The sequence below is a fragment of the Solenopsis invicta genome, chromosome 3 (genome assembly GCF_016802725.1).
Source record: "Solenopsis invicta isolate M01_SB chromosome 3, UNIL_Sinv_3.0, whole genome shotgun sequence".
Classification (NCBI taxonomy): Eukaryota; Metazoa; Arthropoda; class Insecta; order Hymenoptera; family Formicidae; genus Solenopsis; species Solenopsis invicta.
Genome location: NC_052666.1, coordinates 12,696,719 through 12,768,807, shown reverse-complemented (window position 1 = coordinate 12,768,807; position 72,089 = coordinate 12,696,719). Strand labels below are relative to the sequence as shown.

The following is a 72,089-nucleotide window of genomic DNA, read 5'->3' as shown; positions in this document are numbered from 1 at the left end:
ACACCATCTTTGGATGGGTACTCTCCGGACCGACGTCCTCTTCGCCGTTCCTCTCGTCGGCATCCGTTCATTGTTGCTCGCAAGTAACGTGCTCACGCGGTGATTCGCCCACCCTTGACCAGGCATTGAGACGATTCTGGGAAGTGGAGGAGATTCCGCGGAAGGTGGTACTCACTCCGGACGAGTTACAATGTGAGGAGCATTTTCTTAAAACGCATTCGAGTTGTTCTGATGGGCGGTACATCGTCCGTCTACCATTCAAAAATGGTCCGCCGATCAAAATCGGATCATCTCGCGGCACCGCTGCTCGCTGTCTCAGCAGCTTACTCCGTCGATTTCAAAAATCGCCGGATCTTCAGAAGGAGTATTCGGAATTTTTACGCGAATATGAAGAGATGGGTCACATGCGGGAGTCGCCTCCGCTCTCCGAATCGTCTCAATGCGTATTCATTCCTCATCATCCTGCCATCCGCGACGGAAGTAGCACTACGCGTCTCAGGGTAGTATTTAATGCATCGAGCATTACCTCCAACGCGACCTCACTCAATGATCATATGTTGGCTGGACCGAAGCTTCAGACCGAGTTAACCGCGGTTATTTTGCGTTGGCGTCAATTCAGATACGTTTATTCAGCGGACATCGCAAAAATGTATCGACAAATTCTTGTCGATCCGCGGGACGTGAATTATCAACGCATTCTCTGGTGCAAAAACGACTCTAGTTGCCCTCGCGAATATAAATTACTCACATACGGAACCGCGGCCGCTCCGTTCCTGGCGCTTCGAATACTGCGCCAACTTCTCTACGATGAAGGACCGGCATTTCCACTCGCCATGTCAGTCCTTCAGGATAACATATACGTCGATGACGTGCTCTTTGGCGCCGATGACATTCCGCTCCTGCGTCAGACGCGCGATCAGACGTGCGCGGTGTTGGGCCGGGGCGGGTTTCAGTTGCGAAAATGGTCTAGCAACTCCTCTCGACTGCTCGACGACATTCCTGAAGAGAATCACGGTCTCGCCTGTAGCAAAACTCTGCAGGAAGACGAGCAGCTAAAAATTCTGGGAATTAGCTGGAGTCCGTCGCAGGACGCGTTTCAATTCCGCGTGTCCGTTCCATCCTCGATTCCTCGTACGAAGAGGTCGATTCTCTCGGTCATTGCGCGTCTTTTCGATCCCCTCGGCTGGAGCGCCCCAGTAACAATCCGCGCCAAAATCTTTCTTCAGAAGCTGTGCAAATCCGCGTCGACTGGGATGAGGATATTAATGCTAGTCTAGGCGATGAATGGTTGTCGATCGAGAACTCTCTCAAGGCCATCGATGGCCTCCTCATTGATCGGTGGATACGGAAGGGTGCGGACACCGTCATGTGCGAAGTACACGGATTTTCAGACGCGTCTCAGAAAGCCTACGCGGCCGCCGTATACATTCGCTTAGCCTCGTTATCGGGCGAACGGTCGTCGATGCTGCTTCTCAGCAAATCGAAAGTTGCGCCAATAAAACCGTGGAGCGTGCCACGGCTGGAACTGGCTGCGGCCGTGTTACTCTCGCGCCTTGTGGAATTTACACTGGAGTCACTGCGGCTTCCAGACACGACTCCGTGTTACTGTTGGACGGATTCCACAGTGGTTCTCGCCTGGGTGACTCAACACCCGTCGCGGTGGAGGACGTTTGTCTCAAATCGTGTCGCCGATATTCAAACCCGCCTCCCTAATGCCGCTTGGCGGCACGTCTCCACTGATGACAATCCCGCTGATTGCGCGTCTCGCGGCATTCTCGGGAGTCAGCTCGCGTCACACGATCTCTGGTGGAGTGGTCCGTCGTGGTTGCGTCTTGCCAGCTCTGACTGGTCATCGCCGATCGCCCCCACTCCTGCCGGAGAGCTACCCGAACAAAAATCTGAGAAAAACGTGAACCTGGTCGGGCAGCTGGAGCCGTGGGATCTTGCTTCGCGATATTCGTCATGGCCGAAACTGCTCCGGGTCACGGCATACATCCTGCGGTTTGTGTCTCGGGTACGTGATCGCTCCTTGCCGCGCGGAATTCAGCGGGATGGGTCTCTCTCTCTCTCCGCTGGCGAGATCCGGTACGCTCGAGTCTTTTGGCTGAAATATATTCAGAGAGATTCATTTCCACTCGATCGGCACGCTCTTCGGTCAGGAAAACCTCTCGCCTCGAAAAGCAGTCTCAATCTGCTCACTCCGTTCCTTGACGAAGAGGAACTAATTCGCGTTGGCGGGCGGCTCGCTCATGCCCCGCTCCCGTTCACCACCAAACATCCTATTGTGCTAACATTTCACCCGTTGGTTGAGTTGATCGTGCAGAACGCTCATTTGCGATCACTCCATGGTGGCACTCAACTGACTCTCAATGTGCTGCGGCAGGAATTCTGGCTGCTTCGCGGACGCAGTGTCGTCAGAGTTCATAAGTGCGTTGTATGCGCACGCGAACGCGCCGCGATTCCGACACAACTCATGGGAAATCTCCCTCAAGTGCGAGTGTCGCCTCCTTCGAGAGCCTTCCTGAGTTGCGGCCTTGACTATGCTGGACCAATTCTCATCCGATCTATGTCCGGTCGTGGAATCGCGTCGCGAAAGGCATACATTGTCATATTCATCTGCATGGCCACTCGTGCCGCCCATCTGGAGATTGTAGACGGGTACGCCACTCCTGCGTTTCTAGCGGCATATGCCAGATTCGTTGCTCGACGAGGTCTTCCTAAGTCCATCTACTCGGACAACGGAACCACGTTCGTCGGCGCCGACCGAGAAATGACGATCGCCTTTCGCGCGGCGCTGCGCAACTCGGATTTTCTAAATCGAACCGCCACCGACAACACCAGTTGGCACTTCATACCTCCGTCCGCGCCTCACTTCGGCGGTCTCTGGGAGGCGGGGGTGCGAAGTGTCAAGCATCATCTCCGTCGCATGATAGGAGCTCATACGCTCACATACGAAGAGATGTCCACTCTCCTCTGTGGCATCGAAGCGTGCCTCAACTCAAGGCCGCTAGCGCCGCTCTCTGACGCGCTCGACGATTATGAACCGTTAACGCCGGGACATTTTTTGATCGGCGGTGCATTAACCGCTCGCCCTGAACCATCTACGCTCAATATTAAAGAAAGTCGCCTCACGCGATGGCAGCTCATTCGCCAGATGACGGAACAATTTTGGAAAATCTGGCAGAGTGATTATGTTAATACTCTCCAGCAGAGAACTAAGTGGAGACGCCAACTTCAAACCGATGTTCGCGTTGGGCAGCTAGTCTTGCTTAGAAACTCGCTTCTTCCGCCGTGCAAATGGGAATTGGGCCGTATAATAATGTGTCATCCTGGCTCCGACGGGCTCTCGCGAGTCATCACCGTAAAAACAGCTACGTCGGAATACAAGCGTCCGCTGAGTAAACTTTGTTTTCTGCCGATCGACATTGAGCAACAATCGAACACTGACGGCGAGCCTTCGAAATAGCGCGCACATATTAATCGCCTCGCTCTATCCTTACTCGGAAAGCGCCGAGTTCATCTTTCGAAACGAATATTTCGAGGCGGGCGGTATGTTCAGAACCAAATGTATTCAATCGCAAATTTTATTATATATATTGTATTTTAGCATATCGCATAAATTTTCAAAACTGATAACTGTTTGATTGAAAATTATAATTCTGTTCCTCGCAATAATTATTAAGGCAATATTGACACTGATACTTGTAAATATCTTTGAAGTTGTCTTTCATTTCTATTTGTCTCCCGTCACGGTCAAATCCGAGGATTCTGTTATTCTTTTCACGAGCATCTCTGCCCGTTAATTTGCTCATCTCCGAAGCAAACAAGTTTCGCGCCAAGGCGCGCGCAAAGGAGAGTCAACGAACATCGATATTTTCCAAACACCGAATTGAACGGTACGCGCTCGTTCGTTCAAATCGGTAACTTCCATCAGGAGGGCCGCTTGGCCAATAATCTTCATTTCGGGAACAATTCGCTCCTCCCGACTCTCCTTCGCGGAGCACCGTTTTTCCGGGGTTCGTGCTATCGTTCGAGAGCCCGACACCTCAGAAGCGAGAGAAACGCGATCGATTCAAATTCCCTTTTGCAAAAGTGACTGCGCGAACGGAATCAGACTTCTCTCGATACCGAACATTGTAGTGCTCTCGATCCGAGTTATCAGTGACAATAGGAACTTTGTGACAAGTGATAATAAACACTTTGTGAGAACCGACAAAACTGTACGTTTAGCATCCTTGATCACCTCCTGTCGTCCGTTCCTGCACTCGAGCGCCACCCCTCTCGGTTATCTCCTGTTCGCGTATGTCGTCGTCGCTCTCTCGCGCTCTCTCTTTCCTCGTCGTTCGCGGTATTGCTGTCTTTCGCGCTCTCAACGCTCGCTAGCAGTATCGCGCGAATTCAAAATTCACAGCTCCCGCGTTCTTTCTCTGAGAAAACCGGCTTCCAGTGCTCGTTCTTAAATCACCGAAACCGAGTTCACTGAACAATGTCAATTATGGATACGTAACAGCGGTAAGTTCCTTATCATATTTATTATGTAAATTACTAGACATTTGTTTAAAGTACAGAATGTCTGGTAATGATCAGATCACCTTTCGAGCTGATAGAGCAAGTCAAACTGCCCAAACAAGTCGTTTACCATTTTTCTATAATTAACGAGATAATAATTACTGATAATCGCCGATTTAGCTCAGCCAAACGTAAAGGCCGCGATACAGGCTTTTGCATAGCTGCATAACCGTATGCATAAAGAAATTGATTGGTCCATTTCCTTATGCATGTGCTAACGGACCAATCAATTTCCTTACAGATACGGTTATGAAGCTATGCAGAAGCCTATGTCGAGACCTTAAGCGTGTGGCAAGGTAAGACTACTCGGCTACGTGCAAGACGCGGGAAGATTTGTTTGCAAGCAGCAATAGACACATGAGCGGTATGGTGCTGAGAGTAAGAGCGAGTGAGAGAACGAAAGAGCGAGCGAGAGAACAAAAGAACGAGCGAGAAAGCGAAAGAGCGAGCAAAGAAGTAAAAGAATGAGCAAAAAACTGAGAAGAGATAATTAAGAAGTTAAAAATTGTCAATTGTTAATTTGTCAAAGTGAATTTATTAAATGACTAACTTTATACTTTTTTGTTACAACGTCTTTCCAATATTATTTATCTCAAATTTTTTTAGATTTTTTAAAAATAATATGTTTTGCACTTTGTGCGGTACATGTACTTTTATTAATTTAACTCTTTTTGCTTACTTTTAAATTCGGTAACATTTTCACGGCACACCGATTGTACAACATTTTACGATACTAATATCCCGTTTCATAATTTTATTTCAGGAAATACTACTTTGGCAAAATGGACTGCCAACTCACTACGTCGTGCCGGTCTGTGTGAAGATCATTTCGATCCAAGTTCCTTCAAGGAAGGACCAACAAAGAAGAAAAATTTTAAGACGTTAAAAAGAGATGCTGTTCCAGTGAAATTCAACGGCTACTCACAACAGGAATTGGAAACAAAAAATACAGGTACGAACCAAAATTTAACGTTACCGGCAGAAATAGATATAAATAATGACACAGAAATAGTGTCACAAGAAATTATTATTGACAACATCGAAATAAATTTTAATAATGACACAGAAATAGTGTCCCAAACAATTAATAATGATAACGTCAAAATTAATGTTCCAAATAATCGATACATTAAAACGTACCAACGTGCAAAAGAGATGTATTTTTATTCTTCGGATGAAGAAGAAAATGTAAGTGAATGGATTAATGAGGGACCATCGGAGATAAAAGATGTGTGTAATGTGGATATACCTGTAATTGAAGAAAAAAGGGGGAAGCATGCAAGCGAGAAATCAAAATCAGAAGTAGCACAAGTGGAACTTTTAAAGCGAGAAAATCTTCGTTTGCGTAAAATTATTAAAAAGTTAAAATTTCGTTTGCGTACTCGACAAGTTTCAAATAGAAAAACGACAAGTAAAAGGAGCCAAAAAAAAAAAATTATACAAAATCTTATTGAAAATCAAAATTTACATCCTGTTGCTCATGCAATGATAACTTTGCAACTGCACACACCAAATGCGCCGTATACGCAAGAAGAGAAAAGTCTTGCGCAACAATTATTTTATTACTCTGCTTCTGCATTGCGCCGCTTACGACAGGCAGGTTGCACGTTCCCTTGTGAACGAACTATTAGAAGATGGCACGAAGAATACAATATTGTGCCAAGATTTTGCGATTTTGTTTTTTTTTAAACTACAAGAGAAACTCGCAGACTTGCCTGCGGAAGAAAGAGTATGTGCCTTGAAATGGGACGAGATGTCAATAAAATCATATCAAGAATATTCACCTCATTTCGATCAAGTAGAAAGACTTGTAGATCTTGGGTTTTTAGGAAGAAGAAACGAAAATGCTAAATGTGTTTTTGTCTTTTGCTTAGACAGTATTAACGCGCGTAACCCGTGGCGTCAACCATTGACATATTTTCTTCCTGGAAAATGCATGAAAGCGGAAGAAATAATATATTTATTGAAAGAATGTTTAGACAGACTAAGCAATACAGATGCTGATGTACGAATTTTGACGTGTGATCAAGGATCATCTAATCAAAGTGCTTATAATCAACTTGGTGTAAGCACAGATAATCCATTTTTTATTCATAAAGGAAAAAAATATTACGCGTCATTTGATTTTCCACATTTAGTAAAACAATTAATGAGTTTACTAAGAACACACAAATTCTTATATTGCAGTACAGAAGTTGTAGCATCTTTTAACGATTATGAAGAGACATGGCGCATTGATAATGCTGCACAAGGATGATCAAATTTATTGTCACATATTACAGAAGCACATCTTTACCCCAATAATTTTCAATCAATGAACCTCAAAAAACCATTCCAAGTATTGAGTAATAGATTTACAGCCTCAATGAGAACAGCGGGCTATGGAAAAGAATTGCAAAGTGATACATGGGAAGCGACGGCAAATTTCACAGAATGCATGAACAATGTAATTGATGCTTGCAATTCATACAGTTATAATATGAAATTTGGAGGAAAACGATTGCTTTCTGATAAAAATCCGGATATTGAAAATTTGTTAAGAGAATTTATCACATGGTGTTCAGGATGGTCGATGTCACCTGATAAAATTTTGAAAATTCCATGCTTAAAAGGATTTATTGTGACCATACAAGCTCTCTTGGGAACCTATAATGATATAAAAATAGAAAATAAAACGTTTGAACTTGCGACAGGATTGTGTAACCAAGATTCTGTTGAACACTTATTTTCAAAATTCAGACAACGTGGTGGATTTAATAATAATCCAACTGCAAGAATAATCTGATGTAATGTAAGACACATTACATGCATAGGATATATCCACAAGTGACAAAGGAAATGTGCAGTGTTCAGAAGCTGAGTGCCTCATTAATTCACCCACAAATTTAATTAAATCAATTGAGACTTCTATGACTGCAAATAATATTTCTGTACAACACGAAATTGATCCCGAGGACGAATTATTTAATGACGATGTAAATATTCTCGAAGAGTATGATAATACCAGTGTTACTGGAAATAAAAGTTCATTGAGTAGTTACGATAACAATGCTATTGCATATTTTGCTGGATACGTAGCATGGAAAAGCATTGCACAAACTAAATGCGATAATTGTCATAACATTATGACGAAAACGCCAATGGATGACGCCACAGCAAACGAAAAATATATAGAGCTGCGAGAATTTTCAAATTCTGATGAAGATGCTCCTTCAGTTATAAAGTTAATACGACCGATAACTCTTTTTGCCAAAGTGATCGAAATTCAATTACATGCAATTGATTGTAACTGGGAACGCTATTGGGCATCTACAGCAGTTTTACAAAATATTAAAAAGGAATGCATAAACGTAACGAATAATACGTATTCAGAATGGTTTCATGAAGATAATTCATGTTATAAACATCGATTGGAAGCACTGCAATTTTTAATCCGTGTAAAACTATATTCACGTACACGATACAATAATCGTGCTGAAAAAACGGACAAGGAATCACGTAAAAAGATGCAGAAATTATTGAACAAATAAAATGACGTAAAACGCATGAAAATAAAAAACAAATAATTTTTATATATCTCAAAGTATTTCCTTCCATTTATTTTTATTCTCTGTTTCTTCATAGTTTCATCATTGTAGAAAAAATAATTGTTGCATGTATATTATGATATTGTATTTATATAATAGCTCAACAGAGTGAAATATATTTACAAATCATATTACTATGCAGCAAGTATTATTTTCGAGTAATGTGTAAAATTAATATGCATTTTTTAATATCGTAGAAGATCGCAATCACAATTGAAATAATTGCATAAATCTTAGATTAGCAGATGTTATCACAGGATAAATAAAAGATTAATGTGGTCATGCTACGACATTGTCCCACATAGAACTAAAACCTCCAATGGACGTCTAATGGACGTCTGCCGTAGAGGTTTGGACCTTCCAGTGGATGTCCTATGGACATCCAATGGACGGCCATTAGGCATCCACAGTTCCGCATTGCGTACGTCCATTGGACGTCCATTAGACGTTAACAATGGATGTCCATTAAACGTTACGTGGATCATTAATAAAGGTTTCATAGAGCCTTAGTGGATGACAAACCGACATCACGTGGATTATTAGTAGAGGCTTTATGGAGTCTCAGCAGACGTTACATGGATTATTAATGGACGTCTGCCGTGGAGGTTCGGACTTTCAGTGGACGGTAAAAAAAATTTTTTTTTAACAGATTTTATTATTTTTATACCTTAATCGTATTCACTGTTTCACATATAACATTTTAATTCACTAATTACAATTACGTATTATTTTATAAATTTTTGAAACGCATCCGGCGCCGGCGGGATTCGAACTTAAGATCTTCGGAACGATAACCTAGTATCTTAACACTGAGCTAAACGTACACTTGTGAGATTGTTAATAAAAAGTTATATTTGAAGTAAAGCTGATTTGAACAAGAAGAAACTGGCGTCTTGAGTATCGCGCGAACACTCTTATTAATCCTTTGTTTATTTAACCTTAGATATTTTTAATATAAATTATATAAATAATTAAAATCTGTATCTGCCCATGGCCAAATCGGTCAAAAAACAACAATTAGAAATAGTATCGGAGCATGAAAAACATTAATGACGTAAAGAGCCCGTTGCCAAAGTTAATTTTGCAATTAATTGTTATAAACAAATTGTCAAAAATGACTGTAGAGGAGAATTGATTGCGCCAATCGATTCACCGGAAAAAATTACTAAAGAAACATATATGACGCTTTTTTAATTGTCATAGTTATTATAATTGTTATAAACAAATTAGTTGCATAATTGTTTTGATAAAGAGATAATGATCAAATTCCGTAAAGAGAGCGCATGATGTACGTAATATAACATTTTATCCTTGTTTAACTTTTGGTGATCAACAAGGATTACGTCATGCGCATTATACGCTTTCAGGAATCTATCTGACTTCTATGATGAAAGTAAAATCTCATGAAGCTATAGAAATTTTATGGACTTCTAATGGACGTCCATCTGACTTCCATGATGGAAGTAAAATCCCATGGAGCTATGGAGGTTTCATGGGCTTCTAATGGACGTCCATCTGACTTCTACAATGGAAATAAAATTCCATGGAGCTATGGAGGTTGGATGGATGTCTAATGGAGATCTATTTGACTTCAATGATAAAAGTAAAATCTCATGGAGCTATGGAGGTTTCATGGGCTTCTAATGGACGTCCATCTGACTTCTATGATAGAAATAAAATTCCATGGAGCTATGGAGGTTGGATGGATGCCTAATGGGGATCTATTTGACTTCCATGATAGAAGTAAAATCTCATGGAGCTATGGAGGTTTCATGGACTTCTAATGGACGTTCATCTAACTTCCACCATGGAGATAGACGTCCCATGGAGCTATGGAAGGGCGATGGACATCCACTGGAAGTCAATTTCTATGTGGGTGTGAAATCATACATTTACTTGTTACTAATGATGTAATGCAAGACACAAAGCAAAAAAGAATGAAAGGAAATACATTAAATATGTTGGCAATAAATTATGCATACATGCAAATATATACTACTGTGTCCAAAAAGTAAGGTGACATTGCATTTATTTCGAAAATTCTTTATTTATTCTTGCAAATCAATTTCGTCCCCTTCAAAGTAATCCCCCCCTGATATAATACACTTATTCCAACGGATTTTCCAATCTTCGAAACAGTTGTAATAATCGATTTCAGGAATGGCTTTTAGCTCCTTCTTCGCAGCGGCTTGAATCTCTTCTATCGACTCGAAACGGTGATTCGTGATTTTTTAACCAAAAACTCGACTAATATCGTTCCACAACCACCGTATTCACCTGATTTGGCTCCATGCGACTTCTGGCTATTCAGCAAACTCAAGCGGCCGCTCCGGGGACACCGTTTCGCTGCGAAGAAGGAGCTAAAGGCCATTCCTGAAATCGATTATTACAACTGTTTCGAAGATTGGAAAATCCGTTGGAATAAGTGTATTATATCAGGGGGGATTACTTTGAAGGGGACGAAATTGATTTGCAAGAATAAATAAAGAATTTTCGAAATAAATGCAATGTCACCTTACTTTTTGGACTATATATATATATATATATATATATATATATATATATATATATGTTTATATATATATATGTTTATATATATAATATATATGTATATATGTATTATATATACATAAATTATGTACCGTGATTTTTAAAAATAACAGTATTTTATAATAAGATGCAAAAACATTTTAATACACGTATATGTATTAAAATATACAAAGTATTTCAGAAAAAAAAATAACTGATATATCAGATATTTCAAAAAAGTTTATTACGTAAACTTCTCTGTGATAACATCTGCTAGTCTCAGATTTATGCAATTATTTCAATCGTGATTGCGATCTTTGTGACATGCTTAATACCAAAAACACCAACAATAATTGTAATTTTATAGTTTTAAAGAATTTCGATTTTTATAAACATGCGTTCTACGTTGAAAATGTCAAATATAGATTATATATTTTACAAACTAAAAGATGCGCTCTTTTTAACTTTTTGCATATTCTTTCTCTATAATTAAAAAAAAATACAAATTTAACTTTCAGCTGATTGTTGCTTCCCATTTTTTCCCCTTTGTGAGAATCACCTTGACGTGGTGAAGGGGCTCAGCTTTTTAAGCTGCTAAGATTCTCATTTACGTGTATGATGCAAATATAAGTTAATTCGCGCGCATGTATATAAATGCTTTATTAAAAATTATACAAGTTATGAGTATTATTACAATTAAATCGTAACTATATTGATTTCAATCTGTGCATTATACACGTGCCGAGCGCGCGCGCGCGTGTCTGTGTGTGTGTGTGTGTGTGTGTATCTGTGTGTGTGTGTGTGTGTGTGTGTGTCTGTGTTATGTAACATAGAAATTTTTGTTAAAAGATGAATGTAAGAGAACATTAAATATTTTTTCTTGTAAGTTAATGTACACTTCACATCTAAAAAAGATCATACATGCTGTTGCGAGCACCGCAGAGCACCGTAAACCGTAAGAACGAGCAGTACGAGCACTGTGAACCAGGAACCAGTAAGTACACATCTATGTACTTTACTTATAACAATTATATTAGTAAAATATTGTTATTTATACTAAAAATTCTATTTTTTCAGTGGAACAAATATTGGCGACGACGACGTTGACAGCGGCGGCGACAACGACGACGACGTCGACAGCGGCGGCGACAACGACGACGATGTCGACAGCGGCGGCGACGACGTCGACAGCGGCGGCGACGACGACGACGCGTCGACAGCGGCGGCGGCGACGACGACGATGTCGACAGCAGCGGCGGCGACGACGACGACGTCGACAGCGGCGGCGGCGACGACGACGACGTCGACAGCGGCGGCGACGACGACCCCGACGGCGTCAGCCGAAATGGCGACGACAGGATTCGTAACATTAAGTGTAAGTATTAATTAAATATAAACGAGTTTCTAGATGCGGCTATAGTTTCGCTATTAAAAAACGAGCGTATTGTCGAAACATGATCTTGGTTTGCCACGGTTCACCTACACAGGCAAATGTGGTTTTTTTTAATGACAAAGTTGACATATAAGCATCGTTTTATCTTTCTTCGGTATTCAATAAATGCTTTTACACATTCTTTAAATTTTTTGTTTCAGACTTTAGATCTAGAGAAAATAATTTGTGCGGCATTCGCTCGAGGAAGAGGGAGAGGCAGAGGAAGAGGGAGAGGACGAGGAAGAGGAAGAGGAAAAGGACGAGGACGAGGAAGAGGTAGAGGTGGTCGCGGGACAATAATAAGAGGAGGGGCATTCAAGTGCACAATCATAATTATTATTATAATTAAATGAGCAAATTAAAGCATAATATAAAAGACTAAATGTATGTAAAAAATATAATAGTTTAAAAATTAAATTATCGCCCTCTTATCATAAAAAACAATGCGCACACACACACAGATACACACCCACATACATACACGTCCTCACACACACAAGCCTGCCGAAAAGCCGGCTAGCGTGCCAAAGCGCTTCTCCGTCGCCTCGATAGAGCGAGAGAGAGAGAGAGAGAGAGAGAGAGAGAGAGAGAGAGAGAGAGAGAAAATAGACTGTAAAGCCTCGAATTCAGGCACAGCTGATTACATCTATAATATCCTTTAGTTGACTTTTCACCTGTCATCGTACGGTAGGACTGATAAAATACGTCACTTGGACAACAAAATGTTTATTCAATTAATCTTTATTACATTATTATTTTTTTGTGCAATATGTCATTTCTAAATCATACATACGCGCGCATATGTATGATTATAACAATTATAATAAAATATAAAACATTTTTAAAGAGTAGGCGCTTTCTGGCCTTTCTACGTCCCTGCCCAGAAATCATCCGAAGAGGACTTTCTGAATTTTATGGCCAAAACGTAGCGCGGAAAACGAGATAGGCGAGAGGGGAGTGGAGAGGAGGGTATCCGTAGAGATAACATCGCCGCTCGCTCCGTGTTTGCTACCGCGATACTTTCTCTCTCTAACCGATGGTCTAAACAGAAGACAGATAGAGATCCATTATCCGTCTTTATCCAACTGATGCATCTCTCACTCCTGCACATAGCACAGAAGAGAACCGTAAAAATGGACATAGCACCGCTGAGAACCACCTAAACGTGGACATTATCGACGTGGAAAATGGACATTGGCTACGTAGTTCAATGTCCATTTTTCACAAAACATAGAGGTGCTTCAAAATAAGGTTTCATCTAAATTCGAAGCCTGTCCCCTCTCAAGTTCCTCTCTGGCAACTACAAGTTCTTATCAATGTTACCGTTCGAGCCGCGTTTTCTCGCGCATGCGCGGCAAACCAGTCATGTCTAGCCATCTGTGATGATGGGTTCTTTTGGTGCCCGGCTCCGCGGGCGCTTACCCGTATCGGACGATGAGTTGCGCCGCCTTTGTCTACCATGTGTACACGGCCCGTGATTTGCTAACTTTATCCTCTTATTATTCAAAAAGTAAGCGCCGGACAAAATTTTCGTACAGGAAAAATCGTCTCAGAATTTATCCAAGAACACGTCTTTACAGGGACACATGGGTCGTTCTGAATCTCCCTGTATAAGTAAATTAACAGATAAAAATCAAAGCCTTGCTCCTAATAAGATTTCTCACACCGAACAAGTTTAATGCGCGGAAATAAAGTTAGCAGCTTTTTTTGCGGAACATAATGTTGCGTTTTATACTGCAGATCATTTAACTCCTTTGTTAAAAAAATTTTTATAGATTCTGACATTGCAAAAGATTTTTCACTGGCTCGAACTAAGTATTGCAATATCGTTAAAGATGTTATCGCGGAACAAGAAACCAAAGAACTAGCGTAAAAATTTTACGGTCGCTTCGATTTTCGATTTTAATGGATGAAAGCAGTGACATCGCGGATACAAAACTTATGTGCGTTCTTGTCCAATTTTTTTCCGTAAATAAAGTAAAAACACAATTGTTAAATTTAATACCTTTGGATGTTACAGATTGTTCGGCAAATAAAATTTTTGAAAAATTTGAAGAACTTTTCAAAAGAAAAAAAAATACCGTTTAAAAATATAATCGGAAGTGATAACGCGTCTGTAATGATTGGACGTAATAATTCTTTTTTTTCGCGTTTACAAGCACGGGTTCCGGGTGGTATTATGAAATTGCATTTGTCATTCATCCGCGATTGTAGCTAGTGAAGCTTGTGAAGAGTTACCGGCATCTTGAGAAAATTTAATTAGAAGTATTGCCACTTACATTTTGGGCAGTGCAAAGAGATGTGCAATTTTGAAAGAATTTCAAGAATTCTTTTCTGTAGAACAAAATAAAGCTCTTAAATTATCGAATACAAGATGGCTGGTTTTAGACAAGTGTAATTAGAATTCTAAATAATTTGGATGTTTTAAAAAATTTCTTTATTTTAGCAGTAACTGAAGATAAATTATCATCTGCAGAACTTATTTTAACACAGTTAAATGATAACACAATAAAATCATATTTATTATTTTTGAAATATTCATTAAATTTCTTTAACAGTTTTAATGCTTTCTTTCAATGACGCAATATTTTGGTACATAAATTAATTGAAAAAAGCCAGCAAATAATTCGAAAAATTGCCATAAATTTTATGACTGCAGAGGCTTTGAAAGATATCGTTAATTTAAACATAGATGATGACAATAACATCCGTCATTTAAATAATATACGTGTGGGGCCTGAGTGCGAAAATATCTTGGCAACATTAACTTTAGAATGCGCTCCAGAAATTAGATATAATTGTTTAAAATTTTATAAAACAGCAGTTCGGGAAATGTTAAAACGTTTGCCATTTAAAGATAATTTTTTTCAACAATTAACTTTTTAAATCCGGATATTGCTCTTTTTGACGAAGATAGAATTAAAATTAAAGATTTAACTTATATTGCCGCGCGAATAGGAAATTGTATTGATTTTTCACAATTAGCATATGAATGGATAATTCTCCTATCGGTTTTTAACGATACAGAGAAAAAAAATTACCGTCTTTAACAATAAATGAGATGTGGAGAAAAATATTAGAATTTAAAGATTTTAACGGGGAACAAATGTTTTCAAATTTAAAATTATTAGTTGAAACGGATTTTTCTCTTCCCCATTCAAATGCCGAAGCCGAACGGATTTTTTCAATAGTTACAGATGTTAAAAATAAGAAACGAAATCGGCTATCTAATGAGACTCTTTCCGCAATTTGCATAGTGCGTTCAAGTTTTCAAGCTGAAGCCATAAATTGCATAAATTTCGAAGTTGATTCTGAACACTTAAAATTACACAAATTGAAATTTATATCGAGCGATGCAGTTCATCTAATAATGATTGATTTTAACTTATTTTGTATTTTATTTTTAATATTATTTAATTTGAATATTATTTTTACTTTTTATTCTATTTTAGTTTAACTTCAATTTTAATTTAATTTAAATTACATTTTTTATTTTCTTTTAATTTACATATCCATCTAGCCAATCTTTATAATATTACATATTATTAATATTTGTGTTTAATAAGTTTCAGGTTAATACGGTTTAGGATTCCTATGTTTTATGCGTTTAATGTTTCAGAAAATATTTTAATTTTAAAAAATTAAAAAAAAATATTTTAAAATAATGCTATATATAATAATATGTAAACCATGTGCAATATTTTATTCAGTATCTCATTGTGATAATCTGTATAATGTAATATAATATGTAAGCCATGCGCAATATTTTGTTCATTATTTCTTTGTGATAATTTTTTTGTTTATTAGGTTTAGTTTTATAATGTGTTTATTATTTAATTCTTTATTTGTGATTACATTAAACAGTTATTTTTTTCATATAAAACATATGTTTATTTGACATATGTTCATCATTTAAAGTAAATTTATGTAATGTTAAATATAAATTACATTTATAAAATATATTTTTTTGTAGTATGAATACTGGTAAGGTTTTTGGCAGTTTTCCTTACCCTTGCAACAAATGTTGGTATTCTTATGATTCTGCCAAATAAAATGTTTTATTTGATTTAAATATATAAAAACATGATAAAAATTTATTTCGATATCATTTCCTTCGATATCATTTCTATTTCAATTGCACTTTTTTGTTTTAATTATTAAGCATAATTATAGCCTTGTTAAATTCCTCTATAGATTTATCTTATCTGACTATGGGGGGGGGGATCTAAATGTACCTTTATTCATCTGAATTTAATACTTCTTTGAGATCACGTGTACGGCCATCCGCGAGAAAATGCGGCCCGAACGGTAACACTGCTGTCCAGAGCGATCTGTTCAAAAAATGCTCCGCGCGCGCTTCTTTTATATGCTCCGGATGCGCGAGGGTGGTTATGGGTTTGAAAATGGCGCTGCAACGTATCCTCGCGGTTGGCTCCCACGCTTGTTGACGCTCGCGCGGGGGCGAGTCGTAAAGGTAGGAGAGGGGGGAGGGGGCTGCGTTCCGCCAGCGGCCGTATTCCGCCGCGCGACCGCGCGTCGCCGAACGTTTGAGAAAGGATAGTCGCACGCGCTCATGGGCGCATTCTTTAAATTTTAATATTTTAAAATCAACACATCCACGCCGAAAGAATTTAATACATTAATAGTGAATTCTACAAAATCATAAATAAACGCGATTGTTTTCGAAAAATATTATCGAATGGCGTGAGAAAAGAAAAAATTTTGAACGCCAGACGTAACAATAACTTAAACGATTCATTTGTTTAATTTCGTTCAGTTCAAATTTTGTGCAAAGTTACTAAAACGCATGCACGTGCAGCCACCGTGCATGCTAACGTGACCACAGCGCATGCTCAAGTCGCTACATCTCGTCGAGGTGACAGGTATCCTAACCTAAATAGTCGTCAACTTTGGTGCATGATATCTCGGTTTGCAAAGGAGAACGACACATTTTTCTGCGAAATTCGTTAGTTTCATGTAAAAACGCATCGAATGAGCCTAATTTCATTAAAATCGGGAGCGGTGGAGGTGTTCTTAACATTTACCGCAAAAAGAATAGAAATATATATAATAGAATATGCAAAAAGAATAAGTAATACTTACTTATGAAACGTGACATTTTCAGTTTTTTTTCTTGTACAGCCACACACACAACAACTCACCATTTTTTAATAATAATTTTGATAATTTTTAAAATTATGAATTAACTTTGGAATATAAGCTATATAAATAAGGTTATGAACGACTATTGCAAAGGCAATCGGCAATCTAGAAACAAAAAATCCCCATATTTACTAAAGTTACTAGAAGGCTTATTCCATTTTAAGCGTAACCATGGTGGAAGTAGACATGGTGTGCGCAGTTTGCAAGCGTCTCTCTCTAATTCTTTGCCCTCTCACTTATTTTTTGACCGTAAGTCCCCATGTGTACCAACCTTGTTTAACTCCGTAAAGTTGTTATGAATGTGTTTGTCTTCGTTGCACGCACATTATCGGTCTCTTTTTATCGTATACGTGAATGCTCGTACAGTTTGTAACCTCTAAAATATAAAAGCAGTGCAACAACGAGTGCAGATATAGATTTGGAATCATCAAAAGGTATGTATAATTATTATATATTTAATTTTATATATTTATTACAATTTTGTTTTATGTTAACTAAATGTTAACATAAATAAATCATTATTGTACATTATAAAAATCATGCAAAGTTATAATAATATTATATATATACATGTATAATTAAATTTTTATGTGTAACTATAACTTAATTGTTCGCGATCAAACCAAAGTTAACAATCTTGTATATTTTTATTGCGTCCTCCTGTAGATTTAAGTTTCAAAATTCAAGCGGTTACTTTCATTATTTCTTGTATGTACAATTGATTATTTCGACCAGCTTCGGTGCTATTATTATTTGCTTGTGTATACGGAGTCGAGTGTTCGGTCGCTCCGTTCTCTATCACGCGCTAACAGCGAGGACAACTCGGCAGGAAGATCGTGACAAAATATTGATATTCTTCTCCTCAGACGCTGGCCACGGTCATCTTGTTAGACCAGTCAGCCAATTAGACGATTTCCCGCGGAAAGATCTTTCCCCCGAATTGTTCCCGTCGATCGGTCGCTCTGCCGAAGATCTCGTCGCTCACTTAGACTCTCAGAGTGATTCGACCGAGAACGATCGCATTTAAAATCACGCCGCAACGATCCGTGAGATTGAAAATCGACAGACTACTGACCGACGCTGGTCGGAACTTGTTGCGGACCTATTGAGTATTTCTTTACATCTCAATCCTCGCGCCTTTAAATCTCGCACGCTCGCGGAGCAGCTGATCGCGGTCGATCCTCGTCGCTCCTCTCGGCTCTCTCTAACGCTGTCGCGCTCAGCGGCAGGACAACGGCAAGCTGCGTATTACTGAAATAACGCGTCTCACTCGCGCTCACTCGAGCTCGCCCGGCAAACTCAAGTTCGCGCACGTTCTCTCTCGGCAACATGCAGTCGCGAACATTAATTGTTAAAATTATATATTATAATTTATGTATCTAGAGGCGTGGTCGCGACTCGCGCATATGTAGAAAATTTTTTTTTATAAAAGTCGCAGACCGACCCTCTTTTACGCGAATCAGCGAGTTCCAAGCACGCGAGATTATCAGATCTCAGTAACGGCTGAACCGATCAAGTTCTGAGTAGTCTCAAACGACAGCTTGGCCCCGACTTGTATAATAAAAGTGTTTTTATTTTTTCTCTCTGTGCCCTACGAGCGGAGCGACGCAAATCTAAATATTCATCTTTAATCTTTAAGAAACGTCGTCGTCGCCCTCAGGAATTCTCCTTTTCATATTTTCGACACGAGTGGCGCTGGCGTATATCAGTCAGCCGTATGCGACTTGTGGTGTACTTGTGGTGTATGTGGTGTAGTACTTCTTGTCATCTTGTCATCATCATCATATCCGTCGTGACAGGTTCTTTAACCTGATCTTTATTCGTCAGTCATTAACAATAATCTTGGTAAGAGTCTCTGACTAGCTTTGTTTTATTCTTTTTTATTGTGAATTTATATATTTTATTATAATTTATTGCAGACATAAGGATTGCATTAAACATTGAGCTACAAAAGAAATTATGATCAGAAATATTTAAATAGTCCGTCAGTGGAGGAGACAGACATTGCGCTGCAAATAGATAATAAAATATCATTACAAGAACACGATGCCGATATTGAAAAAAATATAATATAACAATTGTCAACTTTGACAACAATCCGTTTTTTCATGAAAGCTATGGAAGAGTACATGTCATGTGAATTATATAAAAACGATACGGTGGATGCTCGTATGCATAATACTCATAACCTTCTAAAGCAAGGTCAGATACATAATTTAAACGTATATATATATATATATATATATATATATATATATATATATATATACCGGGTGTCCCAGACCACCAGTCCCACCCGATTTTTTCGTAAACGCGACATTTTAAAGAAAAATGTTTCAGACAAAAGTTGTAGGGTTTTAAAAGATCTATTTACTGATTTTATCAGTTTGACCTTGGATGGCGTCGCCAAGGTCAGATCAAAATAACATTAACTTTTTTAAATAGGACACCTCATTTTTGGTTCCAGAATCTAATAGCTGGTGTCAAGACCTTTCCAAAACACTATAAGAAAGTTTATTTTTGTTGAGTACTTTCCGAGTTGTGAGGCTTGAAAGTTACGGTGTACTGTAACCTTCAAGCGTCATAACTCGGAAAGTCCTTAACCAAAATAAACTTATTTATAGTGTTTTGGAAAGCTCTCGAAATCGACTACAAGAAAATGCAATGAAAAATATAAGCAGAGGACACCGACTTCGCCCATGGTATCACGTCGAATAATGCTTTCTCTCTCGACCCAGCGTCGAGCGAGGAGGATGCACTATCGTAAAGCCCCCCACCACTTTCCGCCCGCACCCCGATCGTCGCCGCGCAGCCTAGACACACGTACGAGCGCGGCTCCGCGTGTGTGCGGCAGCCGAGCGCTAGCGTCGAGAGACACCATTTCTGCCGGTGCGTGTACCTATAGTCCTACGCGTAGAGTTTTGAAGATACCTAATTATCGAGATCTCTAACATTCGGTACAGCTCTATGATGCCGTTTATTCTTGATTTATTAATATTAATCTTCATTTAATGTTGATTATTGTAGCAATAAAGTAATTTTCACGAAAAAGCACCCTTACATACCACTCCTAAAAGTCATTGCTTAGAATTCATAATATTACGCAACTCGTCACCAATTCACGTTTTCTAATAAGCAACCCGGTCGTAAGCGTAATTTGTAGTTATGCCTTACCCGAACGAAGAAGCTGCGTTAATGATGTCAGTTTTGGGTAGAGCTGGAAGTTTTCGAGCAGCTGAAATAATGTGGCGAAATGAATATCCCGATCATACACCACATTCGCGCAAAGTTTTCAGTCGCTTACAACGTCGAATAATTGTAAAAGGTATTGTTCAGCCGGATCATAATAAGGGAAGGCAAATTCATCGATCAGTTCGTTCAGTAAGAGCACCTGATGTAATTGCATCTGCCTTTGTAACCCCGAATGATTCTTTAAAGCGACGAGCAAGAGATAGTGGAATAAGTCGAAGCACGATCAGTCGAATTTTTCGTGAAAATTCATTCCATCCATATCGAATGTCACTTCACCAGGCCATGACATTGAACAATCATAGACAAAGACTGATATTCTGTAATTGGATTACTCAACAATTACCTAATTTCCATAGAAGTATTTTATTTTCTGATGAGTGCACCTTTAAAAGTGACGGCGAAATAAACACACATAATTTTCGTTATTGGGCACAAGAGAATCCACATTGGTATCGAGAAATGGATCATCAACGTATCTGGAAAGTCAATGTTTGGTGCGGAATTGTTGATACGCATATCGTGGGACCATTTTTCTTTCAAGAGAATTTAAACCGTTTTTTATACGCCGATTTACTCGAAAACGAACTTCCACGTTTACTTGAAGATATTCCACTCCAATTACGTCTAAATATGTGGTTTCAACAGGATGGATGTCCCGCCCACACGTCTGTCATTGCTCGTCATCAACTGAACCGCATATTTCGCGGCCGATGGATAGGTAAACATGGTCCACATAATTGGCCACCACGATCACCGGACCTTACAATTTTAGATTATTATTTGTGGGGACGAATAAAAGACCTTGTATACCGCGAACGACCTACGACTGCAGAAGATATGAAAAACAGAATTCGACAAGTCATTCAGTCTCTAGATACTGACGAAATTCGTCGGGCGACGGATGATTTCCAAAGTAGGGTAACAGCCTGTATAAATGCACGTGGTGGACATTTTGAACATCGAGACTGAACAACATGCGTATGCACAAAGGTGACGGCAAGGGGAACCACCTTATGAAAGCACCCCGACAAAGGTGACGGCAAGGGGAACCACCTTAAAAAAGCACCCCGATAAGGTGTAAGTACGATCTTGTTACCTACACGTGGTACACCTTAGGTAACGCTAATACCTACAGGCGGCACCGATTATTTAGTTTTTACATTTTAAAAATGTTACTTTGACTTATACCTTTATGCCCAAGATCGATCTCAAGGTCGAATTCAAGATCATCATCAGGTTGATCCCTCGAAATCATGCAAATTTTGTCTGAGCCATTTTTTTGTACAAGCACATCCCTACGTTTTAAAAGGGTGGGACGGGTGGTCTGAAACAGGTATATTTTTCATTGCATTTTCTTGTAGTCGATTTCGAGAGCTTTCCAAAACACTATAAATAAGTTTATTTTGGTTAAGGACTTTCCGAGTTATGACGCTTGAAGGTAACAGTACACCATAACTTTCAAGCCTCACAACTCGGAAAGTACTCAATAAAAATAAACTTTCTTATAGTGTTTTGGAAAGGTCTTGACACCAGCTATTAGATTCTGGAACCAAAAATGAGGTGTCCTATTTAAAAAAGTTAATGTTATTTTGATCTGACCTTGGCGACGCCATCCAAGGTCAAACTGATAAAATCAGTAAATAGATCTTTTAAAACCCTACAACTTTTGTCTGAAACATTTTTCTTTAAAATGTCGCGTTTACGAAAAAATCGGGTGGGACGGGTGGTCTGGGACACCCGGTATATACAGGGTGTCAGGTAACGATCGCCCGTGATTTCGTGGATTGATAGATCAAGTAAAACTGAGCAGAAAAGTCCTTTACCATTTTTTAATATTTGCCATATTTAACGAAATAAAAATTAATAAAGTCTGCGAATAAGCGCTTATCACCGCGCGCAAGGACCGCCCGCCGGTCGCCGAGACGTAGGCAGCCGCGGCTGTAGGCGCGGCGCTGTGCAGTGAGGAGGGAAAAACAGCTACTGCTTTTCCTTCCTCACCGCACAGCGCCGCGCCTACAGCCGCAGCTGCCTACGCTCGGCAACCGGCGGGCGGTCCTTGCGCGCGGTGATACGCGCTTATTCGCAGACTTTATTAATTTTTATTTCGTTGACTATGGCAAATATTAAAAAATAGTAAAGGACTTTTCTGCTCAGTTTTACTTGATCTATCAATCCACAAAACCACGGGCGATCGTTACCTGACACCCTGTATATATATATATATATATATATATATATATATATATACACACGTTTAAATTATGTATCTCTCTCTCTCTTTCTCTCTCTCTCTATATATATATATATATATATATGTGTTTATATATATATATATATAAAATTTTACGCATTTTTTTGAATAAACGTATATCATGTTTATTAGAAGATCACACAATTTCAAGATATTTAATTTAAGTAAATACCACTTAGGTTGGAATAAGAGATTTTGTAAAAAATATTAATTAATACATGTTATTTGGGTTGAAAGAATAAAGATTTTTAGGTGCGCGCACACACATAGGCGCCTTTTTTACCTTTTTTTTGAAAAGGTAAATACCACTTAGGTTGGGAGAAGAGATTTTGTAGAAAATATTAATACATATCATTTGGTTTAAAAAAATATATCTTATACATGAATAATATTATAAATTTCATCATTTTTTATACAACAAAAAGACAAGGGTTTATTAAGATTCTTTTTCAAATAAAAAAAAGAAAGATTTCATACTTAAAATATTTTTATAGTAATAAATAGTATGAAGTTTTTATTATTATAATTTATTATTATAATCTTAGAAATAACAAAAAAAGAAGATAAAATTAATTACTGTTACGTAAGTTATTTGTAAACGTTGTAGATCTTTTAAAATTATCCGCCAAGGCCACGATTCATTGACTGATTAGATACGTTAAATTGTTGTGTCTAGTTCTGTATCTTTAAATGATGTTATAGTACCATCGCACAAGTTATTTGTATTATGTAATATCTGCACAAAATTTATCATAACGATACCGTGAAGGTTACAGATTTGTTCCATTCATTGTTTATTCATTGCGTAAACATCCTTAATTAATCTAAGAATGTTAAATCAAATTAACGACTACTAAAAGGATCGATGGGGTCAAAACGTTGTATGTTGCTTTTGAGTTTCCTTTTTCGTATGTAACGCATACGAGCTGTTAAAAAACAATCTGCGAGAGAGAATGGAGTATTTTAAGGCGCGTGTATATACGCGCATGTGTTGGCAATCGATATTAAAATGTCGTTTCATTTATTGTATATTGAACGTGACAATTTGAAAACCTTTTAAGTCTAAGCACTGAGTGTCCGCAGATTAATTTTAAAAATAGATTCTTTAATAAATCTGAAAAAAATGATCTTTTCTCTCAGATTTTGAAAAAAAAATCAGTTTGTAGATTTTGATTTTTAAGATTAGGTATTTTAATAATTACCTTTCACATATAATTTTTATTAATGAGAAATTCGTTTAAAATTAGTTTAATCTGTTATCGAAATTTGATACAATAAAAATAAACCACCTTCTATAGTTATATATTAATTCGTAAAATGATATAATTAATCGCACTTAAATGTTTATGGAATTCTAATAAACTTAGAATTAATGTATACATTGTGATACGTACCTTAAGATAAAATATATTTATAAGAAGAAAAGATGTTAAAAATATAAATCTAAAGTAGAAATATTTGCAATTAATGAGATGTTATTCTATTTAATTCTTAATATGTTCCTTTCATATGTCATTACATGTATGTTATTCACATAATTGTGTACCTATCTGTGATTCAGCGTACACATTTATAGGAATAAATCGATAAAACGGTGTCACTGATTTATTGACTTGTTATGCAAGACGATCAAAAATAATTTTGCTTGGGTTGTGTATAGTTTTCACAGCTCTTATTATCGCGCACCGGATTATTATCATCTAACCGACAGGATATTTATTAATAGTTATATAAGAGGTTATCTTATGATAAAAGATGTATGAATAAAGTAAACGAAAACAGAAAAATAACAGAAAAATAAATTTATCGTTTTACCCCTCCATTCAATTTAAACTTACATATAAAAAATGCGCAAACAACGTAGCTGCATTGAAACGCATGTTTGCACGGTGTGTTATCGCGGGTGTGCAGTGTCCACAACTTTTAGAAGCACGGACGCAATTTTGAATATTGTAAAGTAAGTATTTTAACCCTTAAACACACCGACCCTTTTTTTTTTGTTAACGGAGAGGAAATGCGTTACCGCATACCCCAGGACCCGGGGGAGGCCTGGTGGTTATGTGGGGCTCTTCCCCGCCGACAACGTGTCGGTGGAGACATACCCACTAAAACCTCTCCGGGTGTCCTGCCCTGGTCCGTGACTGGGGGGCTCCGGGAACGCGTGCAGCATACTTCCGGAGCCCCCCGGACCCAGTCGGCCTAGGCCGATTCGACACGCCGGGTGCACCCTAACGTGGGCGCACCCGGTAGGGCTTGTGGGCCTGATCTGCCCTAGGTCGGTGGAGGGGGTCACCAGCCCCCCCGCCTCTTCCCCTGACGGTTTGGGGGTAAAGCCCGGGGTATCCGGCCCCCGCCGTAGCCCCGGGCCTCTTCGCGCCGCGCTGACGGCGGCGCGGTCCTCCTAGCTACCCTGGGGGCGGAGAGAGAGAAACTTCCCTCTCCTCCCCCCCGGCGAGGCAGAGGGGTACGGCTCAGCGTTACATCGCAGAGTCGTCCCCCCCGGACCGTCAGGTCGGATCTGTCTCGCCGGGTTCACCATTATTATTGCGAGGGGCCCCCCTCCTCCCACGACTGCGCGTCCCGAAGGCGGGGCCGGCATCCGCTGGGGAGGAGGGTCGCCCCCTCTCTGTGTTAGCGCCGTCGCTCCCTTCCTCCTCCCTAATTGTGGGAAGGGAGGGGAAACACACCGATCCTGTAAAATACGGAAACACATTTTTGGGTCTGGGAGACTTTTTTAATTTCGAGAAGCTAAATCTTTGATTACAATCAATATTTTTTTACGATTTTTTTTTAAAACGAAAGTTCAAAATCTCAGGAGTGTGACTGCATAATCGGCATTGCCGACAAATAATTTATTGTGTAACGTTACGTCTCTCCGCCGTACCACCACTCCGGTCCAAACACCGAACGCAACGCGTAAGACCGAGCACGTGCACACGCTCAGCTAAGCTTGCCGTGATCACGCGCTACCATGCGTGCCGCGCGTTCGGCAAACGCTCCTACTCCGGCCGGCCCTACCGCGCGCGCTGATTGGTACTTGCGACTGCGCGGACCGCTATATAAGCCGGCAGCGGGCAGCCGAAATCAGATCGCTCCGAGCCACCGATCTCAAACCTACTCCGCTCCTGCGCCGGGTATTCTCGACGCTCCTTAGCTTGGGCATTCTCAAGCACTTCCTCGGGAACGGGCATTCTCGTTCTAACTTTCTCGCGACGGGCATACTCGTCGGTCTAACGGCTGGGAATACTCGGCCGATCCCATCCTCCGTCCGCGACGGGAATACTCGTCGTTTCCGCGGCTGGGTATTCTCGGCCAATAGAAACCGTCCGTCCCGCAATTCCGTTCTCGGGGATTCTCGAGACCAGCACCGTCGTCGGGAATGCTCGACGCCGTCCTCCGGCTCATTCCGCAAACCTGTTCTCTACGGGGTGACAACACTCCGCAGGGAGAGACCGCTTAGGTCTCCACCGTCAACCGCTCTCGCGTATCGCGGAACTGTCCGCTGCGCCGCACACTGCCGATTCCGCGATCGCGACCGACCGTCGCGCGGGCCAATCACGGCCCGTTTAACCGTAAGTTAAGTCAGCCGCTTCACGGCAACTCCGACCGTTACTTCCGAGCGCCTGGCGCATAATGCCTGTCCGTCTGTTGCTATAATTATCCGAGTCCGTTCTTTAGTATTAAATGACACCGCGAATTATATTTTCTTGTCCGCGGAACCGATGATTGTTTAACCGAGCAACCCCGATTGCTATCTCCGAGCGCATAGCGCATGACACGTATCCGTCTGTTTCCAGAGTTGCTAAAATCCGTTTCTTCTAAGTGTCTAGATATTAAGTACGCCGCGAATACATTGTGACCGTGCTCTTAGTTTCACGCGGGCCGACGACCGCGCAATTAAGCACTCCAGTGCCGTAGTACTAATCGTGGAGTTCAGTATTATCCGATAACGATATCGGGACCTTATGATTCTTTTGTACTAAACCGTAGCAAAATATATTTAAACTATTTCGTTTTCACTACCAAACCACGGCGTTATCATTTGACACGAACCCGGACATCCGGCGAGCACATCCGAGCAACCGATCCTCAACCTAAATCCCGTAACCGACACCGAGAAACTACCAGCGTTACAATTGTGAAGTTATAAAAGCAAAACCATTAAGCAAAAATGAGAAATTGGTCAAAAATCCACTTTTCTTTCAAAAAAATCATATCTTCGCAACAACAAACGTTTAACGACTTTCAAATACGGCGTTTTAAAGCTAAAGAGTCACACTTTCAAAATAAAATTTGGCAAAGTCATTTCTTTTAAAAAGTATAATTATGTAACATGGAGAATATAAGGTATTTTTGGGCATCTAAAAATCTATTTAAAAAAAAAATTATATTTTTGCAACAAAAAACTTTGAAGAACTTTACAATATGGCGTTTTCAAGCTAAAGATTCATACTGTCAAAAAAAATTATATCATTGTCATTTCTATTAAAAAATGTACTTATATAACAAGGCGAATATGAAGTATTTTTGATTAAATCGTGTCTAAAATTGAAAATTGATGTGTTTCATGATATATTTCGGAAAAACTCCCTTTTCTACAGCATTTTATAGTATTCCAACTTTAGACAAAGTACATGCGAGTAACATTCGCAAACCGACCTGTTCGAACGTATTTTATCCAGCTTATTTTATGTAAAATATTCACAAAAAAAGTTTTACTTACCCACAAAACCCACGTGGTACTAACTCTTCTCTGTATTGTCAATGAAAAATCTTTCTATTTCAAAAATTCAAGAAATAGCATCTTTAATTCTCATTGAAAAATTTTATTCCAACTCAAGTGGTATTTCAACATTTAATTTCAAAGAATTAAAGAGGAAACAATACAAAATGAGAAAATTTTATTGAAAAAGAATTCTTCTATAGACTTCTATAGATCGACGGACAATTCCGCGTTGTTTGTTTTAAATTACGTTTGCCAACTATGTTAGGGAGATGCGATGAGAAGGAAACGCGGCGTGTCTTGTACGTCTACGTTAATATGTAACAGGAGCGAACACAGATTATCAATACGAGAGCAAGCATTTTATATTTTATTGTTGACAGATACATTTAAAACGCCATAACTTCAAAAATAAATAGTTTCGAGATATATATCTGCGAATAAGCGTGTGAACGAATATATTTCGATCGTAAAGTATTACGATAAATGATGCATTTTAATTGAATATAAATAACAATAATTTTAAGTAATTTCATATAATGTAACTTTTGTACTTAAAAGAAATAAAAAAATAAAAAATTCCAAGTAGTTATAGGCCGATTCGAGAGCACTATGTGTTAGTGCATACGTATACGTGTACGTGTATGTGTGTGAGGGACGTTACAAGGGTTAGGTATATTCGCTGTTTTTCTCCCTCTCTCTTTCCCTCTCTTTCCAATAATGGTTTTTCCCGAATCATTGTTATATGCTAAACTAATTTTTAATAAAATTGATATGAATTTTTATTATGTTTATATTGGGTTGATATTAACCTAACTTAATATAAATTTTATATCAATTTTATTAAAAAGTAGTTTAGCAAATAACAATTAATTAGGAATAAAACCCTTTCTTTCTCCCTCTCTCTTTTCTCTAAAATTACTCGATTTTTCCTTAACAAATTATTCATGATTAAAACCTACGTAAGCGTTATAAGATCATTACACTCATTTTGGCGTAATCAAGATAGAATTGATTAGACATGGAAATGACAACGAATGCATTAATCCGTTTCGTAATATTTTCTCATTCTGTCACTGACATAGAATAACGCAATTATACATCTCGTCGGGATTTCCAACAAGATCGAATTACATCGTCGAGCGAGTGTTCAGCGTTCCACGAGTGGATTTAATCTATCTTAATTGAGTGATTTATCTGATGTTCTCTTTTTAAAGAGAATTGCATATCTTTTTCACCCGGTTGTCCCTGAACTCCGTTATCTCCCCGTTCACCTTTGGCTCCTTTCTCACCCTTATATCTCAGCGAGCCAAGAAAAAAATCGCTCATATTTCCTAGTGGACCTGGAAATCCTCGAGGACCTTGATCTCCTTTCAGACCCGGGAATCCCATATCGCCCTATTCAAAGAATAATTTGTGTATAATTTTTAACTCGTAATAATTGTTTTATTGCTATTCTTTATATAAAGAAGTTTCCTAATCACGTGTCACTAAATGCAAAGTAAGAGCTCACTCTTTCTCCCTTTGGGCCTGGTAAACCTGATGGTTCCATTGGGCCGTTCGATCCTTTGGAACCTTGTAATCCTGGAAAACCTCTTGCACCAGTGTTACCTGGAATTCCCTGATAATATACATGTTTTATTTTCTTTGCGTACATAATGCATGTAAATGTAAATGTAAAAATTACTTAAATGTAAAAATACTTAAATAATGTAAATTGTATAGGATGTCCTATTTTAATGAACGCACTTGAATTTCTCGAAAATCACCCGAGATATTGAAATTCTATTTCTACGAGATTGTATCGAGAGGGATATATTTTGTTTAAAAAAATTTAACTTTAGATGTAGGTGTCAAAATCAAATAAAGATTAACTTGTGGAATGAAGTTACATGATTTTTTTTACATAATGTGATTTTTGTAATCAGTGTATTTTTCATATAAAAATATTAATATAAAGTTACCAAAAAATTATATTAATAATTTACAAGATATTTTATCTTTTACTTTGGCATATTTAGCATATTTGGATATGAAATATAAAAATATATCGCAAATTATTAAATATTATTCAATATTATAACAGTATCTTAATACTTTTTTGCTTTTTTGTTAAATTATTAGAAAAATCATATTATGCAAAAAAGTACATATATATATATATATCCATTAAAAAAAATTAAGTTGATCTTTATTTTGACGCTTCAAGGACATATTTTGTTTGAAAAAATTTTTAGATTTTGGAAATTCAAGTGCGTTAAAATAATACAATACACCCTGTAAATTATAAGTTTTAAAATAAATAAAAATAACGTACTGGTATTCCTTGTTCCTCTGGTGGTCCACGTTGCCCTGGAAATCCTGGTATACCTGTAGTACCAATTGGTCCCGGTGCTCCGGGTGGCCCAGGTGGATCGGCATACATATAACGAGAAAATAATTAAAATAACGTAAACAATATTTATGAAAAAGAATTGGCCATGACCATGACTTCACTCATTTCGTTCATGGCCTCATTTTATTTGACTCTACAAATATTGCGTTTTATGTAGACAATTCTGCGACACATTTATTGAATACAGCTAGAGAATTCTTTCTAATGAGCGTAATAAAACGAGATGTATGTTAAATGTGATTATGTGAAATAATATTTTTTTTACGCAAAATAAATTTTTAAAATAAATACACGTTGCAATAATTATTTATAATTTTACGATCATGCTGTTATTTTGCTTACGTTTTTTAATAATTCTAATTAGACTATAAAATTATTTGCATAATTGTATTTAGTGTCTTAAAAAAGTGACCGTGAACAAAATGATCATAATTGTCAAACGTTGATGTAAGAAAAAGTGGAGGTCTGTTTTAATGTTACCAGAAACATCTTTTACTTTGTTTTAAGTCGACACAACACACTTTGGATGTTATATAAATCATTTCAACTCTTGTTATTTAACGAGTACTTTTATATTTTATTCGAATTATTATTTAAATAATTTACGTACTGTTTTATATAAGTTACTTATAAAAATATGTAAAAGTCTAAATGTATAGAAAATATAAAGTAAATACATATAAATTTTTCGAAAAAAATCGATCTTACATTTTCTTATTTTTAATAATTTTCTTTTTTTTGCCTAATCTTATCTTTAATCGTAATAATATAATAATTACAAGTGTGTTAAAAGACTACGCAATAGTTACTTAACAAGAAAAGAAAATTATATAGAATGGTCTTATTGTCTTATTAGTCTATCTTAAATAGGAAATTTGAAAGCGACACAGCGATAAATACAGCAATCATCTTCTGCTTTCTATTTGCATTACACTTCTACTTTCTATTTATGAATAAAAATTAATCTTTGGCTTTTAGATCTTGTACTAATTATAATTGATCGGAGCGAAGTAAATAAAAATAAAAATTTTAATAAAATTAATATGGATATATTAGTTTTCTCGGATTTACAAGCAATACAAATTCGATTTATAACATTTGCTGACTGAATTTTACTTGGCGTACCTGACGAAAATTAATCTAAATAACTTCACTCAATCTATTATGGAAACTGGAGAAAGAACTAAGAAAAAAAAAATCTCTGCATTCATCAATCGTGGAATGTGATGTGTCATAACACTTGCAGCGGACATCTGTCACTGAAAGTTGCGAAAGTGGGTCATTGAGAAACCTGTTAAATTTCTAAAAAACACGGTCTCGTCTGGAATTTGGACCCGGGACCTCTCACACCTTAAGCGAGAATCATCTCTAAATGAGTTATATCAAGAACTTGTTTCCAGACTTCCCGAAATGTCAAATATCAGTCAATCAAATATATTCCCAGGTAGCAAAAGGAGAACGTACAACTTGTATGTGAATAATGTTTGACAATTCTTCACGCATAGTAAATTAAATAAAGAAGCTACCTGTTTCTTCGCTACATTATTGTTCTACAAAATTATCTCAATTCTTGCACGATGAGTTGATCAATAATTTTCTGCCAAAAGCATTCTACATGTATCCTACTGTGTATAACTTTTCGAAGTTTCTATGTTCTTACTTCAGTTAGAAATATACTAATCCAATAGTGTGTGTATATTATTCGTAACATTTGGAGAGCATACTAAAAATTGGCTACAACTTAACTAATATAAAGTAACAGTATCGAAATGATGTAGCACTGTCATAGTGACTACTTGTTGATGGCATCTACCTGATTACAGTAGGATTATATTTAATTTCATGCATACGTGTTTTACGGAAATATAAGATTTCATTATAATATCATGCTACTGTTGTAGTTCAACGGTGAAACATTTTAATTACTATATTACTGATGGAATATATCCAATTATTATAGATCTATGCGCATTTATACGTAATGTATGTTCATCGCTAGCATATAGAGAGGTTAATCATATTATCATGCTACCGTTGTTGACTGATGAGGCGTCATTTTGTCCAATATATATTTTATATAGAATATATATTATGTATGTGATGTTCGGGATCGCGGCTGGTCAGGCGCATCACGCTCATCGCGCGTGACGGCTCTTTTCCCGCTCGCTCGGCGGAATGCTGCTGGCGAGCGGTGAGACCGTGCTTGCCGAGTGGCGAATTCCTGGTTCTGACAAACAATAACAGCGAGCCTTCTCGAAGGATCTACGGACTTCAGTAACCGTCGTATTTACTGAATTCCTACCGGGGTCTTTCGGGGAGGATCGCTGTTTATATAAGGAGAAAATCTCGGGCGCGGCTCGCAGTTCCTAGAGAGCAAATCGAGCGACTTATAATCGACGCTGTAGGCCGATCTGCTTTGGCGAACCGGAATCCACTTCTGGCCGTCCCCTTTTTTCGTTTCCCGCCGAATTTTCGCTGCTCTGCTTCTCACTCGCTAAACAGCTCCGCTCGCGCACATTCGCTGGTCCTTCGAGCCGGATTCTCTTGTTGCTGGTGCCGGTGTTGGAGTGAGTGCAGTGACGGTGAAGTGACTCAAGAATCCTGCAAGCGGCATCCGTTGTTGGAGTGAAATGAGTCACCCTGTGGAAGATCTCGTGCAAGCACAGCACGATTTGTTCGGGCTTCTTTCGCGATCGTACGAGAATATGAAGAAGGCCGGAGAAGCGAATATAACGCTCGGGCTATTGGAAGCCCGCCTCCAGACGTTGGAGGGTTATTGGAGCAAATTTGTGACACGGCATGAGCAGTTGCTCATGGAGTACGGAGACGTCCTTGAGGAGCACGAGTATGTGACTGAGGACTTGATGCTCAAGGCCGATATTTCGTACCATACACAAAAGGGCAAATATCTGGACGACGTACGTGCGATAATTGGACCGGTCAATTCGGCAGTCGCCTCGCCCGCTGCCGCCGTCGCAGCCGCTGCTCCCGCCGTCGCGGTGGCTGCTCCCGTCGCTACGAAGTTACCTCGCATCTCCATACCTCAGTTTTCTGGGCGTTATGAAGACTGGCCAGCTTTTCGCGACCTCTTTACTTCTCTGGTGGTACGCAATCCGTCCGCTACGTCGGTGGAGAAATTGCACTACTTGAAGACGAGCTTGAAGGGGGAAGCGGAACAAGTGACTCGACAACTGCCGACAACGGAAGCGAACTTTGAGCGTACCTGGCGTGCTTTGGTCGATCATTATGAGAACAGGAGACTCCTGGTGCGGTCCTACATCTCCAGGTTGCTGTCATTGACCAAGATGAAAGGTGAGTCTGCTGCCGAGTTGCGCAAAATTTATCATTGCGTGCAGACCACCTTAGGCTCATTGGAAGGGATCGGTCGACCCTTAGCGCGGAGTGACGATCTTTGCGTACAGTTAATCACTGAGCTTCTTGACACGGTATCGCGACGCGAGTGGGAGACACAGCTTAGCCGGACGACGGAACCACCGTCTCTCGATGAGTTGCTCGTTTTCGTCAGCCAACGGATGCGTACACTCGAGTCGCTCGCACCCGCGAAAAACGAGGCTAGCCCGTCCAAGGCTTGCTCAAGTTCTGCCCGATCGAGGGCCGCGTTGCAAGTCCGTAAGCAGGAAAGTCAGCGAGGCCGTTGCTTTCTCTGCAATAGTGAGCATTACGTGCGACAGTGTGAGAAGTATCTCGGGAAGTCGGTGGCGGAGCGCAGGCAGTACGTGGAGGCGAGTGGCTTATGCTTGAACTGCCTCGGAAGGCATAAGTTGGCCGAGTGCCCATCGCAAAAAACATGTTTATCGTGCAGTGAGCGTCACCACTCGACGTTGCATGACGCCTTTGTTGCCGTCGCAGCGGTCACGGTGCACGCTACGACGCCGAGACCGGCGGCGGCTGTCGCTACGCTAATGATGACCGCACGCGTCCGCGTAGCCGACCGGCACGGTGTTGATCACTTTACGCGGGCTCTAATCGATCCTGGAGCGGAGTCATCGCTGGTGACGGAGTCGCTGACACAGCGACTCCGATTGCCTCGCTCACGGGCTTCCGTGGCGGTGTTCGGAGTCGGTGGCGTCCAGACGGTTGTTGCACGCGGGCAGATCGACTTGCGCGTCTCGCATCGTCGAGAGGGCTCCCCGATTGTTGTGTCGGCACTGATATTCCCTCGCCTGCCGCTCTACGAGAGCGATATGCGGGTTAACGTTTCAGGATGGTCCCATCTGGCGGGCCTAACTCTCGCTGACCCGGACTTCCTGAGGGCGGACCCAGTGGACCTCCTCTTGAGCGCAAACGTGTATGCCACCATCCTCCGGACCGGCCTGCGGAGGGGCGGACCAGGCCAGCCTGCGGCGCAGCGGACATCACTGGGCTGGCTTCTGGTGGGGCCCGTCAGCGCGGCGGAGACTCCTTCACGTGCTCTGGCCTTGCATTGTCGTGTTGAGGACGATCTCATTTCGTTGGTGAGAGGATTCTGGCAGCAGGAGGAGCTCTCGGTGGGACCGGCGCCTTTTACTTCGTCTGAACAGGAGTGTGAGGACTTGTTCAGTCATTCACACCGCCGACAGGACGACGGCCGCTACGTCGTTCGTCTCCCGGTGGTCAATCCGCTGCCTGAATTGGCGGCTACCAGGCGCGCTGCCTTGCGCGCCCTTACAGGGATGGAGAAGAGGTTCACTCGCGATGACCGACTGCGCGAGCTGTACCTCGACTTCATGCGGACGTACGAGGAACTCGGACATATGGTTCGCTCGGACGCCGCGACGGGAACCCGAGTGAGCTATTTACCTCATCATGGTGTACTGCGTGAGGCCAGCTCGACCACTAAGCTGCGCGTGGTGTTTAATGGCTCTACGACGGTTTCCTCCGGAGAGTCGCTGAATCGGAGCCTCCTGGTGGGCCCAAATCTGTTGCCTCCACTTGCTGACGTCTTACTGCGCTGGCGATTGCATCGCTATGTCCTGGCCACGGACGTAGAGAAGATGTATCGCCAAATTCTGGTCCACCCTGAGGACCGGGACCTCCAGCGCGTCCTTTGGCGGTATAGCATCCGGGATGAGGTGGCGGAGTTCCGCCTTAACACCGTGACATACGGTTTAGCCTGTGCACCGTTCCTGGCTATGCGCACTCTCCGCCAGCTGGCCGACGATGAAGCGGACACCTATCCTTTAGCCGCTCGTGCTCTACGCCGGGACGTTTATATGGACGACGTTCTGACAGGCGCCTCAAGCCTGGAGGAGGCGCTGGAGTTGCGACAACAGCTGACCGACATGTGCATGGCGGGCGGCTTCCCCCTGCGCAAGTGGTCAGCTAACGAGTCGCGAATCTTGCGGGACGTTCCGGCGGAGCACCGCATGCAGCAGGCGCTGCGGGATTGGGGACCGCCCGAGACGCACGGGACCTTGGGCTTGCAGTGGCATCCCGTCTCTGACGAATTTTCATTTGCCATTCCGGCGATCTCTTTGACCGACGTGACTAAGAGGTCGGTGCTGTCCTTGACAGCCCGGCTGTTTGATCCTTTAGGTTGGCTGGCGCCGGTTGTGGTACGGGCTAAGATTGCCTTCCAGTCGACTTGGCTGATGAGTCTTGGCTGGGACGACCCTCTCGACGAGACCAATAGACAAATGTGGCGCGAGTACGGGGCGGGACTCCCCCTTCTACGGAGTGTGCGGGTTCCGCGACGATTGGATGCGGGTTTGTCGATCGGCGACGCGGAGCTCCATGGGTTTGCCGACGCCTCGGAGCGAGCCTACGCCGCTGTCATCTACTTGCGGACTAGCTCCGGTGCGTCCTGGAGAACCTGCCTCGTTGCGGCCAGGACTAAGGTCGCGCCCATAAAACCTGTGACGCTACCTAGGCTGGAGTTGTGCACCGCTACCCTCCTGGCGAGACTGGCGTCACACGTTCGCGCCACTCTCGGTCTTGATCGGACGGCGATGCACCTGTGGTCGGACTCAACGGTCGCCCTGGGCTGGATACGCGGCCACCCGACACGGTGGAAGACCTTTGTGGCAAACCGCGTTGCCGAAATTCAGACCAGGGTCTCTGACGCTCAGTGGCATCACGTGCCTGGCCCGGATAATCCAGCTGACTGCGCTTCCCGCGGACTTGCGCCGGGAGAGCTGGTGCCACACCAGCTCTGGTGGCGGGGTCCGCGTTGGCTCCGGGCGGAGTCGACGTCCTGGCCTGAGGCTGACCGAGGGTCTCCCCGTGACGGCTGGCCGGAGGAGAGAGTTCACGCGCGAGCGGCCAGGACCACGCCCGTCAGCGTGAAGGAGCCTGCTGAGCTCTTGCGCTTCTCGAGCCTCAATCGTCTGCTGAGAGTGACATCGTGGTGCCGACGCTGGCTTCGTCTTAGACCGACTGCTACGCCCGCGGCCATAGAGGACGGCCGGGGTCGATATGGAGGCAAGCTACTGACGGACGAGCTGGAGGAGACGAGGTTAGCTTGGATTCGACAAGTCCAGGCTGACCACTACCGGTTGGAGCTGGGAGTCGTGCGGCGGGGTCAGCCTCTGCCGACGTCCAGCCCTCTTGCCCGATTTACCCCCCTTTTAGGTCACCAGGGTCTACTGCGCGTGGGAGGTCGCCTTAAGCACGCGCTTCTCGCTTATGACGAGCGACATCCGGCGCTGCTGCCTGGGGACTCTCATTTTGCCCGGCTGGTGGTGGAGGACTGCCACCGACGCACGTTGCACGGCGGCGTTCAGATGACCCTGGGGATGGTTCGTCAACGATACTGGGTTTCTCGTGGACGCGCGGTGGTGAAGAAGTGGCTGCACCGTTGCGTGGTTTGCACTCGATGGCGGGCGACCACTCCCCAGCAGCTAATGGGCAGCCTTCCACGGGAGAGAGTAACAGCGGGGAGGCCCTTCCTCGACACCGGCGTTGACTACGCCGGCCCAATTCAGCTGCGAACAACCAAAGGACGAGGCCAGCGGGCCTACAAAGGATTCATCGCGGTCTTCGTCTGCCTGTCTACCCGTGCCGTGCACCTGGAAGCGGTGTCCGACTACAATGCCGACGCTTTTCTGGCGGCCTTGCGTCGGTTCGTTTCGCGCCGTGGTCTCTGTCTAACCCTCCGGAGCGATTGCGGAACCAACTTCGTCGGCGCCGACGCGCAGTTGCGGAGTTTCTTCGCCCCTGGTAGCCCTGAGTTGCATCGGATCGTCGGACAGCTTGCCAGCGATCGTATTCGGTGGCAGTTCAATCCTCCGTCGGCGCCTCATTTTGGCGGAATTTGGGAGGCCGCCGTAAAGTCCTTGAAGCATCACCTGCGGCGAGTGTTGGGTGACGCGACCCTAACGTTCGAGGAAATGAGCACCCTCCTCGCCCAGGTGGAAGCCTGTCTGAATTCGCGACCGCTCCAGGCCTTGTCCGACGATCCTGATGACCTCGCCGCCCTCACGCCGGGTCATTTCTTGGTGGGATCCCCTCTTACGGCCGTGCCTGAGCCTTCAATGCGGGAGTTGCCGGCGAACCGCTTGACTCGCTGGCAGCTTCTGCAACAAATGCGTGACCATTTCTGGGACCGATGGTCCCGTGAGTATCTTCACTCCCTCGTCCATCGACCGAAGTGGCGGAGGGAGGTCGCAGATTATCGAGTGGGACGCCTGTGTCTCCTCCGAAATGAGAGCACTCCTCCGTCGCGCTGGCCACTCGCGCGAATCGTGCGGGTGCACGTGGGGGAGGATGGCCAGATTCGCGTCGTCACTGTCCGGACGGCTGCGTCGGAGTTCACGCGACCCGTAGTCAAGCTCATATTATTGCCGGTTGGAGAGGGCGATCAGAACCAGGAGTCGCTTGACTAGCGCCGAGGGTGGTCTCCGGAGACGCTTTAGCATTTTTTAATTATCATTAACTCGACCTGGACCGATCGCCCTGGCTCGGGCGAGGCGGGCGGGATGTTCGGGATCGCGGCTGGTCAGGCGCATCACGCTCATCGCGCGTGACGGCTCTTTTCCCGCTCGCTCGGCGGAATGCTGCTGGCGAGCGGTGAGACCGTGCTTGCCGAGTGACGAATTCCTGGTTCTGACAAACAATAACAGCGAGCCTTCTCGAAGGATCTACGGACTTCAGTAACCGTCGTATTTACTGAATTCCTACCGGGGTCTTTCGGGGAGGATCGCTGTTTATATAAGGAGAAAATCTCGGGCGCGGCTCGCAGTTCCTAGAGAGCAAATCGAGCGACTTATAATCGACGCTGTAGGCCGATCTGCTTTGGCGAACCGGAATCCACTTCTGGCCGTCCCCTTTTTTCGTTTCCCGCCGAATTTTCGCTGCTCTGCTTCTCACTCGCTAAACATCTCCGCTCGCGCACAATTATGTATCATCATTCTTTGTTTTCATATTTCTTTGTTTTTATCTGTGTGAGCGAAAAGAAAGCTAGGTTTCAGTACCTTCCCAGTATCATCGAAGAAAGCATCGCAGAGGTTATGACAGATTTTATTAAATTAAAAAATTATAGAACAATGAGTAGTGCCGATAAATTTCCGAAACGAAGCCGGAAAAGTTTTGACAAATTGTCAGACAAGCAGAAACGACTTCGCCAGCAAGCTCATTATAATTCGATAATTAGAGCTGTCGAATGTGTAGCTACATCTTCAAATAGAACAATCGAAGATGATAAATGTAGTGCTGCAACATCAAGCAGTGTAAATATTGAAAGTGCAAGTGACAATAGTTTTCAAGATGAAGCAGGTATTGCTACCTAGAGATAAGTTTATGTTAAAAAAATTACTATGTACGGCAGTAGCCACAGACCATGAAGCCGCGGACCAAAAATGTGTACTATCAATTTATATAAAACAAGGGGTAAGAGCCAAACGCAACTTATTGATGCAAAATAATCTGACATCATATATTTAAAAATTAATTTAATTTAAATTTCGGTCTACATGAGACCATCTTCAGTAAATGTAAAATACACATCCACCGAGGCCACGCTGGTAAATAAATATATATATTGTGTACATAGTTTCGTAACTTTTTCAAATGAGACAAAGACGGTGTAATGATTTGCGCAATTTAAATATAAAACTTTTCAAGTCTAATAAATTACAAAATGTTAACAATCATCGTTTATACATACGTCAATAATAAAAACAAATTATATGGCAATACAATTATTCTTCAACATTATCGAAAAAGAATTGAATTGTAATTATTGTCGCTACATTGAAAAAATGACATCAGTTTAAAAATTGTTTAAAAAATTATAATTAACATTATATTTAAATATACATACTGAAATCTTTAATTGAGTATATTCCTCGTTGGATATGTATTTTACATTTACTGAAAATGGTCTCATGTATAGACCGAAACATCTAAATTAAACTAAGTCAGATTATATTATTTTGTTGCACTAATAATTTGCGTTTGGCTCTTAGCCCTTGTTTTACATAAATTGATTTTAATTCTCATGAGCCTATATTGTTCAATCTAATTTTTACTAAGTTTCACGTGTGAAAAACAATAAAAACTTTTATAATTTCTTCGTGGCTACTGCCGTACATAATAATTTTTAATATAAAATTTTCTCCGTTTACTGATACTGGTATCGATCGATGTTTCTTTTGATCCAACAGATGATGATGATATTTTCTACAGTAGTGATACTTTGGATAGCAATTTGGATGAATATGAAGACAATAGTGATGACAAGCAATATAGCAATGACGACAATTTTAAAAGTGGTAACAATTCTACAGATGCGTACCCGAATACTGACTTTATTACGAACTTTACTAACGTGTGCGTTGAAACTAATATGACTCACGTTCAGATAAATAGAATATTATCTGTTCTTAGACAACATGAGTGTTTCCAGCAAATACCAAAAGATGCTCGATGTTTATTAAAGACTCCTAGAAAATGTGAAAATATAAAAGTTATTGAGCCTGGCCGATACCTTCATATCGGTATTGAAACAAATATTATAACAAAATTAAAAAATATTGATACAGAAATGCCTCATGTATTACTTGTAGATTTTTCTACTGATGGCGCTAACATTTATAACAATGTTCAATGTGATGTATGGCCGATTCAATTTCGAATTATAAATATATCTGATAAACGCCCGATGATAGCAGGTCTTTATCAAGGAACAAAACAGCCTGCTAATTTTAAAGATTTTTTTGCTGCATTTAAAAACGAAATTATTAAATTAATAAATACAGGCTTCATGTATAATGGAAAAAATATTAAATTACAAATCAACGCATTTATCGCTGACACCCCAGCAAAACATCATTGCCTCAATATTAAGGGTCATGGTGGCTACTACAGTTGCCATAAATGTAAAATTCCTAGGGAACGTCATAAAAACGACCGGACCCACGTTTATATAGGAATAGGCTACGCTCCCAGAACCGACGAAGAATTCATTACTTTTCAAATTAATGATTCTCATATTCGGAATAATGACGATCGGCATCATAATGGCATTTCGGCATTTCACGATTTACCAATGAGATTAGTAAGTCAAGTCCCCATCGACTACATGCATTTAGTGTGCCTTGGCGTTGTTAAAAAAATTTTAGTGGCTGCATGGATTGATGGAAAATTTAAACCAAGAGCACTGAATATGGAAACACAAAGACATATTTCCGAGCGTTTACTAACAATAGCTGCATATAGTTGTCCAAAAGAGTTCGCACGTCTTCCGAGAAGTTTATATGATTGTCATCGATTCAAGGCTACTGAATTTCGGCAGTTCGTATTGTATACTTCAATCCCAGTACTCTTAGATTTATTCGGAAAAGACAACAGAATATTACATTTTTTAAAACTACACTGCGCTATTCGCCTCTTAATTAAGCCAAAACTGAACGACGTTGAGATTAACAAAGCACAAAAATTGTTAGAATCGTTTGCTTCTGACAGCGTAAATATATACGGAAGAAATTTTTTGTCATATAACATTCATTGTTTAATTCATCTCACAGAAGATGTTCGAAAATTTGGATCTTTAGATCATTTTTCTTGTTTTCCTTTTGAAAACAACATGACATTTTTTCGCAAGATAATAAGAAGTCGCACGAAGGAACTGGAGCAAATTTATAAATGTTACGAAGAAAAAGAAATTACCAATAAGACCTTTCATGTTCAATTAAACTCAAGCAAAATAATTACTGCTTATGGTGCAAAAAAGATTTCCGAAAACAATTGTCGACCTGTTGTAATAGAAAATAATTTATTACTCCAATTTAATCAAATAAGAATTAACAATTTTACTTACAGTTTAGATGATAAGAATAACTGTTGTATATTACACGATGGCAGAATTATTATCATTGTCAATATTTTAAAATACAGCGATAGCACCTATCGTCTTGTTGGGAAAATGTTTTATAAAGTGGAGAATCTTTATGAAATTAATCAAGATTTCAATTCAACACACGTTGATATTTATAAATGTAGCGAACTACGACAAATATATTTGAGTAATCAAACGAACTTGTGAAGTTCGATTTCAATTATGCTGTCTCGTCCGGATGGATAATTGTAGTAGCGTCCCGCTGCGTTATCTTCAACAGATTTTTAAAGAACAAACTTTTTGTTCTGAGGTGCGGCTCCTGTGCACCTCCGTGCGCTCTTGCGCCTCTTCATTAGTTTAAAGCACACAAATCTGATCTGAGGTTGTGGGTGGGAGGGAAAATCCATCCGGACGAGATGGTCGAAATACCCGACCTAATATAATTTCGCTGCGATGTATCCGCGAAGATATCCTTCCACCATGATAGATCCTTCTTAAGAAAGGTCGGAAGGGACATCTGGGCCTCAAAATTACCCTCTGACGCTGTCAAAGTTAAGAACTTCTCTCTCTCTAAAGATTTAGTATGTAGAATGCCGTATTGGACAGCTGGACAGACTGCTACCAGGGAACCTATAAAGCTGGCCAAATCTCGAATACTACAGCGAGTTCTGCTTAGCATATCTAGGGTCTTTCGAAGAAGACTAGCTCTTTTGTCCGAGGGAATTGCTATTGCGAATAGATCCGTATCGAAATTAAGGCCTAGAAATCTGCAGATTTTCGCTGGTGTGAGAACACTCTTCTTCTTATTAATTATAAAGCCTAATGATGTTAAGAGATCCATTGTTGTAGAGACGTTCTGGATACACTGGTGGTAAGAAGGTGCGATGAGCAGGAAATCATCTAGATAAACCACGGAGAGAAACCCTTTCTCTCTAAGAATATGTAGCACCGGTTTTAATATTTTGGTAAATATATAAGGCGCTGAGGCTAGGCCAAAGGGTAGAACTCTAAATTGATAGCGTTGTCCCTGGAACTGGAAACGTAAAAATCTCCTATCTTCTTGGTGAATAGGAACGAGGAAATAGGCGTCCTCTAGATCAATAGAGGCAAGGAAATCGCCCTGGGATAAAAGGCGAATAACTGTTTTCCAATTTTCTAACTTAAAGTGCGGAGCTATAACGTATCGGTTGAAATTTTTTAGATTGAGAATAAATCTCCATCCTCCCGAGGATTTTCTAATGACAAAGAATGGCGATAAGTAATCACCTTCGCACGGCTCTACCATCTCGATCGCCCCCTTATCAAGAAGACTAGCAACTTCTTGAGAGCAGATCTGTTTTTCTAGTTTAGAGAGATGAACAGAAGGTTTTCTCTCTGAGGGAAGTGGCTGTTGTGCAAATGGGAGTCTGTACCCTGCGACGGCTTGTAAAATTAACTGGTCTGAGGTGATTTCCTTCCACCGGGGAAGGTAGGCTGACAACCCGCCCGCTCTATTTACCTCCACACAGTTTAACGCCTCCTCGAATGGGACCTGGAGCGGTATGTTGATCGGCGGCGATCGCTTGTTACCCCTGTTCTCCTCCAAGCCGATCTCGAGCTCCTGACAGGGGCCCGGGAGTTTCCCGGTCTCGCTGAGGCTACCTGGTTGTTGAGGCTGGCTGTTTTAGCGGTTGTTGCACTCGTTTTGAGACTGTTAGCGGCGCCTTAATAATGTCTCTCGAAGACTTTTCCATGGAGGCAACCTTTTTAATTTCCTCTCCAAAGGAGGCACCAAACAGGAAATCGTCCACCGGAATGGTGTCAATTGTAGCCTTGGCTGTTAGATTCAGAGTGGGTGCAATCTGAGCTCTCCTAGCGAGGGATAACCTGTAATGTAAATCTGCCAAGATTTGGGCTCCCTCGTTGACTTTAGCCACCGCTAACCGGGCCTCAGGACACAAGGATCTTTGCGTATCTGGTCTGAGGAAGTCAGAGATCGCTTCGCCCAATGCACATAAGGCCGCGCCCACCTGATTTTGATTCATGTTGTTGTAATTGTCTCTTTTCACTATCGAGTTATTCTTAAGAGCCACCTTGCACTCTTGATTTAGCATGGGGGCTTTAAGAAAAGCCACTGCTTCGCCAGGGGCATATTTCTTTAGTAAAGGATCGCGCTGCTCTGCCGGGAGGCCCTTGCGCGCCAGGTCGCGCCAACGATGAGTCACTAGCTCATTCCACGGCGCTAACTCCTCTTGAACGAGGTCGGATCCAAATAACTCTTTAGTTAGAGGCTCTGCTGCTTCCTCTTCCACGTTAGTGGACGGTCCTTCCTCTAACCTAACTCGTTTGTGTGGTGTAGGGGATGAGGATCTGACAGATAAGTTACTTACTCCTGAAAGAGAGAAGGAAAATTCTACTTGGTGAGTAGAACTTGTTCTATCTTCCGATTGTCTGTATTTCTCGAAAACAGATCGGGAGAAAGAGGATGAGCAGAACTTTGTTCTATCTTCCCATTGCCTGTACTTCTCGAATACAGATCGGGAGAAATAGGGTGAGCAGAACTTTTGTTCTATCTTCCCATTGCCTGTACTTCACGAATACAGATCGGGAGAAAGTGGATGTGTCGACCTGCCGTCTGTATTTTCCAAATACAGATCTAGCGTTTTGTACACACCTGAATTCATCTGGTCCGCCGGTAATACTTGGCCTTCCGAGGAAGCCTGGGAGGCACCGGCCGAGACGGATCTTATAGATTCCGAGTCGCTGCATGACCCTAGATTATCCTGGATCTCAGTGGTTAGAATCGATGTCGAAGATCGAGGGCGGCCGGGCGATTTAACCTCTCTTTGAGACAATAGGTCAAGCACGCGTTCTACTTTATTCTCCAGGACTGTGAGACGATCGCGAGAGGAATTTCTCCTCCTCTTTTTCTCCTTGCGACTCGATTTTCCCATCCTTGCAGGTTCCGACGATCCAAAACTGCAAGCAATTCTTAACTTCTGCCTGTCAAAGACACGCAACAGAAAACAAAAGAAGAGGCGAAGAGGCGCAAGAGCGCACGGAGGTGCACAGGAGCCGCACCTCAGAACAAAAAGTTTGTTCTTTAAAAATCTGTTGAAGATAACGCAGCGGGACGCTACTACAATTATCCATCCGGACGAGACGTTGCATAATTTGATATTTTACCGAGCGATATTAAATGTAAAGCGTATAAAATGCCTTATTGGAAAAATTGTGAAAGATATTACGAAAATGATATTTCTGTTATTGCAGCGATATATAATGATGAATGGTTGCATTAAATAATATTTAATAAAGTATGTACGCATATGTTTACGAATAATATATATTCATTCAAAATTACTCAACTCTATTATTTGAAAACGTGAATGACACTTTACTATTACAAGTGTTGCGCGGGTACACGCGTCTGCTAGTGTTTTAATTACTCAATTTACTTTAACATTCCTCTAAATATTTCTCGAAGAACAAATTATCTATATCTATATATATCTATATATATATATATATATATATATATAGATAGATAAATAGATAGATAGATAGATATAGATAATTTGTTCTATATGGTTTTATTTGGTTATTGTCTTTTTGTCAAATATGTACATATGTATATGCATAATATTTTTCATATTTATTTTTTATTATTTTGTTATTATGTTACTTCTTTGAGATATTGTTATATTGAATATTGATTGAGCTGCATTGCAGAGTTGTGATTACGCAGTGATGCCATTTTGAGCTCAAAGCACTATCACGCACACAAGCGAGAACTGCTACATCATATGTTTGTGCGCACTCCGAGTGTACATCATTCGCTTCGAGCGCACACGACTATCACGTGACCCCATTTATGGCGCCTAAGACCATGGTTTTTGCGCCTCGAAAATTCGAAAGGTGTTGCGATTCAAAGCGTGTGACTTCTTGTTGAGAAAGATAGCTAGTGTCCGGAATCAGCAGAATACTTCCAAATCATCATCTCAAGTTTTCACTCTTGACATTGGAAATTGTTTGAAACGAGGAGACAACAGGATTAACGGATACGGTATGTAGTCGTTGTTGGGTGAATGATCTTTTGCAACGTAGTACTCACTCAGAGACGAGAGCCTCAAAGATCAAGCATACATAAGTATGTAGATACATAATTCAATATTGTTCAAGGTATCAAGATTAACTTTGCAAACAAGTGTATATACTTTCATATGTAGAACCTAACCTAACCTAACTATACAGAAAGTATACATGTATTTTTTATCACAAAAAATTAATAAAAATGCATCCATTACTGTTTGTTAAAATAAACTTATATCCTTACGCTTAACAAAAATTAGTTTTCAAAAAATATTACTTTTATTATTAAACGTTTTAACGTATTTGATATATTAAAATATATTATTTAATTCATCCCCACATAGGTAACAAAGTCTTATCCCATGGATCCTCCAAGTCCTCAAACCGTACTAAAAAAAACTCCGGTTGCCAAGGATTTTATGGCAAGGCTAGAGTCTGATGAAAATCGGGAACTACAAGACATCTCTAATTTTACTCGAAACTTCAGAAACAATAATAATGAAGAGATCCTTAGTCCAAAAAGAAAAAAATATAAAATGCAAGGTATTAGTATACGATTAATATTTCCTTATGAAAAAATACACTCAATCATACGTTGACGGTCCGAAATAACCACCTAATTGAATGTAAACCTTCATGAAACACCCAAATTTTAGTGTTTACATTCGATTTGTATTTTCTCGTAAGAGTTATTGATCTCTGAATTTTCTTGTGTTAATACTACAGCATTAAATTCATAGAAAATCTTTCCCAGATTGCTATGTCATATTCTAAAATTTTATAATCCTAATTAATATAATAAAATAATCTCTAATTCCTTTTGTAATTCTGTAGCTCGAGTTTAAGTGCACAAGCAGATATAGTTTTCCAGAGATATTATACTATTATAAAAAACGTTATCTAAATTTTAGAAAGCAAGGAATAAAAAATTTGTATGGAATACACATTAAAAAGACTGTAATCCCATTTTACATAGTTGCTCTTCACATTTTTCATTCGTAACTGTCTTCTAAGAAAGAATTTTCACCAATTTAATAAATTTTATTTCTATCAAATAATGATATTTAATTTATTTATATTTATAAAATAAAATTTCATAATAAATATATACGCATTTTACATGCAAAACATAAAAATCACTTTACGTCAAATATTAATGTTATTTTTCACAAGTTTTTTTTTTATCAGTTATATTTGTTCGAAGCACCATTAACATTGAATTTATTAGTTGAATAAAATCTTCAAAATTCAATTAATGTGTTTACAATTTCTTTACACGAAGGAATAAGAATATGATTGACAAACTTAAGTTTCCAAATTGTTCATAATAATAATTATATATATTTAAAGTTATAGTTTTTGTACTTTAAAAAATTACATATTAACATTTTATGTAAAAAGTTTAGATAAATCTACAGGTATTATTTCTTTTAAAATATATTTTTGATAATTTTCAGCAACAAGTTCTCCCAAAAATTATGAAAATGTCTTAAACAAGGATTCAGAAATCGAGGAAGAAGAAAATGTTAATATACCAATATCAACTTTAAAATCAATATTATTTGAAATAAAGTAAATATTATTTATTTATTTAAATATGAAACTTTAAAAGTACATTAATGTTCGATTGTTAACTTATTCATAGCTAATATTTTAATTAGCAAATATATGTGTGTACGTGTATGTATATTTACATGTATGTATATGTATGTGGATAAAACCTTTCTAAATTTTTCTAGAGAGTTAAAAAAGGGACAGGAAAAAATATTAGAAGTTATAAATCAATTTAGAAATGCAAAAAGTACTAGCACAGCTGTCATAAAAGAAGTTCAAAAATTGAATCTTCCTCTGCAAACAGTCGAACAATTTCATAGCCTTATGAATGATGAGAAAGCATTGACTATTTTGGTAAGTTAAAATAAAATAACTTCATACCAAGTGTGTGTACACACACATTTATATTATAATCATTCTTTAGTGTACTTGTATATAAAACTCGGAAACTAAAGTAGGTCTTAAACCTTTTCTCAGGAAAAATATTTTGTTCTCCTTGGAGGGTTCAACATATCAAATGCCTTGGATGGTTTTTTAAAAGCAAGCGTGACAGACAAATTAATAAAGTCATCTTTCACGTGGAAAGAGGGAGATAAAAAAATTCGATTCCGGGAAACAGCTTTGAGTCTAAAATATTATGGTAATTATGAAAATTATTTCAATTATCTTGGATTGACTTGACTCTTTGATTTAAAAGTTGATCTAATGTTATCACTTGCCGAGCACTAGATAGTAACATACCCGGGTCGCAATATGTACGTTCATTTAAATTGAAAAAAGGTTATTTTTTAAATGAAAGAATATATCTATGTACTACAATAAATACATTATCTCTTCAAAAAAAAAAGTAATTAATAATTATTCAAATTGTCTATTTTGTTCTGCTTGTATTAAAGTCAGTTTTCCGCAAGGCAACTAGCCATAATTTGTATCCTTTGGCAGAAACAAATGCACATGTGATTTGTTTGAATCGTATTACAACAAACTTTTTTACACTTATTTTGCAAGCAACAAATTCAAAACTCGGATATTTTGTGAGCAACAAATTAGCAACAAATTCTTACATTATTATTATGTGTAATTTTATTTTTATATGTATATTGTTATGCTACCTTAATATTCCTTTAGCGTAATATCAATTAAAAAAAAAAAAACAGTAACAAATTTTTTTTGCAACTTTTTAACAACAAATGAGGAACAAATAAAAATATTAGTTTGAATCGGTTCTGCTCTTCTTAATCTTTACGACAGTGACAGTGATGAGGAGTAGTTTCTCCATTTTTTGAGCAGACCTACTACTATGAACTTTTCTCAATGTTTGACAGAAGCAAAAGGTTTTGTGGTAGAATTAAAAAGTGGAACAGAAAGGTCAGTTTGAAAATTTGGAGACGTCATTGTTCTGAATGGTCACTGTCTTAAAGTCTTGCTGTATGTTCATTAACGTGATGATGCAAACAAGTTGAACTAATACGAGTAGACTAGTTCACTCTCTGTGCTTCTGTGCAGTCGAAAATTTAATTATTATTTTGCTGTTGATGATATTTACTCTTTATTTCTAAGCTTAGTTCTAAATTTATTTTATACATATTTTTATTGTAGGTGCTCTCCGGAAAATTGAAAATTTCAAAAATATTTCAGTTAAAGACTACGAATTAGAGATGTCAAAGATTATAAAAAATGTACAGCAGCGACATTATATGTCTGAGCACAGAAAGGAGCACGGAAATGTCAATGCTTTGGAGAAGTCACGCGCTGAAAATCTGCTTGCTGCTAAGTAAGCTAGCATGACCTGATTACACGTAAATCATATAATATAATTTTTTGTAATAAAACAATATATATTATCTTATATAATAAAACATTAATACATAGTTACTTGATTTCATTATTTTAACATATTCCAAAAATTTTTTAACTATTGATACTATAGCAAATTAAGGATCAATCAAGCTAAAGATCTATGACATTTATTTTAACTTTTCGTAGACAATTTCCGTTGAAAATATAATTAAAAGTGTACATAAATAAGATACAGTTTAATTACCTATTTATTTTATTTTTTCCGAGAGACTGCTTTTGCATTTTAAATAATTTTTTTTACAAATAAGTGATTATTTAGGTCATTATCAAATTATCAATATTATATACAATTTATATTAATTTAATGAATATAAATTAATAATATCTAAATATAAAATTTTACGGAAATTTATAGAGGACTGTTAATATAGTATATAGTGCATAGACAGACAGAAATGTGAGGTACATTCAATGAATTGTAGTGCAATATAAGCGGGCATAAAATACAAATTACTTTCAATCTACAGTAGTGCGGTAGAAGCGGGCATAAAATACAGATTACTTTCGATCTACTGTAGTGCGATAGAAGCGGGCATGAAATACAGATTACTTTCGATCTACTGTAGTGTGATAGAAGTGGAACTAAAATATTAATTACTTATGATCTACTGTAGGTTAAAGGAAGCATAGATAAAATACTAGCTACTTTTGATCTACTGTAAAGCGATAGAAGCGGGAGCGAAAAGTACAACCGATTTTGAACTACTGTAGCGTAGTATATGCTGTCACAAAATGTGCGTTATGCTCAATCTACTATGAGGCAAAACAATTAAGAAAATGTGTTCGGATACAATTTAGATATTGTATGAGCTAACAGGCTTCCTCATCAAGAATAACATTTACCCTTCCAGTGTTGATTACGACTTGCTAGTATTGAGGAACGTAGGGAGAGCGGTTGTAACTGCATTATAGTTTGTGGAATTTAGAATGTTACAATCGATCTACCGTGCTACCTGGGTATTGATATAGTTTGTTTCATTTATATACAACGATAGATAAAGCATTAATTGTAGATGTTTAAAATTTATTTTAAAGTCTCTTATCTGATAGTCTATACATAAATTCATACTAAAATGTGTAATAAATCCAAAAGTCTAGTAAATTAATAAAAATCAAAAAATAGCTATGTTGAATGTAATATAAAGTATCATTACTTTTTTTTATACTTTAAAAATAAAAATATTGGACAACTTGACGATAAGGAACCAGAAAATCTTTTAACAATAAGAGAAGAATGGATGACAAGCAGGACAGATAATGAGAACGAGAAACTAACAATAAACATATTGTAAAAAGAGGCAATGAATGAAATGTTTCACGATATCAAATTCAAACGGAAACTATACAAATAGCCAGTGATGCACGTAATTACTTCAACACATTAAACATTTGTTATTAGATAAATAGTTTTTTTTTGTATTATTTTTAATTGACTTTGCGATCATGTGGAAGATCAAGAAAGAAAAAGTTTTCGTAAGGCTCGTTGGTCTAGGGGTATGATTCTCGCTTCGGGTGCGAGAGGTCCCGGCTTCAAACCTCGGATGAGCCCATAATCCTCTTTTGCTTTTTATTTTTATATAATGTTTAAAATTAATGACGAAAATTAATTTTAACGAAGCTTTTTCGTAATAATTATTATTCTGGTATGAACATTAATAATAAAAAATTCATTACGTTCAAATTGTATTAAAATATAATTTAAAGCAATTGGAGGAAATATTGTTTTGAATATTAATAGAAAAAATGTTTAAGCTTATCCGAGATTTAAATGGAGTTTTAAAAATACTTTTATATACAATTATTACTTGTTAAATAAATAAATGTAAAATCGTATAAAATCTATTTATATAAATGTATACATAAATATATATTTTAAATATTTATTTTTATATACTTTTTAATAAATATATTAAAATGGATTTTATATAATTTATATTGGTTAGTATTAACCAATTGTAGACTTGTACTATACGTAAGTAATTATTGAACGCTTCGTCTAACAGATAAAACTTTACACCAATAAGACTCATCAGTATGATTCGCAAAGAAATCTTTGGCTGTATTAATTTTAAATATAAGAACGTTTACTACGATATACATATATACATAGTATTGTAATGAAAAAATTCAAGACATTTTTCGATTCTTTTAATAGTTTGGATAATTTCTTTATTCATGTTCACAATAATTAAAACTGTAAGTATATAGTAATTGTACCAAGATCATAGATTATAATAAAAATCATTAGTGTCTTAAGACCGAACTTTTTCCGTTTTTGGCAAAATAGCAAAAAAAAGGTGCATTGTTAACTCTCGGATGTTTTATGCTTTATGAAAAAAGCAACTTAATGCATTATCAGCCAAAGACATATAAAGCATAAAATTGTGAGTAGTTTATTGCAGTGAAAGATCTTTATACAATAGTTTACTCTTACTGCTTTGGAGAAGAGAAACGAAAAGGTACAAAAATATACGATTAAGAGGAAACGTATCTAGGTCATACGAATTGATTTACAAAGGTAGACAAGTTTTTTCACGAATTTTTTTGAAGATGGAGGAATATTATAATTTTGAATACATATAAACTTGATTTTATACTGACCCATTATTTTATTCATGTCTAGCTTATATCTTATATCGAATTTGTATTATGTAAACTTTTAAATGTTGAATGTTAAATATGTAAAATGTTTTCCGATGTATTGTGTTTGATAAAAATCAATACAAATGCTGGATATTAATTACATTTAATGTTTTTTTTTTATTAATCTACGCAATTTAATTAACTGATTCATTGCTAATATATTTCTTCTCTTGATTAGGTATATTAAAGACTTTATCACTCATACAATTTTAAATTAAACGAATAAAGACAAGGATTCATATTCTTAATTTATTTTTATCGATAAATATGCATACAGTTTACGTTATACAAAATCTCAAATAAATGTACTTATTATTGAAAAGTGAGTTGAGAATATGGGCGTATGAAATTAAAAAATTCATTATGATGAACATAAATTGTAAACAATTAGTTAATTAATTTAATTAAAAATTGTTTTATTATTTTTATATATCATTAACTTAAAATTAAAAAATTTAACAGTTGTTTGATTAAAAGAAGATGTCAATGTTTTCAGAGCATCAGAAAAGAATTGCTCCCGCGACCGTCAAATTTGGTGTGATTACAGAGAAAGCAAGTGAATGTTTTCTGGGAGTGGTGGTATTTAACGTTAGAGAACGGTATTCGACTGAAAACACTTCCGAATCGTCCATCGGCACGCGCGTCCATCTCGAGTCGTATAGATCAGTCAGTTAAATTTTTTCACATACCGTATTGTACGCTATTCGATGGTGACAGCGAAATACGAGTTTCGGATTCAAGTGAAAGATTGTTGGCATATAACGTTTGTAGTGCATACAAAGTGAAATTTTTGCTGTTTCGTGCAAAACACGACTCGTAGATGATAAAGGTACAGATTCGACAATAGATCGTATGTATAAAAACAAAATAAAAATATTTGTCTTGCGAATAGAAAGATAAATACGGAGCACGATTTTATCCGGATTTATTCTTGCGTTTTGTACGTAGGAAAATCTTTTTCTCTCGCTATCAAGCATTTTTGCGCTATCTTTTAACAGTTAAATAATTGCTGTTGTAATAGTATCGTTTATAATATAATAGTGGAGAGAATTTTATGTGCTTATGCAATATGATAATTTTATTTAAAAATACAAAAATAAAAATATGTGTATCATATACTTGCGATACTGCATTTCTTTCTTGTAAAGTACTTGCAATTTAGGATTAAAAGAAATGCTAATGTGATATTAAGTGTTCAAGGAATTATTTTGTGTTCAGTAAATTAAGTAAGTACGAAGTTTAAGTCAAGATCATTAATTATAATAATCTTGATAAAATAAAATTTATGTAATAAAGCACAAACATAGCACAGTTTTATCCAAATAATGTCCCACGGATGTCTTTAGAACATTTAAATGTTCTTTGATTCAAAGACTTTGAACACCTCATAGACATTTCTATAAGAAGTCATAGGAAGTCTGTGCTGTGGAGGTACAGTTCTATAATTGTTCATGAGATATCTGTAGTGTGCATAAGCTTATCTTCATCGGTAAATTAAAAGCCGCAGTTCATGGCTTTGCTCCACTACTTTGTATTATAAAAAAATTTTAATTAAAACGAAGTTTCTCAATTTGTCGTTACAATGCGATTGCGTCGCGTAGTGAATTTAGAATTTGAATTTAGAAAATATGGACACGTCGGAATTTGTGGAATTTGCTAAGGCGACTATAGACTACGTTGCGGATTATACTGAGACTTTGAGAAACAAAAACGTATTACCGGATGTGGAGCCGGGTTACCTTAGTAAGTTATTGCCTAAAGAAGCTCCGCAAAAATCTGAGAAATGGCAAGAGGTTCTAAAAGATGTGGAACAATACATTATGCCAGGGGTAAATTTTTTTTTAATCCTGTATTAGCTATAAAAGATATTATTACGTTAAGACTTACTCGTAATAGTAAATTTTAATAATTAGAATTAATAAAAATAGAAAGTATTGCAGAGAAGAAAATTTATTTTTCTGATATTAAAAATAAAAAAGGACACATACGTTTAATAAATTAAACAAGTTTAATAAATTTAATAAAAATACATTAAAAATTAGGAACTGTAGCCTGTACAGTAAGTTAATATTCTATTTTAGTTTTTTTTTCTTATACAATTTATTTATTTTTTTGCTTTAACTTATAGTAAATAAATTTTTAATATTTTTAAATTTGTATAAAAAATTTTCTCTTTTTATATCATGTTATTATGATAAAAAAAAAGAGAATGAGTTATTATTTCTATCAATATGTATAGATAACACACTGGAACTCGCCACATTTTCACGCATATTTCCCAACGGCTAACTCTTATCCGGCTATCGTTGCTGAAATTTTGAGCTGCGCTATCAGGTGTATAGGTTTTAGCTGGATAACATCTCCGGCTTGCACCGAACTCGAGGTCATTACATGTAATTGGCTTGGCAAATTGTTAGGGCTACCTAACGAATTTTTGAATTCTCCTAATGGGACAGGTGAAGGAGTCATTCAGGTAATTGTTATATACAAGTAATATGCATTGAGCACAATGAGACTATTCTACAGTTTTTTAACAAAATAAATATAAAATATATATAACTGCAATGATGTTTTTGATTTAATATGAAATAATATTTTTACTCTTCAGAAAGTGATTGAGATGATATTACCATATTTATATAAAATATAAAAGTTATGAAAAAAAAATGGGCTCGTCCGGGATTTGAACCCGGGACCTCTCGCACCCTAAGCGAGAATCATACCCCTAGACCAACGAGCCACTGATCGTTGATTGTTATAAACATCCACAGACAAAATTAATAAATTTTAGTCACTATAAAAAGCTATTTTATTTGTTTTGAATAAATATTGTAATCATAAATATATAAAATATTATATATTAAATGTAATTTACACATAAATTGTAATATATATTTGTAATATATACTTGTAATATATATTTGTATTATATTTGCATACAATTTATATTATACAATTATATTATACAATTCTCTTTGTTAGAAAAATATTATTTATACATATTTTTACTAATTTTATTTTTCATTTAAATTGTTTATAAATCCTAATTTTTTACTCTTATTATAATAATTACCATTCTTTTTAATATGTTTAATATTGTGACCAATATAAAATTACAAAATTATTAATAAAAAAAATTTAGATATATTTTACTTAATTTATTCATTTTAGTAATTAGTTTATGGATTACAGGGATCTGCAAGTGAATGTACATTTCTATGTCTGTTAGCTGCGAAAGACCATACAACGCGTCGAGTAAAACGTCTTCATTCCGAGATGGATGAGAATCATATTAAATCTAAATTAGTCGCATATACCTCCAGTAAGTACAAATAAAAAAAGAATTACATAATTTGCTATTTATGCAATAAAATGTTATTTAATTGTTGAGCAAATAAAACAGTACAATAAGTACGTTTATTGTATTAATTTTACTTCTCGCAAATTAACTACTTACATCTTTAGATTGACTCTATATGGGATATTTACATAAACATATATTTTTACCAATTTTTAGATCTGTCCAATTCTTCAGTGGAGAAGGCAGGAATTTTAGGATCAATGCCAATGAGGTTACTACCAGTGGATGATAAGTGCTCTCTACGCGGAGAAACTTTGAAGAAAGTAATACAGGAAGATTTGGAGAAAAGTCTTATACCGTCTTACGTCGTCGCTACTTTAGGAACTACTGGCACCTGTGCTTTCGACAATATCGACGAGATAGGGCTAATATGCAAAGAATATAACATATGGTTGCACATTGACGCTGCTTACGCAGGTGCAATTTATTTCTTCTTTATTAACTTTGCATATCTTACATAATTCATGTAAAATACGTTACATCAAATAATCATTATTTATTAATTAGAAAAAGATTAGATTCGTGCTATTTGAGTAATTGCTGGCTACGATTATAATTATTTATATTTTTAATAAATATTACAAAAAAATTATAAATTGCTTTAATTATATCTATTAATTCAGGTGCAGCATTTGTTTGTCCGGAATATCGTCATTTGATGTCCGGCGTTCAGTATGCGGATTCTTTTAACGTGAACGCGCACAAGTGGTTACTTACAAATTTTGATGCTTCGGTATTGTGGTACGTATATTAATAATATTATTGCACCGATTGAATGATAATCTTTTTGAAATAGGTTATTTAAATATAATCACACAAATAACTGAGAAAGCGTCAAGTACGTTACTTGATACTTTTTCAGTTATTTATATGTGATAATCTTTTTGTTGAAGCAACTAGAAATTTAGCTATATGTAGTTGTGAATATAATTGTTACACTATTAAAATAATTATATTGGATGCTCAACTTGATTTTTAGAATATCCAAATTTTTTATTATCATGAGTCTATAGGGTGAAGTCGCCTATGGGATAGGTTTTTAATATATGGTAGCGAGATTTCTGTTATATTAATAAACGCATATGGTTGTTACCATCATAAACTTATTACTCTTGGGGTGAAATCTGTTTAGTAGAAAATTCATAATTAAGTCATGCGTGCAGTCGTTAAAAAAAAATTTTTGAAATTGGATGTTACCAAGTTTTATTAGTCTTTAAACCTTGTTTATTATAAAATAAAAAAATATTTGATGATAAATTTTGCAATCAGTGATAGAGTAAAGTTGTTAATAAAAAAAGTTAATAAAAAAATACGGAATGTGATGATTTGCTCAATTGTAAATATTAAATTTGGTGATCGTGAAATTGCAAAGCGTGGAACTCGTAATATGAGACACTCAAAAATCCTTATTTATTATTGCATATTCTGATTTCGAGAGTTTTTCAAAATGTTATAATAATGTTTTTCATTGAGGACTTTTGAAGTATGAGGCTTGAAAGTTATGATTTTCAGCATTAACACTGAGACTCTAAAATATCTCGAGGAGTATAGATTTTGGAGCAAAAAGTTACGTACAAAAGTTTTTGAATATCGAAAGAGCTATTCGATAAGTCAACTAGATTTTGAGTCTGGAACTTAATTTGAACGTAGTAATAAGACCAATCTTATATAAAAAGGAACTTTTGTGTTTCATATTAGACATCTTTTTTTTTCGAGTTAGCAAAATTGGCAATTTTAACAAAAAATTTCTTATACAACAAACTATAACTATTATCGATTGCTCTGGCGAGTTTATTTTATAATAAACAAGGTTTAAAGACTCATCTCAATAAAACTTAAATATATTTATTGTAAGTTGGATGTAAAAACAGGAATTAATGGTATAAATTAAATAAATTATAAGCCTTTAAAAAAATATCTCATAACGGGCAACTTTACCCTATATTTTGATTATCGTCAGTTTATATAATTATTTTTATAGTCTAACATAAATTTATTTTTAGTTATATAATCTAAATTTGTGGATTTCTTTTAAACCATGTTTTTTGTTTAGAATATAAAAAATATTTATTTAATTATTGTTACTAGTAAATTTCTTTTTGTAAATTTTTTTATATAGTAATGTTTCACTGCATTGCTTTTATAATAAATAAATATTCAACTCTTTATATTTGCGTTATTTACATTTTTTTAATAAAAAAATTTAGATATAATTAAATTTAGATTTTTTTAAATTTAATTTGAATAAATAAGAAAAAATAGCATTTAAATAAATTTTTAAATTAAGTAGAAACAATTTTTTTTATCAAAATATAAATATATAAAGAGTAGCGTACGAGAGTAATAACAAGATAATTTATAGAATAAATTGTTGTAATAATTTATATTTTTAGGGTAAAAGATTCGAGACGACTTATAGAAACTTTCAGTGTTAACAGAATATATCTTGCCCATGATAAGGAAGGATTTGTACCGGATTATAGAGTAAGATTTTATAAATTTTTTTGACGCAGTTTTTGTCTTAGTAAATTATCTAATAATATCATTAAAAATAATTTTTATTTTTGTCATTCTTGAATTTTTCTTGACACAGATACCATTAGGTCGACGTTTCCGTTCACTAAAATTATGGTTCGTCATACGTATTTATGAAGTGCAAGGACTTCAGGAGCACATTAGACGCACCATAAAACTAGCGCAGCTTTTTGAGAATTATGTCAGATCAGATGATAGGTTCGAAGTAGTCACCGAAGTGGTTATGGGTCTAGTCTGTTTCCGTATCAAGGTATCTTTTAATTATTAATTTTTTTGTTAATACACAAATTAAAATTTATTTTAATTATGGATTTCTTATCTTTTATTTTTCTATTTATAAATTTCTATTTTTAATTAAATAAATTGTACTTGTATTTATCTCGAATAATTAAATTATTACTTTCTATAGAAAATGTTATGCACTCTTTTTTATGTTACAATTTTAGTTCTAATCTAACTGTATTATTTTTAACATTTTTGCAATAATAAATTTAATAAATTTCTCTTTTTAGGGTGATAACAGTTTGACAAAGAAACTTGTAGACCGTCTACAGGCTAGAAAACAAATTTATCTCATCGTCAGCACGTATCAGCATAAACTTGTTGCTAGATTTGTCGTATGCAGTCGATTATGTCGTGAAGAAGATATTGCTTTCTCGTGGAATGAAATAAGTAGACAGACGACAGAAATTTTGCAGGAAAGTTTTCGTAAACAATCGGTTCGAAACATCGTGAAATCAACAGATGATATTGCGACAAGGATAGAAAATTTGAACTTAGAAACGAAAGAAATTTCGCAAAAAATATCGTAATTTTTATCTTGATCTGTAAAATTTGTGCGATAGACTTGTGTTACTCGCTCGCATTTCTTTTTGGAACAACAAAATTTGTAAAACTTTTCACAAAACAGCGAAAATTTTTAAACTTTGCATATTTAGTTTTACATTAAAATTTTAAATCATACTCATTATTGTGCAATGATGCGATTTTACATTAAAATCGTCGTACACAAATAGTACACAAATCGTTTAGCTTCAAAGTTGCGTAACTCGGTCAAAAAAAATTGTAAGAAAGAGAAATTTTAAGAAAGGCATTTTGTAGGTAAAATATTGGCGTTTATGATGCTTTACTTAAATTATTCGAAAAAAATTCATTTGTCGAGCTGCAATGTGTCAAAAATACGAAATTTCAAGGAACAAAATAAGGTGCTTAAGAGTTAACAGAATTATATATGAACAAATGTGTATTGATACAAATGAGTGAAGAATAGCTGCATATACATATACACTTGTGTGCCTGTGTACGTTTGTAAGTATAACATAATTTTAAGAAAGACCGAGATAGATTTTTATCGGTATACAGAACACTGTAGTTATATAATCTTTATCCTCTCAAACATTTTTCTCATAAAAAATATAATATATTGAAATATTGTTTCAGCTGAAACAGGTTGTAAAACAGGAGGCAAACAATTAAATGTTTCATAAACAACATTAAACTTTTGTTTTTATAAAGGTTTATATTTTAATCCGTTGTGTCAGCTAATAAACAATAGATCTGATTACATCTGATTAAGGCACAATATGCCAATATAAAGATGTATTAATGAAAAAATAAATATACACGTCGCTTCAGCATAAAATAAGTCTTTTTTTTAACTCTTCACAAATATATGCGGAAAAATCAATTTTATTACTTAAAAAAAGTAAGTGTACACTATAAAATTTAAAATTGAAAAATATGCCATAGTAATCTTATCACTCCTATCAGTACCGTGTCACTCTGTTTTATATATGATTTTTTAATCCTTAACATTTATTTTCGAGTATTTCGATTTCCACATTTAGTCGCGCGTCAGAGACGGATCGAAAATAGAAATAAAAATTAATATAATAGAAGAAAAAATAAAATTTCAACGAAATCAAGATTACGTAACATACTGGATCACCTTAATGTGATGGACATTAAAAATTAGGTAGCAGGTGATGTACGTAACTAGCAAAACAGCAATTTTTCGCAAAGAAAAAAACGATTTGTCTAGTAATTTAAAAAAAAAACGGTTTTTATTTTCAATCATTTCACAATAATTGACGGATTGATTAAAATGGAACATTTTCTGCACATTTATTTTCATCTCCACCTTGGAGGAACAGGTTTTAAGACTTACATTACAAATGCATAATGTCAGAGTTTAGAGATTCATTTTAAAAGCGAAAACTATCACGCAAGAAGTCAGTCGCTTTTTGATCACAGTCTTGAAAACTACGTTTATAAAAGAGAAAATGAAGCGTCAACAGATCGTCAAAATTAGTATCTTTATGATCGGACTTTTACTTATCATTGTTTGGGTAAGATTACATCTAATAATTTGTTTATTTTTTTATCTAAACAATTTTCATTATTTATTTCAGTGTCTTTATAATGAACAATACATGTTAAACTTCTATAAAACTGTAAGTAAATCATTGTCAAATACTAAAAAATAATATTTATAAAATGTTCATAACTGTTCACGTCTTTCTTAAAATTAAAATAAATTTTTGTAATCAATTAATGAGTAAAAATAGTCAAATATAGACAAGACAAGATCTATTATGTCTCGAATTAAAAATGTTAAATCCAAATTAATTTCAAATGTAGTTAGAAAACTATACATGATTAGTTGATCAATTTACATTCCTTTTTGAGCAACAAATCAAGATTCGGATTCAACTGACAATCGATATTGTACTTATATTTCTCATATGACATAGTTTTATAAAAATAAAAGTTTAATGTTGTTTATGAAACATTTAATTGTTTGCCTCCTGTTTTACAACCTGTTTCAGCTGAAACAATATTTTAATATATTATATTTTTTATGAGAAAAATGTTTGAGAGGATAAAGATTATATAACTACAGTGTTCTGTATACCGATAAAAATCTATCTTGGTCTTTCTTAAAATTATGTTATACTTACAAACGTACACAGGCACACAAGTGTATATGTATATGCAGCTATTCTTCACTCATTTGTATCAATATCACATTTGTTCATACATAATTCTGTTAACTCTTTCAATTTTGTTAAAACTATTGTTTTACTATATTTTATTCTACACTTAAAACTACTCGTCAAAACTTTAATTTCATTTTAGTTTTTAAAATTTTTAATTGCATATTGCTTCCTTCGCGATATTTTCACAGAACGTATGGAAATATTTTTTAATCGATTAAAACATATATGTGTTCCAAATATTTAAAAATGCATTAATTTATTAATTATAGTGTAACTAATAATATTCAAATATTATTTAATTGTAGAGTGACCTCACACTAGAACAAAAAACAAAATTGAAAGAGTTAACAGAATTATGTATGAACAAATGTAGTATTGATACAAATGAGTGAAGAATAGCTGCATATACATATACACTTGTGTGCCTGTGTACGTTTGTAAGTATAACATAATTTTAAGAAAGACCAAGATAGATTTTTATCGGTATACAGAACACTGTAGTTATATAACCTTTATCCTCTCAAACATTTTTCTCATAAAAAATATAATATATTAAAATATTGTTTCAGCTGAAACAGGTTGTAAAACAGGAGGCAAACAATTAAATGTTTCATAAACAACATTAAACTTTTATTTTTATAAAACTATGTCATATGAGAAATATAAGTACTATATCGATTGTCAGTTGAATCCGAATCTTGATTTGTTGTTCAAAAAGGAATGTAAATTGATCAACTAATCATGTATAGTTTTCTAATTACATTTGAAATTAATTTGAATTTAACATTTTTAATCCGAGACATAATAGATCTTGTCTTGTCTATATTTGACTATTTTTACTCATTAATTGATTACAAAAATTTATTTTAATTTTAAGAAAGACGTGAACAGTTATGAACATTTTATAAATATTATTTTTTACTATTTGACAATGATTTACTTACAGTTTTATAGAAGTTTAACATGTATTGTTCATTATAAAGATATGGAAATAAATAATGAAAATTGTTTAGATAAAAAAATAAGTTACATAATTTTGTAGAATATTTTGTGGAAAAATAAACAAATAAAAAAATAAACAAATTATTAGATGTAATCTTACCCAAACAACGATAAGTAAAAGTCCGATCATAAAGATACTAATTTTGACGATCTGTTGACGCTCCATTTTCTCTTTTATCAACGTAGTTTTCAAGACTGTGATCAAAAAGCGACTGACTTCTTGCGTGACAGTTTTCGCTTTTAAAATGAATCTCTAAACTATGACATTATGCATTAGTAATGCAAGTCTTAAAACCTGTTCCTCCAAGATGGAGATGAAAATAAATGTGTAGAAAATGTTCCATTTTAATCAATCCGTCAATTATTGTGAAATGATTGAAAATAAAAACCGTTTTTTTTTTAAATTACTAGACAAATCGTTTTTTTCTTTGCGAAAAATTGCTGTTTTGCTAGTTACGTACATCACCTGCTACCTAATTTTTAATGTCCATCACATTAAGGTGATCCAGTATGTTACGTAATCTTGATTTTGTTGAAATTTTATTTTTCCTTCTATTATATTAATTTTTATTTCTATTTTCGATCCGTCTCTGACGCGCGACTAAATGTGGAAATCGAAATACTCGAAAATACATGTTAAGGATTAAAAAATCATATATAAAGCAGAGTGACACGGTACTGATAGGAGTGATAAGATTACTATGGCATATTTTTCAATTTTAAATTTTATAGTGTACACTTACTTTTTTTAAGTAATAAAATTGATTTTTCCGCATATATTTGTGAAGAGTTAAAAAAAAAAGACTTATTTTATGCTGAAGCGACATGTATATTTATTTTTTCATTAATACATCTTTATATTGGCATATTGTGCCTTAATCAGATGTAATCAGATCTATTGTTTACTAGCTGACACAACGGATTAAAATATAAACCATTATATTTTAATCTGATGTGTCAGCTAATAAACAATAGATCCCATTAATCTAATTAAGTCTTTATGCAAAGTTTGGTTTTATTCTATTGTAAAAGATAAATATTGTTGTCCATGAAATATTTAAATAGCTTGTTTCTTATTTTCCAACCAGTTGTTCCAGCTGAAACAATATTTCAATATATTATATAATAATAATATATATTTTTTTCCGAGAAAAATGTTTGAGAAAGAGAATAAAGATTATATAATTACAGAGTTCTGTATACGAATAAAAATCTATCCTGGTCTTTCTTAAAATTATGTTATACTTACAAACGCACACAGGCACACGAGTATATATGTGTATGCAGTTAATTTATTCTTCACCCACACGTATCGACACCATATTCGTTCATACATGATTCTGTGTACTCTCTCAATTTTGCTTTTTGTCCATCTATGAATTGACCCTACAATTAAATAATATTTAAATATTATTAGTCACACTGTAATGTTATACTTAATAATTAATACATTAACGCATTTTTAAATATTTGGAATACACATATGTTTTGATCGATTAAAAAATATTTCCATACGTTCTATGAAATACGTTCTATTAAATATATCGCGAAAGAAGCAATATGCAATTTAAAATTTTTAAAATTGAAAAGAAATTAGAGTTTTGGCAAGTAGTTTTAAGCGTAGAATAAAAGTAGTTATACAATAATTTAATCAAAGGGTCTGGATATAATCTAAACAATATTAATTTGGTTTTTTTCTAGATATTGGCAGCCGTTTAACTAAACCGAGAAGTATTCTGAACCCATATGTTATATATAGCATAATCAGTAATAACTTTTAAATAACTCAATCATTCCTTTATGAAAATACTTCCAGAACTTTGATTCAAATTCGAATACTTTTTAGACATATTAAGAAAATCTACACCTTCTTCAGAATTTTTCATATGAATTCTGAAATATTCTAGGAGATTAATAGAATTTAAGAAATTTTCTAAAAAATTCGAAAATTGCATAGAAATTTTGAAAATTACTTTAAAAGTGACACATTTGATGTTATTTTTTACATATATTTCTCTAATTTTACTATTAACACAGTGTCTGTACAAACGTGGTAAAAATTTTTCGGAGAACTTCTATACGAATTTTGAACATTTTCAGAAATACTGAGAAAATCTACAATCTTTTTTTCATATTCAATTGGTTTAAAAGTTCTGAAAAAAATTGTTCTCAGGGAATGGTTAAGCTATTTACAAGTTATTCCTCATTATGATACATAATATTGGTTTGAAACTTTTCGATTTAGTTAACGATCTGCGCGAACGTCTAAAAAAATTAACATAAACTAACATCGTGTTCGGAATACACCCTCTAAATTAAACAAATGAATATGAAATGTGTACGAGGAACTGGATTTCTGGTGTGCAATTTTTGTAACTTTAGTTAATTGAAAAGTATGTGTCCTTTAAAATGAATATAGTACAATTATATACATTATTTAGGGGATTATTATTTATATACTCATATTTATATACTCATTACGTAACCGCCCTCATTTAACGATGTATGTGTCATATTTAAAAACGTTATCAAAGATGTAAAAGTTTCACAGATTTTCTTCTATTATTTCGTTTGAATATTTGTGTAAAAGCACAATTCTCTTGTTGGCTTTGAAAACTTCTTAATTTTTTGTTTATTCTTGATTTTTATGTAAAATTTATATGTATAATACATATGTAGCATTATGAATTAAACTAATATTTTTACATACACTTATGTACTAATAAAATTCTAATAAATGTTTGTATAAAAATTTATTTAGATTTACTTATTCGTTTAAATATAATTTATTCAACCTTTAAACACATCGATCCTCTAAAATACGAAAACACATTTTCGGGTTTGAGAGACTTTTTCAACTTTGAGAAGCTGTAACTTTGATTACAATCAATATTTTTCAACATTTTTTTTTTTTTTAATAAAGGTTCAGAATCTCAGGAGTGTGAGACTGCACAATCGGCATTGCCGAAAAATAATTTATTGTGAAGTTATAAAGGAAAAACCATTAAGCAAAAATGAGAAATTGGTCAAAGATCCACTTTTCCTTCAAATAATCATATCTTTGCAACAAAAAACTTTTAAGGACTTTACAATACGGCGTTTTAAAGTTAAAGATTCATACTTTCAAAAAAAATTATATTATTGTCATTTCTATTAAAAAATGTATTTATGTAACAAGGCGAATATGAGGTATTTTTGATTAAAATTGAAAACTCATGCGTTTGATAATATACGAGTATTTAGGACCCTCGTATTTAGGACCCTATGCAGAAGTCCTCTTTTTCACGGCACTATATTATTTTAACTTTAGATAGAGTAACATACGCGTACGGATCCGTTTGAACGTGTTTTGTCCAATTTTTTTACATAAGATTACTCACAAAAAAGTTACACTCACACACTATACATTAAGGTCCCATTGACCTTAACAAAACTTTGTTGCCGTGCCGTCGGAATTCTAGTTGACCAAAAAAGTTGATCAACCATATCAATCGAAAAAGGAGATTTCAAACTTTTTTTACATCCTGGTCCGAACCTCCTATCTCGTTCCATCTTCACGCAGCAACCGTTCGAAACTTCATATGGGGTGTCTCAGACCCACTTATGTATTTAAGGGTTAAAGTATAACTTTGGTTGACAGTATATAGTATCTGAATCCTGATTTGTCATTCAAAAAGTAATGTAAATCGATCAACTAATCGTTTATAGTTTCCTAACTACATTTGAAATTAATTTGGGTTCAATACTCTTAATTCGAGATACGACAAATGTAATAGATCTTATAATGTGTAAAATATACTTGCATTTGACTATTTTTACTCTTTAATTGATTACAAAAATTTATATTAATTTTAAGAATGCCGTGAACAGTTATAAATATTTTAATAATTAACATTCTTAACGATTTGACAATAATTTACTTACATCAATTTTACAATTTTGCATTGAATTTTTGAAATAATAAGTATGAACGCACTAATATAAATAATGGCTGGCTGTTTAGATAAAAATAAGTTACATAATTTTGTGGAATATTTTGTAGAGAAATAGATTAAACAAATTATTAACTGAGATATAATCTTACCAAAACGGCGATGAAAGAAATGATGTGCACGATAATGATTGCTTTCATGTTTGATTTCACTTTTAGGCACGATGGAGTCAAGTCTGAGTGATCAAAGAGTTACTGGCTGGTCATACGATAATATTTTGACTTTTATGGTTGACGACATGTTAACAGGTTTCAAAAAGAACGGTCTCCTAGCATTATGAGTGGGGGGAATATTCGAAACATGTCCGTTATTTCTCCGTGGACGGAGAAAGCAATAAATCTCAATAATAGCAAAAATATGCGTTTCAGGTTTTAAAATTCTGCCATTAATTTTCGGCGATGAATATCAATAGCGTTTAAGAGGTGTCAATTAAACGTATAAATAAAGGCTTTAGAAAAAAGTTCCCGCGCTCCGTGAAACGGAACGAGATCGTTTGTCTTTTAGATAGTCTTTTAGATGTCTTTAGATGTCAGGAGAGGGAAACGTGGAGAGTCCCGAAATTCATCCCTCCGGAAACCACCGATCGATTCGCATTTCACGTTGACGTAATAATCTTGGGATGATTATTAGAAACATAATACAAGACAAGGTATCCGTATAAACACAGACTTGTCAATATAATTTAACGCGAAAGTAAAAACTCTTCAAATGATAATAAATACGAAACAAAAATAAATATGATGAGCTAGGATTAAAAAATCATATACCGTTTGACTTTGGTACTGATAAGAGTGATAAAATCATGGTACAACACTTTTCAATAAATCACGTACGATTTTCAATAACAACAATAGATAATCCGTTATAAAATTTGCAAATTTGGTAAAGTGTTGTATCGCCTTTTTTACGGAGTATTTGTGTAACATTTTATCCTTATCCATAATGTATTCATTGTAATTCTTTGAAGGTAACGTTATTACTTAACGTCTCTGACAGCACAAAATTTGAAAAGACGTCATAAAGATATTCTTTAGACGTTTTTTGGATGTCTTTACAACATTTTTCTGATTTTTGTGCTGAAATATAACATATCAAGATGATGCTGGAATCGTCTATATACGTGGATATTTTTGAATAAACAAATCCTTTTATTGAAGGTATGGATTGAAAAATTCTTCACAGAATGAAAGTACATACAGACAATAACGAAGGGTATATGCTACAATTTAATATTAAAAAGGACAAAAATGCAGGCAGTGACCTTCTGTAAAATTTAACAAAACTAGAACAAAACAGGCGCGCGCTACGCGCGCGCTACAGAGCTTTTGATATTGCGCATTCATACAAATTATGTTTTAAAATTAAAAAGTAAATCAATAAAGATTAAAAAAGTTTTTAATAAATTAATAAAAAAATTTTGTTTAAAAAAAATAAAATTTATATAATTTTTTTTAAATTAAATCTTGTAATAAATAATATTATTTATTTTTAATATAACATTTTTGCAATATTCATATAATATTATCAGGAGTAACACATTCACTAAAAAGTTAAAGAATATTAAATTATATATACATTTCTTTATATACATAATTTTTAACTTGTTTATTATTACGTTGATTACCAAGATAAACTTTTAATGCTTGCCAGGAACGTACTCGTAAAAAAGCAACATAAAGTTGACCATGATTAAAAACATCTTTACGAAGATCAATTCCTACTCTATCGAATGTTTGTCCTTGTGATTTATTAATCGTCATAGCACAAGCTAATTTTATTGGAAATTGTTTTCTTTTGAAAGTAAAAGAATATACATTTTCGCAATACAGTGTTATACGATTCAAAAAAATAATATCTCCTACTTTATCTCCTATTAAAATTTTAAATTTTAGTAAATGATCAGCAAGTTCTATAATCATTAATCTAGTACCATTACAAAGACCTTCATTAATACTAAGATTTCTCATTAACATAATAACACAGTTAGGTTTTAAACGTAATTCATAAGGTGGAAGGGATGACGGAGACAAAGTATTTAAATATTCTGGTAACAAAGTTTCACCAATGTCGCCATTATCATTGCAATTTTCAATACTATCTGTACTTGTATAAATCCGTTCTTCAAATGTATCTAATAATTCGACAACTCGTTTATTAATTTCATCAACATCAACATTTCTTGCAAAAAGTATCGCACACTTCGTCATTTTATCAAATTCTTTATTTTGTATCAAATCACTATATACATCTTGTACAATATTGGCATTAATGGGAGTGATACAACAATCTGGGAGTTGTATATTATCATTAGAATCATTTAATATCCCATCTCCCATATCTAATAAGAATTGTGCAAATTCAGTTTCTTCGGGAAGAACTCGCATGTTTTCCGTTAGAGAAAAATTTCTAAAATGTTTCCAAACAGAGCTAAAATTGATTGAAAGATTTATGATTTCACTTCGAGTACCATGTACTTTAATAGGAAGAAGTTGTCTAAAATCACCACCTAACACAATAATTTTTCCACCGAAAGGTAAATCATTATTCATGATATCACGCAATGTTCGATCCATAATCTCTAAAGCATATCGCGGTGCCATTGGCGCTTCATCCCAAATAAAAATATCTATTTCTTTTAAATAATGAACTTCCTTAGATTGAATTTTAATGCTAGATGATGAATCAGCATATAATGGAACCGGTAAACCAAATGTTTTATGAACTGTTTTTCCTGCTGGTAATAATGTAGCTGCTATACCCGTAAAAGCCATTGAACAAATATGTTTATTTCAATAACAATAATGTTTGAATTTTGGTTAAATGATATATAGTAGTATATATATAAATGTTTTACCTGAACCACCTGGACCATCGATATAAATACAATTGCTATCGTGATTGTTAGTATCTAATTTGTTTAATACGAGATCTACTATTTCTTTTTGTTTATTATTTAACTGTCCATATTGTCTAGTACCAACTTCCATAGCTTCTTCAATTGTAATATAATCATTCTCTATATCATTTTCTATTAATTGTTCCATTTGGGGAAAATCAGCAAGACTTTTACCTTCAGCACAAAGCATAGTGTTAATTTGCGTATATGCTTTCCTTTGTCCTTGTATCAATCCAAAGTGTCGAATATAATCTTCCGACATTGCTTCTTTAAAATTTTCCCAAAGTTCTTCAGGATGTAATGGTTGACAATATAATAATATACGTACAAATAATCTACGAAGTTGTCGGAGTATACAACTGTCGGAGTGTACAGAGCGCGCAAAATTCAAAAAGTCACCTTACTTTTTGATTACACCTCGTATATCACGTCTGTGCCTCTGAATTTCTCTCGAAGCTTCGAGAAGCTTCCAGAACGCTCCCGCTCTTCCGGAGCGGAAGTGAGTCTGCAAAGATGAGATGAATCCAGAAACACAGACCGTTTGAAAGCTTCGTTTTGATTTAATTGGCCTCTCGCTCCCCGATCGCCTGGCGCAAGCAAATCGCGGGCTTCGAGTTCGTTTTCGGTGATGTAATTTGTTCCCGCGCGCAAGATATCGACGCTCGCGAGCGCGCATCGATACACATCGATTGTGTGTACTAGCATCGCGCTCCGTATTCGCCGCTTGAGTGAGCGCGAGACGGACGCGATGTTCGAACGAGACTTTTGGTGCCTCTTGTTAGCCGGATTCCGAATAGATACAATCAAATTTATTAAGTTTGAAGAAATCGTTTTCTCTGTGTAAAAAGTCTTTTTTTTACTCAAAGAATAATTATTTTTTCATAAATGTAATATATATTTCTATAAAATCTGTTTATTTCTTATAAAGATTGTTTAATTAAAAAAAAAAGACATTTTTATAATTAAATATAATTTATTATTTGCAAATAAAATCACGTCTCTGCTTTTAGGGTATATTTTTTTAATTCAAACATATTTGATATTTGACTTAAATAAAGAATCTCTTTGCAAGTATTCAATAAAATTATGTTTTTGAATCAAATAAAATTTTTTTGAATTCGGGATATTTTTTATTCAATATGCACATCATTTATATGTTTTAACAGATTCGTGCGTTTAGTGTAGCTTAGATTGCGCAATGTAAAAGATGTTACTATCAAAGTTAATGTTCTCATTACTTTTGTGAAAAGCGTACACGATGACTTCTACAAATAAAAGGAAATCGTATTTATTCGAGTGTGAAATACATTAGCGGATGAGGTGGTAACTGTTTACTATTTTACAAATTTTCTTCTATTTTTACTTTTAAAATTATTTATGATACAATTACTTAATTTTTATGTTTTTACTATTCGGTATTCGGCCAAATGGTAAAAACATTGCTAAATCAACAGAATACCGTATAGTTGCCAAAATAATTTTGAGATAAGGCACGCAGAACGTTTGCGCGCCTTACCCCAAAAGAAAACTCTAACACACAACAAAAACAACATTTTTTAAAACGAATACCAACTTTAATAATAGAACTTTAGTACAATAAAATCGCTAGCGTAACAGACAAAACATCAAACCGACAGCTCCGCTTCTTGAAAACAGAACGTCGATTAGGAACGCGATTTTCTTGTTTGAAAAATCGGTAAGTCGATCTTCCTACGTCAGATGTTCTCAAACTCGGCCGGAAACGGGCACAACATATGTGCAGAGTGTTAGGTAACTACCGCCCGTGGTTTCGTGGACTGATAGATCAAGTAAAACTGAGCAGAAAAGTCCTTTACCATTTTTTAATACTCGCCATAGTTAACAAGATAAAAATTAATAGTATCTGCGAATAAGTACGTATCACCGCGCGCAAGGACCGCCCGCCGATTGCTGAGAGAGACGTAGGCAGCCGCGGCTGTAGGCGCGGCGCTGTGCGGTGAGGAGGGAAAAGCAGCAGTAGCTGCGGCCGGCGAGCGGCGCGGCAAGAAGGGAGAAGTAGCAATGGGTACTCGCGACCGGTGAGCGGTGCTAGATCGTCGCTCTGAGCTGCTCGTTCTCTCGTTTTCTTATGAAAATAAAATTTTTTAATACAATATCTAAATATGGAAATGTATCTTTTTTCATTACAAATGTGTGTATACACACATACATGCATGAACAACGCGTGACAGATACGCGCGATTTAAGAAGTAATTTTTTGCGCTGTGATAAGAAAATGATAAAGTGCTGTCATTTCCACACCACCTTGCGGTAGATAGCATGGTGCGTTTTTTTAAAGTGGTATCCCCAGTAGGCCTAATCCACTTTCTTGCATTTTTAATGCAAGAATTGTTCGAAGTGCCGTTCTCGTTCTCATACGCAAAATTCGGCCCTTCGAGTAATATTGCGCGTTGCGCGATGCGCCATTTCTGGCGTGATGGTACGAAAGCTGAGATGCGAGAAGCGATTCTCGCAGCTTTCCGGGTATTACAACTGGAAAATAGATATCCGCTAAATTTTATAGTTAGACATATTACGATTAGGATTAATAAATTATTTTCCACTAAACTTTCACCCCTTTCGGTTGAGAATGCTTTCACTCAGAATCAGGACGAAGAAGTTTCAAAAAAATTTTTTATCATTCCCTACATCCGGAATGTTTTTGAGATAACTGCGTCCTTAATTAACAAGGATGCACTCACGGTAAGTTTTAGATGTTTAAATAAATTGGATAACATCATCAAAGTACATAAGGACAAAACAAATCAATACATATCTGTAGTAACAATGTTGTTTACAAAATCGAATGTAATAATTGCGATGCCACATATGTGGATCAGACCATGAGACAATTGAGGACCAGAGTGAGAGAGCATAGGAACAACATTAAGCTCGATCCATCGAGACATTCTGTAGTTACCGAACATCGAATTAACTTTGATCACAATTTTGGCTGGAATAAAATAAAAATTCTCGACTCAGAACCAAATTTTAGAAAAAAATTAGTTTCAGAAATGATACACATTAAACAGCAAAATAATGGAATTAACTCTCAGAAAGACACAGAACTTTTACATGATACATATTTTCATTTGCTTGACTCGGTCAAAAACAAATAATCGTACAGAATATCATTCTCCGCTCTTCCTCACTCGTACCTGGTCTGTCACGACAGCAAGACCGTTAGCCGTTTATATTCGTTTCAAAATGTACATCACAGTGAGTTTCAAATTCTTGTGCGGTAGCAAATCATATTATTTCATTTATAATTTTATGTTCCTTTATGTGTGTGTGAAGCTGGCGTATCATTTCGTGGAAACTCACGAAATGTTGAGAGTTCTGGCTTTATTTACAATAGTTCTATAGTTCCTGATAGATAAAACAAATAGTTCTGGCCTTAAAACGAAAAAAACCTATAGGACAAAGTGAGACGCCAGGTTCACGCAGCGTCTCAGTTTGTCCTGTGTCATTTTCCAGACCCAATTCTTGTAGAATTTTAAAAGATCTATAGTTCTAGATGAGTTCTAGAAAGAGTTCTAGCGTTTAACATAGTTTATTTAATAAAAAAAAAATTATTATAAAATATTTATTTTATAATATTACATAATAGAGTTCCGTGTACAAAAGAATATTTCTCCTCTAGTTCTGAACATATCTAAACGTCTTTCGAAGAGTTTCGGTCGATTCCGTTATTTAATATTTAATAAAAAATTATTAACTCCCGCCAAACACGTATTTTGTCATATATGGGTGAGACGCTGGTCTTTATTCGAGAGTTCTGTGTATCAAAAAATATTTTTCCAATAGTTCTTAACGTAACAAAGCGCCTTCCGAAGAGTTCCGGTTGATTGCATAATTTATTAGTTAATAATAAATTGTTAACTCCCGCCAAACACGTATTTTGTCATATATGGGTGAGACGCTGGTCTTTATTCGAGAGTTCTGTGTACCAAAAAATATTTTTCCAATAGTTCTTAACGTA

At 36.3% G+C, this 72,089-nt stretch overlaps 6 protein-coding genes and 1 non-coding gene across 7 annotated transcripts in view; 4 read left to right on the top strand and 3 right to left on the bottom strand.

The window, feature by feature from the left end:
• The window catches only part of LOC105207274, a 5,225-nt gene extending 1,759 nt beyond the window's left edge, over positions 1-3,466 (top strand). The window contains exons 1-3 of the mRNA XM_039447600.1: positions 1-1,131; positions 1,227-2,014; positions 2,120-3,466. The exon at positions 1-1,131 is cut by the window's left edge and continues 1,759 nt beyond it. Of these exons, the coding sequence (XP_039303534.1) occupies positions 1-1,131; positions 1,227-2,014; positions 2,120-3,466 (3,266 nt within the window). The remainder of the gene's footprint in view (positions 1,132-1,226; positions 2,015-2,119) is intronic.
• Positions 3,467-28,539: 25,073 nt separating this feature from the next.
• LOC105206539 (collagen alpha-1(I) chain-like) lies at positions 28,540-29,931 on the bottom strand. The gene is made up of 3 exons (XM_026141802.2): positions 29,824-29,931; positions 29,020-29,127; positions 28,540-28,904 (listed from the first exon to the last, which is right to left on the bottom strand). The coding sequence occupies exons 1-3, from the start codon at positions 29,929-29,931 to the stop codon at positions 28,677-28,679; spliced, it is 444 nt and encodes a 147-aa protein (XP_025997587.1). The 3' UTR covers positions 28,540-28,676.
• Positions 29,932-32,531: 2,600 nt separating this feature from the next.
• LOC120357410 lies at positions 32,532-37,724 on the top strand. Its single transcript, XM_039447599.1, has one exon. It carries the CDS (start codon positions 32,532-32,534, stop codon positions 37,722-37,724), a length of 5,193 nt encoding a protein of 1,730 aa, XP_039303533.1.
• Positions 37,725-42,813: 5,089 nt separating this feature from the next.
• Positions 42,814-44,321, bottom strand: LOC120357409. The gene is made up of 2 exons (XM_039447598.1): positions 43,830-44,321; positions 42,814-43,547 (listed from the first exon to the last, which is right to left on the bottom strand). Exons 1-2 carry the CDS (start codon positions 44,107-44,109, stop codon positions 42,814-42,816), a joined length of 1,014 nt encoding a protein of 337 aa, XP_039303532.1. The 5' UTR covers positions 44,110-44,321.
• Positions 44,322-46,668: 2,347 nt separating this feature from the next.
• On the top strand, positions 46,669-48,579 carry LOC120357408. Its single transcript, XM_039447597.1, has 4 exons — positions 46,669-46,819; positions 46,987-47,155; positions 47,279-47,441; positions 48,401-48,579. The coding sequence occupies exons 2-4, from the start codon at positions 47,126-47,128 to the stop codon at positions 48,577-48,579; spliced, it is 372 nt and encodes a 123-aa protein (XP_039303531.1). The 5' UTR covers positions 46,669-46,819; positions 46,987-47,125.
• A 4,353-nt stretch (positions 48,580-52,932) lies between these two features.
• Positions 52,933-58,012, top strand: LOC105204749 (aromatic-L-amino-acid decarboxylase-like). Its single transcript, XM_039446859.1, has 8 exons — positions 52,933-53,133; positions 53,544-53,777; positions 54,497-54,626; positions 54,822-55,082; positions 55,289-55,406; positions 57,059-57,154; positions 57,255-57,450; positions 57,713-58,012. Exons 1-8 carry the CDS (start codon positions 52,933-52,935, stop codon positions 58,010-58,012), a joined length of 1,536 nt encoding a protein of 511 aa, XP_039302793.1.
• Trnap-agg lies at positions 53,973-54,044 on the bottom strand. Its single transcript has one exon. It is a non-coding gene; the product is annotated as a tRNA-Pro (tRNA).
• Positions 58,013-72,089: the final 14,077 nt, after the last annotated feature.

Bases quoted from the DNA above. Each gene is read 5' to 3' on its own strand.
- LOC105206539 (XM_026141802.2), bottom strand. From the start codon at position 29,931: ATGTATGCCGATCCACCTGGGCCACCCGGAGCACCGGGACCAATTGGT. The intron at 29,128-29,823 runs GTACGTTATTTT...GTATATTATCAG, and splicing joins CAGAGGAACAAGGAATACCA to GGAATTCCAGGTAACACTGG. The intron at 28,905-29,019 runs GTGAGCTCTTAC...TTCTTTGAATAG, and splicing joins CAGGCCCAAAGGGAGAAAGA to GGCGATATGGGATTCCCGGG.
- LOC120357410 (XM_039447599.1), top strand. From the start codon at position 32,532: ATGAGTCACCCTGTGGAAGATCTCGTGCAAGCACAGCACGATTTGTTC.
- LOC120357409 (XM_039447598.1), bottom strand. From the start codon at position 44,109: ATGGGAAAATCGAGTCGCAAGGAGAAAAAGAGGAGGAGAAATTCCTCT. The intron at 43,548-43,829 runs GTGTGTACAAAA...TCTCTCTTTCAG, and splicing joins GGCGGACCAGATGAATTCAG to GAGTAAGTAACTTATCTGTC.
- LOC120357408 (XM_039447597.1), top strand. From the start codon at position 47,126: ATGAATGATGAGAAAGCATTGACTATTTTG. The intron at 47,156-47,278 runs GTAAGTTAAAAT...ACCTTTTCTCAG, and splicing joins AGAAAGCATTGACTATTTTG to GAAAAATATTTTGTTCTCCT. The intron at 47,442-48,400 runs GTAATTATGAAA...TTTTTATTGTAG, and splicing joins TTTGAGTCTAAAATATTATG to GTGCTCTCCGGAAAATTGAA.
- LOC105204749 (XM_039446859.1), top strand. From the start codon at position 52,933: ATGGACACGTCGGAATTTGTGGAATTTGCTAAGGCGACTATAGACTAC. The intron at 54,627-54,821 runs GTAAGTACAAAT...ACCAATTTTTAG, and splicing joins ATTAGTCGCATATACCTCCA to ATCTGTCCAATTCTTCAGTG. The intron at 55,083-55,288 runs GTGCAATTTATT...CTATTAATTCAG, and splicing joins CATTGACGCTGCTTACGCAG to GTGCAGCATTTGTTTGTCCG.